This window comes from Psittacula echo, assembly GCF_963264785.1.
Source record: "Psittacula echo genome assembly, chromosome: 1".
Lineage (NCBI taxonomy): Eukaryota > Metazoa > Chordata > Aves > Psittaciformes > Psittacidae > Psittacula > Psittacula echo.
The window spans coordinates 14,364,948-14,437,036 of record NC_137735.1 but is presented as its reverse complement, the minus strand read 5'-3'; the positions used below and the strand labels follow the sequence as shown (position 1 = coordinate 14,437,036).

The 72,089-nt window shown below is 39.8% G+C and overlaps 1 protein-coding gene across 1 annotated transcript; it reads right to left on the bottom strand.

Annotated features, from left to right (window-relative positions):
* Positions 1–20,686: 20,686 nt before the first annotated feature.
* On the bottom strand, positions 20,687–23,923 carry ZNF518B (zinc finger protein 518B; the record flags this gene model as incomplete). Its single annotated transcript, XM_080634814.1, has 1 exon — positions 20,687–23,923. The coding sequence occupies one exon, from the start codon at positions 23,921–23,923 to the stop codon at positions 20,687–20,689; it is 3,237 nt and encodes a 1,078-aa protein (XP_080490940.1).
* Positions 23,924–72,089: the final 48,166 nt, after the last annotated feature.

The window sequence follows — 72,089 nt, the reverse complement described above, 5'->3', positions numbered from 1 at the left end:
CTCTTAGTTTGACTACACCTCAGGAGAAATACTGTGTATCTCATGACACGGAAAAGATAAAATTTAATTTGGATCACTTCCCATTCATGCAGATCTGAAGGCATAGTTTCAGTGTAACCTAGAGGAGGAGACAATGTACCCTCATCAGGGTTTCACACACCCAACAGCAGGTCAGTAAGTTTGAGAGTAGGACCGCCCTTCACCAGGACCCAGACAGCCTGTCAGGAAAGGATCAAAAGCAGCTCAATTGGAAAGGAAAAATGAAAACTCCTGCCCCAAGAGGGACTAGCTCCTCTGGTAGCAGCTCTGCTCTAAAGGACCTTGGGGCAATGTAGGCCCACTGATGAATGGGATGGGTGCCCTGGTGACAGAAGATACAGAGATGGCAGAGTTACTGAATGCCTTCTTTGTCTCTGTCTACTCTGCCGGAGGCAGTCCTGAAGAGCCCTGTACTCCTGAGACCTCAGATGAAGCCAGGTCACTGGAGCAGTTTGCCTTAGTCGATGAGGAATGGGTTAGAGACCAGTTGAGCAATCTGGACATCCATAAATCCATGAGTCCAGATGGGATGAACCCGGGGGTGCTGAGGGAACTGGCGGAAGTCATTGCTAGACCACTCTCCATCATCTTTACCAAGTCTTGGGAAACGAGAGAGGTGCCTGAGGACTGGAGGAAAGCAAATGTCACTCCAGTCTTCAAAAAGGGCAAGAAGGAGGACCCGGGTAACTATAGACCGGTCAGCCTCACCTCCATCCCTGGGAAAGCGATGGAACACCTTATCCTTGGTGCCATCTTAAGGCATATCAAGGATAAGAGGGTTATGAGGGGCAGTCAACATGGCTTTACCAAGGGGAAGTCATGCTTGACCAACCTCATAGCCTTTTATGAGGAAATAACACGGTGGATGGATAATGGCAGAGCGGTGGATGTGGTCTACCTTGACTTCAGCAAAGCATTTGACACAGTCTCCCACAGCATCCTCATAGCTAAATTGAGGAAGTGTGGCCTGGATGATCAGGTGGTGAGGTGGACTGCGAACTGGCTGAAGGACAGAAGCCAGAGAGTTGTAGTCTATGGGGCGGAGTCTGGTTGGAGGCCTGTATCTAGTGGAGTGCCTCAAGGGTCCGTACTGGGACCAGTATTATTTAATATATTCATCAACGATTTAGATGAGGGAATTGAGTGTACTGTCAGCAAGTTTGCTGATGACACTAAGCTGGGAGGAGTGGCTGACACGCCAGAAGGCTGTGCTGCCATCCAGCGAGACCTGGACTGGCTGGAGAGTTGGGCTGTGAAAAATGTGATGAAATATAACAAGGGAAAGTGTAGAGTCCTGTATCTGGGCAGGAACAACCCCAGGTTCCAGTATAGGTTGGGGAACGACCTGTTAGAGAGCAGTGTAGGGGAGAGGGACCTGGGGGTCCTAGTGGATGGCAGGATGACCATGAGCCAACACTGTGCCCTTGTGGCCAGGAAGGCCAATGGCATCCTGGGGTGTATTAGAAGGGGGGTGGTCAGTAGGTCGAGAGAAGTCCTCCTTCCCCTCTACTCTGCCCTGGTGAGACCGCATCTGGAATATTGTGTCCAGTTCTGGGCCCCTCAGTTCAAGAAGGACAGGGACCTGCTGGAGAGAGTCCAGCGCAGGGCAACTAAGATGAGTAAGGGAGTGGAGCATCTCCCTTATGAGGAAAGACTGAGGGAGCTGGGTCTCTATAGTTTGGAGGAGACTGAGGGGTGACCTTATTAGTGTACATAAATATATAAAGGGGGAGTGTCATGAGGATGAAGCCAGGCTCTTCTCAGTGGCAAACAATGATAGGACAAGGGGTAATGGGTACAAACTGGAACACAAGAGGTTCCACTTAAACTTGAGAAGAAACTTCTTCTCAGTGAGGGTGACGGAACACTGGAACAGGCTGCCCAGGGGGGTTGTGGAGTCTCCTCTGGAGACATTCAAAACCCGCCTGGACACATTCCTGTGTAACCTTATCTAGGTGTTCTTGCTCTGGCAGGGGGATTGGACTAGATGATCTTTTGAGGTTCCTTCCAATCTCTAGCATACTGTGATACTGTGACTATAGGCTGAACTTGAGCCACTGGTGTGTCCTTGGGTGGCCATAAAGCTAACAGCGTATTGAGCTGTATCAGAAAGTAATCTTTAAGGAAGGCTCACAGTGCAACATCTACAAAGAATAAAACATTCTATCCTTTAATATTTATGTATTACAGTCTTGTATGTAACAAATTAACAAAATCATTACTATTCCCATAATACTACAGAAATACAGTTAATTTATGAGTCAAACTCAGGTCTTCAGACACCTGCCTATCATTCACGTCTTTGTAACATAATATGCTGAATTAAGACTCACCACATTGTGATTTTGAATGAAGTACCTGCCATGACAGTCAAAATAATTGTACTGTCACTTAAGGAGCCTGAAAAGAAATTACTGATTTTAATCTTTGGATACTGTATCTCCAGTCAATCAAAATCAATCTCTTGATTTAATACAAGATCAATGAAGGAAAACCATAATGAAAGATAAACTGATGCATAAGTCAATATGAAATGGTGATCACTGCAGTAAACCATTATGTTCACTTATACCCCTAAAAATTCAGTTCTTGTTGCCAGTGGACTGAGATCAGCATTCAGCCTGAGTTTCTGACAAAGTGATCAGGTATTACTGATCCAATGTCTGTATGTTGTTTTAAAATTAGAAGAGAGTTGGGTCTGTTGGGGTAAGTTCAAGTTGGTAATTGAAAGAAAAATATTTACTACCTTATCATTTTATATAGGTACCTGGAAGAGAACAAGGTTAGTATTTAATACTATTGTATTAATTTGTTTCTCTTTCCTTTATATTCCAAAAACTGTCATTAAAATTCCAAATGAAGTAATTAGTATAAGACCCTGACACCTATCCTGCTAAGTAGCGTTAGGCTGTCTGGCTCTATATTTAAATGAGTAAGTGATGTCCCTAAGGTATACGTCTGCTGAACAGACAGATTTAAAGTGACCTCAACAGTTGGGGAAGATAGCGGAAAAGGGCAATAAACTTGGCATTAAACTACAGCTACCTGGGAACCAGGGTATCAGACTTGTTCTAAGCAAATCAAAGTCTTAAGGTGCTGAGGAAAAGAAGAGTGCTGGAACCTAAACCTGAGGGAATGATACCCCAAACAGAAAAGACTGGATCAATCTGATCTGCAGAGAGAACATTTCTCTTCATCTTGCTCCTCTCCCATAATTTAAGGGTGAGAATTTTGAAAGAAAGTTTTTTTTAAAGCTCTGGGTTTTTAAAGCTACAAAACAAAAATGCTTTGAAAACATGCCAATTCTTTAGATGTACATTCAGCTTTTCAAAAACAGCTTAAGGCACTTGCTGTATACATGCGCATAGAAGACCCATTTAAAAAAATGTTACTCAAATATTTTGAAGATAGATACAGGCTATGTGATTTTATGCTGTTTACACCTTCATTTTAATGAGTTCATAATTTCCTCTGGCATTTCCTTCTGCAGATTAAGGCAGTTTCCTGATTTTCAGCTAGAAATAGTATTGACTGCATTAATACATTCAATGCCTATCTATCCTGTCCTATAAAAAGGATTTATGAACCTTCCATACACTTATAGCAAAACATACTACATTATTTACCATTATGTTAAGCCGTATATGGCATCGGCAAAATCTGTTACATTCATTACAAGCACAAATGTTTCCCACTGAAATTGTTACCTTACTCATTTAAGCCAGACTGATGCAGCCTACAAGGTTTTCTAATTGAACTGCCTCCTCCTCATATATGAATTTAGTTAATTTATTTCACAGTAGTTACTAGATACTGTCAAAGTTACACATTAGAGGAAATAAGTTCTTATACTTTTAATTAACAGTTACAGATTTGGGGAAGAAACCTGAAATATATTTTCAAGCACAAGAGTATAAATCAAAGCATCACCCTGAAGCCAGGTAGGAATATAAGAATTTCATGAGTTTGTACTACATGCTTCAAGGACTAAACATTCTACCCTAGAAAATAATACTTCACTATGAAATAAAAGCAAGATGTCACTTTCTGAAGCCATGTAGTGATATATTATGTCTTGCCCTGATGCATGACAAGAACCATCTTTGGAAATTGCTTCCAAGCTATTGTAATTGCACATTCAATTTTTATCTCTAATAGCATACTACTGTATTACATTTTTGCCTCACTCTCCATGATAGGGTGTTAGATGCACTGTATAAAGCAGCTCTTCTATCTTCAGCCATTTCCTCTCTCTTTTATTTCCTATTTTCATCAAAGAATATACACCTGTCCTTTCAAAGGACAATTATTCTTCCATAGACATCTGCCACAGTTGTTCCTATTTTTCTTTTCTAAATGTGCCTTATGTTCTTTTATGCTCTAAATGTGCTTTTTAAAATGTGCTATATCCTCCTAAAGTACTCAACAAAAAAAAAAAGTATTCAACAAAAAACAAAAGTAGAGGATAAAGCAGATGGGAAGAATATGAATGATTCAACATCTTTCCTAGACAAATACTCAAACTTACATCTAGCCTTGTTTACAATGATGGCATTTCTCCAAGATAAAATTATTGTCTGGAGTAAATATGACAGTATTTGTGACCCCTACTACTTTGTTTCTTTTTGTGTGGCACCAGCGGCTCTGTTATGTGAAGTTATTTGGTTGGTGCTCTTCCCAGTATAACCATTCTAATTAATAGCACAACAAAATACCAGCTGGGTACTCAGCAGCGGTCTAGAAAATCAGACAGGACAGGGAACAACTGCTCCCTGGGTCTTCCTATAGAAGGATGGGGAACATCAGGTGAAAATAGCAGGGAACACGCTCAAAACAAACAAAAGCAAATTGTGCTTCAGTACACATGCAGTTAAAATCTGAAACTCTTGCCAAATTCTCTTGCGGAGGGTAAATATTTATATAGCTTCAAAAGGTGGCTCATGAAATTAATGGGAAATCTGTCAAAAGATGCCAAATAAAAAATGACCACCCAAAACTCAGGAAGGCCCAAAGCTGCAATTAGTAGAGGAAGGGGTATTCTGAGGAAGCACAGCTTCTCTAAGCAAGAGCTCTCTAATTTGGCTCTTAAATACTGCTGTTATCAAATATTTTTCTGACTTCGGTTTCATTCATTGCTTTTTTCTAGCCTTCAGTGCAAGCAGAGCTCTAAAAACATTTGCAGCTCAGGTAAGAACTACAGATTGATTTGAGAACTAGAGCAAGCGTGGATAAATATGAAACAGATCCATGTTTCCATGTGTGTATGTCTACACTGATGATTTTCAATGCACCAAGTTAGTACAAAGGGAATGTTAAAGCAAACCAGAAGAAAACAAGTAAAACAATGACACAGGCAATAGCAGTGAAAAAACAAGCAAGAGTTACTTGCACAGCTACACCCCATGTCCAACCCTGAATGCAAATGATGAATCATTGTAGCGCCCAAACCCAGAACAGGATGGGAATTTGGACAAGCTACTAAAGGACGATGGGGAGAGGAAGAGAAGGCAAACTGCTTGGGCATAGAAAGAGCCACAGAGAAAGTGCATGCTGTGAGCACAACTGTCTCTGCTTTTTCAGGCAGAGATGAAATCAGCTGGGCTAAATAGAAGCTACAGATGTTCAGGACATTATAGAGCAGTTACTAGGGGTTTAATGCCTTGTGTAAACAAATAAACTGATCTTTGATGAAATTGCTTTAGATTTATCCCAGATTCATAGAGGGAAGGACGTGTAGGTGCCATTATCAGGCAGGTCTGTCAAATAATTATGTTTGAAAATAGGACTTCCTCTGGATTGTGTGGCTTTACTTAAGGGAACATACTGGAAGTCAACATTAATATTGTTCAGTTTTGGTCCCCGCCATACAAATAAGAGCTGCTGTTAACTCTGTCCCAGCCAGACCCAGAACATGAGCATTGCAAGATTATTTTCATTTCTTGTCCCACAGCTTAAGACATACCAGAAAAAAAATTGCACAGAACATACACAGCAGTATACATACCAGTCACAAAGCAAACAGGGTCCTAGCCATGGGGTCTCTTTTTAAAAATAAAGTATGTGGGGATAGCCACCAAAAATGCAACGTGAACACAAATGCCAAAATCAGAAGCCAAGAAGCTGAAGGGTGACATACTCACATTTTGACAGCTCAAACCGATTACAGAAACAAAATGTAGATGTCTGGTCCCAGACTCTTTGAACAGTGATTTAATTTCTGAATGGACTGATTGCCTGCTGAAGATCATGGCTGTTTGTCTACTGAGATCAGCAGACATTTTTTACTGTCTTAAAAACAAATGTAATGCTGCTATAAACCAGAACATGTTAAATGTATGTATGAAACAAGGGAACACAGTGAAAATCATTATTCTTCTGTAAAAGAATGTCTTCCACATAAGATTTCTTTAGTATTCTGTCATATACTATGTACAGGTAGAAAAATAATAAACTGATAAGCACGAACAATAGATAAAACATAATGAAATACCACTTTGGCAAACAGTGCTGTCTCTTGTGACAGTAACCAGAAGGAAAAGATGGAAGCCATTGATTTTAATTTTTCTCATTTACTCCAAAAATAGCCACTAGGTCATTTCTCCCACCAGCATAGCATGAAACAAACAAAAAATGCTTGCTATTGTAGAGCAGGATATGATGGCTATCTTTATTTAACTATTTTATCCCCATGTCACGTACCTGCAAACTGCATTTGACCTATACATTGAAAGCAAGTCCTTGCTTTTCTCGGGCTATTTCCACTGAATCCTCTTCGGTCTCAGCCCAAGCCTCCCACATGACCCCATGCTTTGTGATCCTGATCCATGTCAGCTCCTCAGTGATCTGGCAAGCTGGGTCTGGCTGGTAAATGGCAGCCCTAAGTCTACAGACAACAAACCACATTTGGGAGGGCAGTTTTCAGATATGTGCACTCCCTCAGTCAGTTGCCACTCCAGCAGTGGAGTATGAACTAGGAACACACAGCCAGGGACCACCACCTTCACCTTATTGCAAGAACAACCTCACTTCTTGGTCCTAAATTTTTTAATTGAAACAAGCCTCAGAGCACACTGAAGTTCATCAGCATAGCAGAACCTCTGAATCCTTTAAGGTTTCAACAGCTGGGTAGAAATAAAGCTAGCTGGCAATGGGATAATAAGGGGCTTTAATATGATCCAACACAAATAAAAAGAGGCTCAAAAGGTGACAGTAGAACAGAATGAACCGTTACACTTCTTCTATATTTATCATTTTATTTAGCATTTGCTATTTTATTAGTAGTTTAACATTTTGCTATGTGCGCAAGAACCTGGCAGAGTGACATCAGTTAAAAACCACCAGGAAAACAATGTGTTAAATCTCTTGGGGCATGAGTCTGAAATCACTGGTGCTGCATTAACACAAGACTACTCGTGACTGACTGCTCTAGATTTTAAAGGTTAATAACACAATAGTGTATTTCTAAAGTGTAAATGCTATTCTCAGACTTACTAAATAAAACTGATAGGGTAAAATGTAACTATGACTTAAGCTTAAAAAAATACAACTTTTTTCCTTCTGAATTTACTTTCACAGGGTCCATGTTAAACATAGCAAATATGTCAGTGAAGAAGTCACCATCTCCTACACAGTATACAGCATGCAAAACTAAATCAAAACATTCACTTGTAAAACTGGAAATGCAATCCCCTACCCAATCCCCTGAAAAGGTAAAAAACGCTTCGCTTCATGAAGACAGGTTTTTAGAAAGCAGGATTATCCCTGTAGGGTACATACCCACACACTGTTAAGAACTGATGTCTTCTGAAAACCCAGGAGGTTAAATGGTCTGGAAGCTGTGGGTATTCAGCACCCTTGAAAACAGTCCAATATGAGCTCTTCAAGTCAAGGATAAGAATTTATATGTCTAATTTGATTCAGATTTCCTAACGGTACTTCTCGATCGAAAAGTGATACAATTATTTTTGTAGCTGCACTAAACTTGCTTTAAATGCAGATTCAATGTAATGTTTTCACCAGCCTTTGCTTCTGCCAGCTGTGGTTAATTTCTATACACTGATTATGCTATCTTAAAATTAAGGACTTAAACAAATATGAATGGTACATTGGAGAATATGATCGCCATGAAGCAGAGAAGGCACTGTTACAGGAAAACACTGTAAGTACAATCTGTCCCAAATCCTGGAGTGTAAACTCTTGGAGAAAACATCTGTAAACTGTCCACAACGGCTTAAAAGTTTCGTTGAGCTAACCATACAATCCATAATTTTAATCTGTGTCATTCAGGATGAGACATTCTTGGTCAGAGATTGCTCAAAGAAATCAAAAAGTGAACCATATGTTTTGGTTGTCTATTATGGAAGAAGAGTATACAACATTAAAGTACGTTTTCTGGAAGACAGCCAACAATACGCACTGGGAACAGGGCTTAGAGGAGATGATGTAAGTAAAATCCCATCTACTGTTACAAGTCGATTGCTTTTGTGTCACATTTCATAAGTTTTTAATACTAAAAGTCAGTGGCAAACTCTCCCATATAACAGACTTGCTGTTACAATGAAGTTTCTTTCACAATACTCTCATTTCAAGTGTATCTCAAAGTTTCATCAACTTCAAAATAACAATTTAAAAACAAATTTTACATACATAATTAAAAACAAATTTTACACTGATTCAGTTTTAAATCAACGTGAAAATGTTCCAAGTATTTACAGAATACTTCTACCTACTCTAAGTAACACCTGCAAAGAGGAAAGAAAAGTCGTCCCTTTACAGGTATACATTTTTGCATATTTTTTAATTTGGCTATTAATACAAGCAGATATTTTAAAATAGATACAACTCAACATATCTGACAGCAAGGCCTGTGGCTATTATTGCTGCCCAGTATTTCTTATTGTCTGTCTCATACACCAAAACAGGAATTAGGTTTTTTTTAAAAAATGAGGAAATAGGACAAAAGTTGTCATGGATGTTCAGAAGCAATTAAATCATGTGAGTCCCCACCAACCAGTTTTTCAGACACGGTAAATTTCAATTAGGAAATCCCTTCAGATTAGTAATGCTTTTTTATATAACTAAATTCAATTATATCCATTACGAGTCCAATTGACTCCTATATGGTTAAATAACATATACTGTATCTGCATGTCTTACACACAAAAAAAGTTAAACCTTAAATAGTCATCTCTATAAAGATAGGATGTGGGGAGTGAAGGCGATAAGATGTGCAGGAAAAACAGTTTGGGAATGAGCTCTGAGGCCTTGGTACTTGACAAGCCCCGGGCCGATGAGTTGGGACATTGAAGGCCAGGGAAGGTTGAAAAACAAGCCTTGGGGGAATGGGCCAGGATGTAGTTGTGGTAGGAGTCTCAGTTGACGATGTGGGGTTGTGAGAGGGTCTTCTCCAGCACTATGATTTGACTATTTACCTGGAGATTTTTACAGGGGCAAATGAGACTGAACGTTGTATGTTTGTGCAGGTTGAGAAAATACTGAACAGGGGGATAAAAAGGGCTTGGTTGTAATAAAGTTGGATTTGAGTCTTGATTAGGATTTGAGTCTCCTCATCAGCTTGAGTCCATGTCGTGAAACGCCACAATATGATACTCACAAAAAAATTAGAAGAAACTTAAAGAATGCTCAGCTGTGCAGCAAGAGCAGAGCAACAACTGATCATGAGGATTAACAGCTTTGTAAATGAGACAGAAATCCAACTCAGGCAAAGCAGCAAAGCCTCTGTAGCTGCATCTTCAATTATATCCTTTTCATGTATGCCAATACTTTGAAAACTTTCCTATAGATAGACCTATAAAAACCTGAAATCAAAACTGACTCAAGCTAACTTAAGAAACTTGGCGGATCAAAGTTTTACATTTGGATTATTACTAGAAAACATGAGCAAGGATCCATGAGCTTTCAGAGATGAAGGGCAAGGTTTACTGACAAGTTGCTCTTCAGGAACATTGATTTAATAATAAGGGAGCGAAAACCACATCCTTCATTGTTCAAGCACACCAAAACAGTTTGAGAAGCAGAAGGATAGAACAAATCAAGAACTATACTGCAGTGCTGCATCATCCTGGCATTACAGTAAGGAACCATCAAGGCTTCTGTAAAACACTGGCTCATTTCTGAACTGAACCTCCCAGATAATTTTCTGAAGGTTCACAATGATACAGAAGAAAGTTTAGATTTCTGTGGTTCTTACATTGTTAAGTCTTCCTTTAACAGCCCTGATAAAAAAAGGCTCAACCACAATGACTGGATAGAAAAATGGAGCTGAAATATGGTACACCACAGCATAATATAGTATGTGTATGGAACACTACAGAGACCTAATACTAAATTTTCACCATTTTAACAATTAAGGCAAATAGAAAATTACTTGAATAACATGTGAACAATTTTTTCTGAAGTAAAAGGAAGGAGAACACAATCCGTTCCCATCTCAGGAAATACCAAAATATATGACTTTGTTCCAACATGTGCACGGAAATTACGTATCTTGAACAGTAGGTCATGACTGAAAACAGTCAAACTGGAAAGTTACAATTCCAGAATAAGGATTTCAAGCATCTAGTTAATAACCAACCATATAGCGAAGACTTTGCTCTACCAGGTCAAAGCTGTAATCATGACACATTACCTTAACCCTTCTTTCTTGAGTATTGTTTCTTTTTAATTCAGAAATCCTCCCATAGATCAACAACAGACAAATTTCAGAACTGCTTTGCTAGTCAGCTGTGGCCAGGGAGCTACAGAAACAACAGACTCTACTTCTGTGCATTATTCTCAGCAGCAAACATGTAAATACAATTAACTGGGCATGAAGAACATTGGCAATCATGAACAATCAGTGGCACCCACAATGCTCAGAAAATCTACTTCCACCTCAAGCAGTCTCAAAGGATTCACAAAAACTCTCTTGAAAAGTGCCTCCTCAGTTTCTACAGCTTGTTTAAGGTTCTTACCTCAGGAAGATGAAAACTATTTGTAATGCTGTGAATTACAGCAAAATTGCTGCCTGTACTTTTCCAGCGCCTGTTCAAATGCTTTCCAGAGTGCTCTACATTGTTCCTTTACAGGGAAACCCTGTTACACTGCATTTTGCAGTATGTGATGCAGACAGACCAGCTGCTTTATCTAGAATAACTGAATATTCCTTCTTAACCTGTCAAAGAGAAAGAAACTCTATAGGCAGATAGGAACAGCCTCACGCTGACAGGCCCTTGTTCTCATGGCAGACTTCAACCACCCTGACATCTGTTAGAGTGAAGGTACAGCCCGGCACAAGCAATCCAGGAGGTTCCTCGTTTGTGTGGAAGACAACTTCCTTCTGCAAGTAACAGAAGAGCCAACAAGGAGAGATGCCATGCTTGACCTCGTGCTCACCAACAGGGAAGGGCTCATTGGAAATGTGATGCTCCAGGGCAGCCTTGGATGCAGCGACCACGAGATGGTCGAATTCGAGATCCTCAGGACAGTGAGAAGAATGTGCAGCAAGCTCACTGCCTTGGACTTCAAGAGAGCAGACTTTGGCCTCTTCAGGAGCCTGCTTAGTAAGGTTCCATGGGACACAGCCCTAGAGGGCAGGGGGGCCCAAGACTCTTGGTTGTTATTCAAGGATCACCTGCTCCAAGCTCAGAAGCGTTGCATCCCAACTAGAAGGAAGTGCAGCAAGAGGGCCAGGAGACCTCCTTGGATGGATAAGGAGCTGCTCAGGAAAATTCAAAGGAAAAAAGAGGCTTACGAAAGGTGGAAGCAAGGACAGGCAGCCTGGGAAGAATACAGGGATGCTGTCCGGGAAGCTAGGGACCAGGTGAGGAAGGATAAGGCCCAGTTAGAATTGAACTTGGCTAGGGATGTTAAGGATAACAGGAAGGGATTCTATAGGTACGTAGCGAGTAAAAGACAGACTAGGGACAACGTAGGCCCCCTTCGGAAGATATCGGGAGAACTGGCTACCCTGGATTTGGAGAAGGCTGAGGTTCTTAATGACTTCTTTGCCTTGGTCTTCACTGGCAAAGTCTCTGACCGCACCACCCAAGTCTTGGAAGGTGAACGCAGGGACTGTGAGAATGAAGACCCTAGGCCCACTGCAGGAGAGGATCTGGTTCGAGACCATCTTAAAAACCTAAACGCACACAAGTCCATGGGACCTGAGGAAATCCATCCGCGGGTCCTGAAGGAGCTGGCAAATGAAGTTGCTAAGCCACTGGCCATCATATTTGAAAAATCATGGCAGTCAGGTGAAGTTCCTGACGACTGGAAGAAGGGAAATATAACCCCCATTTTCAAGAAAGGTAAAGTGGATGACTCGGGGAATTACAGACCAGTCAGTCTCACCTCTGTGCCTGGCAAATTCTTGGAGCAGATTCTCCTGGAAGACATGCTAAGGCACATGAAAAACAAGGAGGTGCTTGGTGACAGCCAGCATGGCTTCACTAAGGGGAAATCCTGCCTGACCAATTTGGTGGCCTTCTATGATGGGGCTACGGAACTGATAGACAAGGGCAGAGCAGTTGACGTCATCTATCTGGACTTGTGCAAAGCCTTTGACACTGTCCCACATGACATCCTTGTCTCTAAATTGGAGAGACAGCAATTTGATGGGTGGACCACTCAGTGGATAAAGAACTGGCTGGATGGCCACACGCAAAGAGTTGTGGTCAATGGCTCGATGTCTGGCTGGAGACCGGTAACGAGTGGTGTCCCTCAGGGATCGGTGTTGGGACCGGTCTTGTTCAACATCTTTGTCGGTGACATGGACAGTGGGATTGAGTGCGCCCTCAGCAAGTTTGCCGATGACACCAAGCTGTGTGGTTCGGTTGATACGCCGGAGGGAAGGGATGCCATCCAGAGGGACCTCGACACGCTTGTGAGGTGGGCTGGTGCCAACCTTATGAAGTTTAACCATGCCAAGTGCAAGGTCCTACACCTGGGTCGGAGCAACCCCAGGCACAGCTACAGGTTGGGCAAAGAAGAGATTCAGAGCAGCCCTGCAGAGGACTTGAGGGTGTTGGTCGATGAGAAAATGAACATGAGCCGGCTGCAGTGTGCGCTCGCAGCCCAGAAAGCCAACCGTATCCTGGGCTGCATCAAAAGGAGCGTGACCAGCAGGTCAAAGGAGGTGATCCTGCCCCTCTACTCTGCTCTCGTGAGACCTCACTTGGAGTATTGTGTGCAGTTCTGGTGTCCTCAACATAAAAAGGACATGGAACTGTTCGAACAAGTCCAGAGGAGGGCCACGAGGATGATCAGGGGACTGGAGCACCTCCCGTATGGAGACAGGCTGAGAAAGTTGGGGCTGTTCAGCCTGGAGAAGAGAAGGCTGCGTGGAGACCTCATAGCAGCCTTCCAGTATCTGAAGGGGGCCTACAAGGATGCTGGGGAGGGACCATTCATCAGGGACTGTAGTGACAGGACAAGGGGTAATGGGTTCAAACTTAAACAGGGGAAGTTTAGATTGGATATAAGGAAGAAATTCTTTACTGAGAGGGTGGTGAGGCACTGGAATGGGCTGCCCAGGGAGGCTGCGAATGCTCCATCCTTGGCGGTGTTCAAGGCCAGGTTGGATGAGGCCTTGGGTGACATGGTTTAGTGTGAGGTGTCCCAGCCCATGGAAGGGTGGTTGGAACTAGATGATCTTAAGGTCCTTTCCAACCCTAACTATTCTATGATTCTATGATTCTAAACCTAAACAACAACAGATGCAGACCTATTACATTTCTCCTCGGTGATTTTATTCACAGATTCAGCTCTGCAGTGTTTGCGCTTTTGGATTAGTCTATTTTCATCCATTAAAAATACGTTTTTCCTTACACATATTATTCAAAGTTTTCCCTGTCCTACTGCAACTTCTAACTTTTCATGTACAGTTTATGAGATGTTAACGCTTTGAATCATCAAAGACCATTTTTGATTAACAATTATTTTTCAAAACATATTTTAAATTCAACTTTCATGAGAGCTTTCATCATTAGTTCTTATGGAGCCATAAAAGGTCTACAAGACCATAAAGAGGGAAAAAAAGCGTTGCCCATCAGACTTCTATGTTAGAAGGAACTGAAGTTCCACGCAGCTAAATTAGCATTAAGCTAGAATATAATGAAATACAACTGGGGAAGGGTGGGACACAGACCAAAACACCACTATCTTAGCAGAGCTGTATCTTTTGTTAGCAATTTAGCCACAGATGTTCACACCTCCATCCATGAAACCTCCAGCTCATGAAAGTCCAAACCACATAAAGCTATAAAGATCAGGTTCCAGATCATCATAAGCTTGTAATTTAAGCATTTACATTCAAAACTGCTGTCCTGAGCACCCTTTACTTGGCTGCTGCCTTCTCTACTCCAATCAGTTTCAATATTAAAGATCTAGAGATCCCTGTAACAAAGCTTATTTCATGCACATAGTTCTTTTGAAGAAATCAAAACCTTGTTCACATTTAAAGCTGATCATGACACAAAACTCAAGTATTTTTATCTCCCTTGCAAAACTAGATCTGCCACATGCAAAATACACGTTTTAGCATGTCTGCAGCATGAGGCTGAACTCACAATGCAGTAACTGAAAACCAAAGGCAGAAGTAGGCTCCTCTTCAATTCAGGGTCTGTTCTACAGAGAAGCATAGAGCACAGCCTCATCTAGATCTCTGGATCTTCCTGTTCTGGCCACAGATATTTCCTCCATCCTCACCACTCCCTACCCCACCATTTTCATTTTCATAATTTTCATTTTCATACTATCAGTCATACAAGTCATATCATTTCAGTTCATTTCAAAGTGAGTGAAAGGGGTTAGCTCCACCTGCCTTCATCAGCCATTAAATTGGCTGAACTCATCAGAATAGATGAGGGAGCACTTTCACCATGCCTTCCGCTGACAGCATTACGTCAAAAGCTAGAACGACGAAAATGGACTCTATGATCACCTCTGAGGGGATGCTCCACACCTTAAATGACAGTTCCAAGGATGAACTGTTCTCATTCAGAATGTGCAACATGTAGTCCAGAGTCCTACCACCACCCCAACACAATTCAACATTACACCTTTCACAAGCAATCCTTGAGACATTATTCCTATCTCACCAGAACAGTCTGGAGACCAGCAGCTAGGATATTCCTATGACAGCAGAGATCAGTTTAAGTCTCTTCAGATAATGACGGGAAAATAATGAAACAAAGTATTGAATTTTCATCTTTACATCTACCGAAGAGTAGGGTGCCATTAAAAGAGCTGAAAACCTACAATTCTGGACTATCAGTGCTTATCACCATGACATCTAAGTCAACTTCATGTTCTAGCAGCCAAGAGACTCAGAGCTTAGTATTTTAAATCTCACTAACTCTGAGTACAGGATGAAACAAAACAGGAAGAAAAGAAAACCTAAGTAACATTGGAGACATTTTTCCTTCATTACCAGAGCTACAACTTAAAGGTACACTAACGAATAATGTGACACAAGCCAAGTGAAACCAAGTTAAATTTCCAAAGCAGGTGAAAAATTACAGTAAGACTTTTTACCTTTCCAAACGACAAAAAATATTACAAAACAGGAAGAGAAGTAATACTGATGAAGAGTAGGTTTAGAATTAAAGAAAATTAGGATTACTTTGGTTTGGCATGAAATAAAAATCCCAGATTTCCCTAGATGTCTAGTACCAACAGTGACCTTGAACAGAAGGCAAAGGCAAAGACAAAACAGCAAAGTGGAGAAATGTACAGAAGTAAAAATTATCAAAAGTTGGAAAACACACTGGTTTGGAGATCAAATAGTCTTCACCTTAAAATAATTCAGGAACAATTTCATCTCATCACAGATTTAATCAGATTCTCGTTAGCAAGGTGTGGATCAGGTGGAGATGACAGAGACTACCATGAGATACTACCACATACATGAAAGCCATGCCTACAGTAAATGTGATATAAGACAGATATAGGATACTTATTAATGTACCAGTAAGCTTTCACTACTGTGTACAGTTCTAGTGATGTCATACCAATGAGTCTCAAGACTAGCTCAAGAGGAGAAAGAATAGCGTGATGACAGCTCAGTGGTGTGATGAGAGCATAGGGAAGCAAATCATTTAAGCTGAAGCACTGCTTCCTGTTGGTAGGATGGCAGGATTAAGAGACTCCCACACCAGGACAGATGATGTTAAATACCTCACATAGCTTTCTGTTGCTGTTTGAACAGTTTAGGAATCTTGAACCACACCTTTATCATGTCAGGAATGAGCTTGGAGGATGCAATTTTTTTTAATACCAGAGAATAAGCCTAAAACCCTGCTAAGACCTTTCTTGTTCCATTAATTAGAGGGATTTTATAGCAACTTTCTCAGCAAACTGAATGGGAAAATAGAAGGTATATTTAAAAAGGTACAAGGAAACCCGCAGTGTAAAGTATTATGTACTGCTAATTAAGTGTAACTTTTGACAGTGAATAATGATTTATATTTGCTCTATCTTTTCAAAATCTATTATTACATCTGGCATCACAAATTTTTATATGTGATACTGCATTCTCAGGGCTTAGACGTGCTCCTCTTTTGCCCTAAGCAGCCAGCTGCTTTCTCCTACAGAAGACATGCACACAAAGGATATAAGAGGATTAAAATCTGGTGCTTTTCCTTTCATGATTGGTTCCATTTAATTTAATCTATTATAATCTAATCACAATTCTATGCAAAGTATTACCTATTTCAAATACTGTCATTTGCAAGTCGTTTAATGCTATACATAAAACCATCTAGCAATTTCATTTTCAGTCACTGATTACAATTTTTCTTTTTCCCTCAGAAATTTAATTCTGTAAAAGAGATCATTGACTTCTACAAATGTGTTCCCATCACACTCATTGACGGAAAGGATAAGTCAGGAACACAGAGAGAACAATGTTACCTTACATATCCATTCCAGTTGCACAAAAGATGTTTTCTGCCTTAATATCACCAATTTGCTTGTATAGAACAATTATTAAATGCCTCAAAAAACAGATTAGCCTTTGAGTGAGAAGCTCCCTGTAATATTACGAAGCACTCTACATTGTTCCACTGAAAAATCCTCTCCAAGTGAGAGTACAAATCAACTCCATTTTTTTATTCATTTGTTTTTAACTTCAAGGATACAGGTAAAGTATATGCCACTGTATTAATTCACAGGAAATCATTAAGAGATCGATACCTTGACAATGATTGAGCAATTTGCTTATCTTGCACTCTACCTTCTAAGACAAGATGAAAACCGAACTCAGTCTTGCTTACTTAAATGTTACTGCAGCTGTTAGTAGCAAAAACTTAATAGAGCATTCTAGTCACATAAAAAATAAAGTACTCTTGCTTTTAAAACTACACATGAAATGCTACTTATCCGAGTTCTCACTGTTTAACGATTTCATTCAGTGTAGGCATGTGTTTGCACAGGAACAACCTGTGCTCAGCAGCCACTGAAGTCAGTGGGCATCAGATGATGCTCACAGATATTGGAGCAGATTATAAAACTAGCTTTAATTATGTAAATTCCATTATTTAACTAACACTTATTCTGCAGCTTAAGTAGCAGATACTCCATATCACAGCCTTCAAACACTTGGATAGTAAAACCATTATGCAAACAGTCCCTCTGAACTCATACCACGTGCAAATAATAGAGATAAAAATCATCAGTAGGAACTGCAGATGTGCTTCAAACTCATCACAAAAGCATGTTCCAGTTAAAAAATACAGTAATATTTATTCATATAATTTGAGGTTCAGGAGGCTTAACTAAATTCATTTTAAATATGAAGGCAAACTTCAGCATCTCTCTGCAAACCATCCATAATCTTCCTTTTCAAGCACACTCAGAAGTTTAACTAGGCAACTGGAATATATCAAGAAAGCAACTTCAGTTACTCTATCCTTACAGAATAGGAACAAGAAGAATAAAACCATTCAAGCCCAAAACAAGACATTCCAGTTAATGATGTAGTATGTAGTGGCACAAACTAAGTCTAAAAAAAAAAGAAATCAGCAGTTGGTTACCTCCTCAGAACCTTTTTATTCCTCAATGCTGCATCAAAAAGCTAAAGAACATTCATTGTAATTATTTCTCCCAAATCACTGAGACTGTTATACCTGAAGGAAATTATTCTGACATGACATTATCTAAAAATGAGAACGAAAATGAACAAAACAGAAGCTGCCAAGTAGAGTTTGGCAGAGCTCATAAAAAGGAAAAGAGGCATGTTGTAATCTCCTTTAAGAGTTTCACCACCACTAAACAATTTAACTGACAAAAGGTTTTCATGTGAAAACAAACAAAAAAAATCTAAATTTAATCTATGTTTAATCTATGATTTAATTTAGATAAGAGATTATAGCAGTGACATAGAAAGCTTCGCAGATGTTTACTAAAACAGTAAACCTGCTTACAAAAGACAAGCATTACTAGTATACTTAAACCATCTAAAGTTTGTAAAGCTGAGAAGCAGCACTTCCTTTATTCCCCCCTCAGCACAGGTTTCATGAGGAATGTTCCAATTTTGCCAGTGAAAACTCATACAAAGCAAATTCAAACTATTTATTTAGTAGCTTCTACAGAAACAAAATTAATTCAGACAAGAACCTGGACTGAAGGAGTTAAAACAAAGGAGTAATTTTAACCACTTTTTTTTTAATTATGTTAACAGTTTCAATATTTATTACATGTGACATGCTGTAATTGTAAAACGGAAACTGCTTTCACAACTGAAAATGCAAACAGTACTGTTAAGTTTGGCATCAAAGTATATGAAGTGAAAAAAACCCTTTAGTGTACTTATCTAAAAAAATAGAATTCCATTTGAATACAAAATGAGAACTGTTATTTCATCTTTCTTGACAAAACTGACAAAAGAAAATTTGTTCTGTGGAACAGGTTAGTCTGATACAAATAATACAAAAGTTTTCCATGTGTACATGATGAAAAAGATCTGTCTTAAAGCACCAACTATCTGAAGGACTTTTAACACTGTATTGCAAAATGATGGGAAAGCAACATTTTGACTAGTTTTGAAAATAAGCCTCAGTCAGATGTAGTTTTAAAATATACACATTTCAATGCAGATACAATACATACTTTATCAAAACAATGTATAACCTGCTGAAGTATATAAAAAAAATATTCCCAGTTTAAACTGCTTACAAAACTGCACCAACAGTGAAGAGTTACGGACTACGAGCTTTTCAAGCGTAGTCCCATTTAAAACATAGAACACACATCCAGCATTAGAGTCAGTATTGATTTTCTTACCTGTAAAACTGTAAGAAGCTATTTTAACTGTAAATATGTGCTTCGACATACTGCATCCTATATGGTTTCAAAGTTATTTAAAATGGACAAGATGAATAAAAACACATACTGTTCATATACAGAAACATTAGACTTCAGTATCATCCATCCCTCTTCTTCACTAAAAACTTAAAATTTGGCCCTGATATAATAAAGTGTTTAAACAACTGAGTGATGTTTACACTGAAGTCGGTAGATACACATTAGACATACATATGTAACTAGACACATGCCTGTATGAATTAAGACCTACAAAAAAAATATATTCTAACAATATCTAAATTCTTAAGATTAAGAAGGATGAAAGATTGCACTGAAAATCTGGTTCAACACTGTCAATGTAAAAGCTGTGCAGCATCATTTCTCATTTTGAAAGTCTCCATCTTCAGCAAGTTCCCCTTGTAAATAAGAATTAACTCACCAACTAGAGTTCTAACCAAATGACCAATTACGTAAATGCGTTTCTATCAGGCTACACACACATGGTGGTAAAGAGTTTATGTTTGGCTATTACTTCCTTAGATTTCAGAACAGCCTTGAGTTCATATAGTGAAAAGCTTCACTCCTATCAGTCCAAGCCTAACAATACTCCAGCTCTGCCTGTTCAGAACAAGAACAGAAAGCTCACAGTGTTGTGCTCTCTCACATCTACCCAATACAGGCCAGGTAAAAACTAAGTACTAAACAAAATTAAACTTTTCAGTGCTATCTGAGCTAGTGGGAGTAACACTAATCCCACAGATTGTTCATTTGCACCCCTGTATCTCCTCTGAAGTCAGCAGAAGTGGTTTTGTTTCACTGAAACAGAATACTTGCTTTTAAGTTTTACTTTTTTGTATGTGGTGCTTAACTTGCCACTAAAACCTATCATACACAATTGCTACCCACAGAGGATCAGAAGTGCTTTTCAGTACATGTATGCTCAATCTCTGAAACACCATGCTGTACTAACACAATCTAAAGCCTGTTAAATTTACAAAGGTATCATCATCTAGGATTTTAATCCACACAGACCTAGCACAGACAAGTCACAGCACAGTATCCTAGCACACAGAGAATGGTAACTAGAAAGATGTTTGCATAGCAAATCTTTTCCAAATTTCTCCTATGGACAGATGAAGTTGAACTTCAATGCAGTTTTCAAACACAAGAGTGCAAAGTAGTGCTTAATCGTATCAGCTTTTCTGTATCTCTAACTTTGCTCTCTTCTTCTACTTTGCTCACAGTAGACACCTTTTGGCAAAATAAAGCAGTTATTTGAATTTTCCTTTCCAAGGAAGTTAGTGGCACTCAGTAAAAATAATAGGGGAACCTTCCACTCGTCTCTCACTTAATGCTTCTGTGATGGAAGAGAAAGAACATCCCAACCCTTGGTTGCCTCTATCAAGTGCCTCTGTCCATGACTTATCCATTCTTCTTGGTCCATATATACTCTTCCACAAAACCAACACTTAAACAGACACTGAAGTGTTTCAGCTGGTGAAGTTTCCACCACTTGGTAGTTGTTTTTATGGGTCTTTTTTAGTTTCATTTTTAGCATACTCCGCTTTTTTGCTTGATTTCCTGTCTCAACATTCTGAAGAGTAAGACGCTTTCGGTAACGTTTGACACCAAGACAACTACTAGTCCTTTTTGACAAAACTACTTTCAGGACTTGACCTTTATACTTGTTGATAGTCTTCATGACATTAATTATCTCTGGCGTGTCAACATCAGGATGGTTTAGTACCACAACTGGCTGGTTACGACGAGGGCATTTTATCAACTGATTTGTTCTCAGAGGAACAAGTCGAAGACGTCTTGCTGTCAAAAGATACGACATGTCAGAACTTGAACTGTTTTCTGACTGAGTTCTTGTTTTCCTCTTAGGAAGTTCCCTGAAGCTTGCCTGTTTTGCCTTGGTTTTGGGACCTAGTTGACTTTTTAAATAGGGTTTGCTTTGCTTACTAACATTACTGCTTTTCTGCAACAGCACACCAGTTTGTTTGCTATTATTTTTAACACTTGCCTCTCGCTTTGGTCTTTTCCTGAGTGATATACTTCGGGACTCTGCATTCATCTCACTCTGATTAGGTAAACACGGCAATTTACTGCTAACTGTCTCCGAAACACTGACAGGAACCGGGCGAGGCAGAAACATTTCATTGCAATACACAGAAGGAGCTGATGTTTCACTCCTGTTTTCTACTCCATTTGAGTTTTGACTGCTAGTAGCATTCAGCACTCTCAGCATTGTCCCTTTGGGGATAAACACTGGAGTAGCAACATGTGAATTTTTAGTTACCCTGTTTTTAGATGTACTTGCAAATGTAAGCAGCTGATGTTTACTGTGTTCTTCACTACTAATCACACTGTTTCTACCATGCACTTGAGGTAAAGATGCAGGCTGTTCCACTTCAGAGGCAGAAACAGCCCTCTCACAGATCGCTGAATCTTCTTGAGGGGAAATCACTTTTTTACTAGAAGCTTGACATCTCAAAGGCATGGATTTCATGTTAGATTCAGCAGCTGACATGAGCTGAGCAATCTTTCTACACAGCAATGTTGCTGACTTCTTATTGCATGTTGAGTCATCCCATCTGACAGCGTCTGGAACATTTTCCGTCCCAGAGCTAAGAGAAAATACAGATGAAATAACAGGTCCCTCAAAAGGATTGCCTTTATTTTCCTTCTTCTGTAGCTCTAATGATTGCAGAAGACGAGTGTTTTTTTGACTTATGGTTCCGGCTCTCTTTACTTTGCTAAAGCCAAAAGTCATGGCCTCACAAGATGGAGTTTTAGCGACATGAAAGTTTTTTCCTGCTTCAGAAGATTTAACAGATTTTTCATCAAAACCCTTACCAGCTGAATGTGTTTCTGTAGAGCTGACTGGCAGACTCCTACATTCTTTGTCATCCCTCTTTAGAGGCAATGTATCCTTTTGTTTAATGACTGCAGAAGAAGAATTTTTTCCCTCCTGACCAGCCTCTACTGAAGTGTTCTTGGAACTTTTATCTTCAGAAATAGCAGCATATTTTGGAGGGGGTATATCCACACCTTCGTAACAATGCAAGTCATAATGTAAGTTATTTTTTCCATCTACTTTCCACCTCGAGGATTTAAAATCACTTCTTTTTTCCGTATTATTCATCACCAGAGAAGGAGAACAAAGTTCTATAACACCTGAATGAATATCAATACCCTTCACCAAATGAAAGCATAATTTTGATGCATCTTCCCTCTGTATACATACAGAGTTACAGTCTGAGAGTTGAGAATCAGAAAAACATTCAGAATTTTTGTCACGTGTACTATCCAAATTAAGCTGGTTACTGACACTGGGTAGTTTGTCTACATTCACTTCCATCATTAGTAACTCATTTTGAGATACAGAAGCTGGGTTTTTTCCTTCTGCAGATTGTTCTATACCTTGATTCTCAAGCTGTTCCTCAGCACTGTTCACAGGCTTACAAGTTGCTTCTTTCATAGGGATTAGTTTAAGAACAAGTTGTTGTGCTCCATTCACTATTTTAATCTCTACTATTTGAGCTAAACAGTTAGAAGGAACTACAAATTCAGATGGTGCAATTACTGTTAAAGGCATCCCAGGTTGTAAAGGCTCTGTTTTTGGAGAATAAACCTCGACTTCCACACTTTGATTCTCACATATGCCTATTTCAGATGGCCCTAATAACGGTTTATCCTGGACTGATGCTGTGTTTATGGTACATTCTATATCATGAGATAAACTGGCCCTTTTAGTTGCTTTACGTGGAATGTGACAAACCATATTTGAAGATGAATTTGAATGTTCATTCCGAAAAGGAATTTTATCATATTTCAGCTTTTCAAATAAAGTGCTTTGAGTTGGCTTCTTTTGCCTGTGGTTTATGGTATTATTTGATAGTCGTTTTGTGGGTGTTTCATGTACTCTTCTCGTATGCTTTACTATGTAATCATGTCTAACAGCACCATATTCGCAGTATTTACACTGATACGGAAAAGTTCCAGTGTGTTTCACCAAATGTCTCTGGAATTCTCCTTTGGTGTAGGATATGTAGCTACAGTGGGAACAAATAAATTTAATTTCTTCATGTTGACTTACGTGTTTTTTATACTGTAACAGATCCTTTGTTGAAAATCTGCATTTATCACAGTAGTATTTACCTGGCAGAAAGTTTTTAACTTTAAATGTTTTCTGGGGTTTACTTGGAGATTTTTTTTCTCGTTTTTGAAAGTCTACAGCACTGGCACCCTCAGGAACAAAATGGAAAGCTGGTGGTGGAATATGACTGCACTTCTTGCAGATGAAATTTTTGTCTTCAGTCCACCCAAGCTCCTTACGCTTTTCTATATCTTGCACTGAAATTTTCTGAACACTTCTGCATTTTATACAGCTTATCAGTGATACCTTATTGTTCTCCGCCTCAGTCCCTTGGTAACAGTAGTTCTGGTCATCATCCCCTTTTGATGGATTCACTTTATCCTCTGAAGATTGCTTTGGGGATGTAGTTAAGGAATTATTTTTATCATTAACTTGGCCAGGGTACAACGTTGGTAAAATTTCCCTCATTTTTTTCAACTGCATTTCAGAAGATGTGAGTCTGCACCAGTTTTGTCAAACACAGCAGCAACAGACAAAATGCCTTCTTGGTATTAGTCTTGTGTATGTTGTTTATCAATCATTCAGGCTACCAATCTGCAGAATACACACTTTGGAAGAAATGGCGCTCAAGCAACTGCATCCATATTATATTCCGTGTTCTTTATTTTATTCAATCAACTTGCAGCACTAAAGAATAAAAAGCAGAAGATTAAGTCAGTTACAATTCACTGGCTACTGAAATACAGTGACCTAATAATTTAACTATTAGTGGACTACAACTGGATTACAAGGTGCAACTCTACTGTTAATAAACCACTGACTATTCTGCACATACAAACATGAACTCCAAGCAAAACATACCCAATTCAATAATCCTTTAACATCTGTTCTGATTAAAAATGTTCATAACTTCATACAATTATCTGCTATGCATCAAAATCCAAAGAGCTCATGCTATTTCTTCCATGTCATGATACACTTCACATTTAAGAAATGTGTTCAGAAGCCTAACAAGACAGACACTTGGCAACTGAACTGAGCAGCAGAGTATGATTTCAGTTCATATACAGCTCTTAACTCAGGAAAAGATAAGTGTCACTTGTGAATCACAGTAGGATCACAAAAGGAGAGTGATTACAATGATTAGTAGAAACACACAACTATGTGTTTGATTTTGAACACAAGGGGTTTTAAGTTAGCATGGAATTCCTGAAGTATAGAAGGAATCGGTGCCAATGTTTCAGAACCAGTCTTTAACAGCAATTCATAACAAGATGCAATTTATACTTCACATGTTCTGAAAGTAATGAAATAAAAATAATCTGCAGCTGCAAAATTAATTACTTTCACTTTTATTAATATCACAGTGTAATCACTTCTCTGTATGAGCACAAGCATATAAATAATTCACTCCATCCTGATAATACAGAATGTGTCAATCAAGCAAAATAAACAATGCAGTGGGAAGCAGAAGGAGAACAGTAATATCAGTAAGACCACCACATTAACTAGTGCAGTATATTTGGGCCCACAGGTTCTAACACTCTTATTGTCTCTCTTTTGTATTTAACATGAACAAGATCTCAACCTTTAAGCTTTTGCCAAGACTATGAGACCACTGCTAATTGGAAAATAAACCACTAAATTAGCCTTTTGAGAAACACATAAACCACTACAAGGTGCAAAGCTAACACCAACAAGTAAAATCTGCTCAATGTCTTTCTTATTCAAACATTCTTATTTACAGACATGCTGCTGCACAGATCTGCATTCATGTATACAACCTATTTGATGAGGTTATTTCAGAACTCCTTTAGTTTTCAATACATCTTATAGAAGACATATGCTTCTGAAATCCAGTTCCTCCTCTCCATGTCTATCAACAGCGAACAGGTTCTGTTTTGGGCTCCAAAAGTACAACACTGAGATCACCTAAGTAGCATCCTATTACAATAATCCTACACAAATGAGAAAAATTTACACTATGGTACATCTCCCCAGTGGCTTGAGACAGGAGTCAGCATCTGATCTAGAAAGCTTTTCTGGCAGCTCCCTGTGCTCCATCTGCCAATAACTGCTATAGGAATGCTGACCTAAAGATGTGGCTCTGCAAAGAGCAAGTATACGATGTAACCTCAAATAACAAGTCAAAAAACTTGTCAAAACAAGTCAAAAAATAAGTCAGAAAACTGCTTAGGGACAACATAATGGCCTTTCCACTCTTTAGCACATGGATGGCTGCACACCTGTAAAACTCCTCAGTAAGCAGTTCTTAAGACTGCAGTAATCTCATCTCATTGCAATGCAGAGAGTTGTACACCCTTATGTGCAAAACCTCTGTTTCCCAAAAAACAAATCAATGGCAGCCTCCCAGGAAGGAGGCAAGTACACATGACTACTGCAATCATGATCTGAAGATTTATGCTTTTAAATAATTCTAATGTTGCTAACATTATGCCCTCTATTATCCACATTCTAAAGAGGAAAAAAAAAAAGCAAATGCTTCTGGTAGTCTCTGATGGACCATTCTTCCCCTGCTGCTACACTTCTTAGACTTAAGATGAACCTTACTGACACAGTAGTGTGATGGTAGGTCTATGTTCAGGAGATCCATTGTTTCATCTCAGGAGAAAGACAGAGATCTTGATTAGCTCAAGATCCAGACCAAAGGCAGAATCATAGAATGGTTAGGGTTGGAAAGGACGTTAAGATCATCTAGTTCCACTCCCCTGCCATGGGCAGGGACTCCTTCCAAGACCAGGTTGCTCAAGGACCTGTCCAACCTGGCCTTGAACACTGCCAGGGATGCAGCATTCATACTTCCTTGGGCAACCTGTTCCAGTGCTTCACCACTGTCACAGTAAAGAACTTCTTCCTTATATCTCACCTAAATTTCCCATTTAAGTTTGAACCCACCACCCCTTGTTCTATCACTACAGTCCCTGCTGAAAAGTCTCTCTCCAGCATCCTTGAAGGTCCCCTTCAGATGCTGGAAGGCTGCTATGTGGTCTCCACGCAGCCTTCTGCAGGCTGAACAACCCCAATTTTTTTAGCCTGTCTTCATATGGGAGGTGCACCTAGCAAAGATGCTTTGAAGATTTCTACACAGCTTTAAGAAAGACCTAAAATTGCGTTCGAAAGGAAAGGGTGAAGTTAGATCAATATTTGCCTTTTTTTGCTGTTAACAGCTATCAAATGATACTGAAACTGCCCTCCATCTGAACTACCAAAAGGTAAGTATAGAGCACTTTATGCCATCAAAATCCTTGACCACAAAAAACAGTTTTAAAAACACATGGAGCTTTCTTATATTCTTTTAACACTGTAAACTTCACCTTATGCGACAACATGAAAAAGGATCCACTACCTTTAAAGTGCAGAAAAGTACAAAAACCACTGTGAAACATTTACCAGATCTGGGTTGCTCAGTCCAAGAGGATACCAGGAAAATTTAAGAAGTAATTCAACAAACAGGCTGGTAATGTTTCTAAACTGTACTAACTCAAACAGCTTTATATATGAATGCGAAAAGAAACAGGTTTGTCATGGTTTAAACCCAAATGCAAGTTTTCACCTGTGACAAATACCATGTAGACAGAATCTAGGTTTCTAATGTTGGAGTTACTGCAACTGTATTTCAGATGTACAGTGGGTTGATTTTAGCCAGCAGCCAAGCAGCAACACAGCTGCTTGCTGGCTCCCTTCCCTTCCCTGGTTAGGTAAGGGAGTGAATTGGAGAAAAAGAGTGAGAAAGCTTATGGGTAGGGACGAAGGCAATTTAATAGGTGACAGAAAGAGGCAGAGAGGTTACGCAAAAGAAATCAGCCTCCACCTTCCACAAGCAGACCGATGCCTAACCAGTCTCCAAGCAACAACCTTGGAAGCCAACCCCCATCTCTGCTCATTCTTCCTCTACTTGCAGTTTTCACTACTGAGCATGACATTATATGGCACGGACTATCCCCTTGACCAATTCTGGTTAGCTGTTCCAGTAGCGTGCCCTTCCAGTCACTTGCCCACGCCATGCCTACTCACCGCAGTGGAGGCAGAGAGGGGGGTAAAAGAAAACCTTGACATTGTGCAAACACTGCTCAACAACAATCGAAACACTGGTGTTTTATCAACACTGATTTAGCCACAGATGCAAAACACAGCACTGTACAGGCTGCTATGAAGAAATTTAACTCTATCCCAGCCAGACAAAGTACAAGGTAAGAAAGAACTGAATAATCATTGATGCTGAAGTGACATCGCCGCTGTCTCCACACCTAGTTATTCACCAATCTTTCCTAGACACTGAACAGTTAATAAGAAAATGTTTTATGCAAACAGGTCCACTTTACCATTATTTTGGATAAACCAAGCACAAAGGTACACTGTAATTTCATTTTTATGTTTTCTATATATATATATATTTGTGGGGTTTTTTGCTACTTCAGAAAAATGAGATCATCAGCATACACAGAGAGGTGGTGCAATCCAGCATCCATTTATTCTGCATGGGGAGGGGAGGGGAAAGAGATTCCCCTGAAGATTTGTTTTGTCATTTAAAGAGTTAACAGAGACATGCTTTAGAAGATCTAATTAAAAGATACATACTCCATTTTTCAAGTTACAATCAAATACAGAGCACACAGACCAATTCAAAAATATCATTAAAGGAAGACCCAGAAGTCTGCATGGAGTCTGAATGGCATACTAGGAATAGTATGGCTGAAGAATGGAGTTAAGAAACACTAGCAGTGTTAAACTCAATTCCAGTCGTTTTTACAGGAATGGATTCAAAAAGAGTTTGTAAAAAATATTCTGAAATACAATAAAGCACCTGAATTAGGAGAAATTTAAAAAATTTACATGCCCTAGTTTTTGGGGAAAAAAATAAAATAAATTGGAAGCAAAAACTTAAAGGCACATGGAAAAAGGGCAGTAGAAGGAAGATAAACCAGCCTTTCTCACTCACTCCTCCTACAAAACACCTACAACAGTGACGTAAAGAAGTTGGGCATTTAATAAAAAGAAACATTCCCACCTTTCACACACTAGTATATCCTGAACCTTGCTGCTCAAGACAGAGATCAATAGATCTGCAGGAGTCAAAAGGCATTCCAAACAGTGGATATCACATGTACATAAAGGTCAGAAAACAAGGATCAATTAAACCCAAGAAAAAAAAGGAAGAAACATCCTCTGCAGCCTGTCAAATTCAGAAAGCACAAGGGGTTTTTTGCACTGCAGTAGATTACAAATCATTGACATGGCCACTGCCAGACAAGAACTGCCAGTGTCTTCCCATTATTCTGTACTCCTCAAATATCTATTTATATCAAATATATTAATCCTTTGTTTATGATTTCAAAGAAAAATATGTATTCTTCAGTGGTTTAGCTCCCTTTTTATCTCAAATTCTACACTACTATCAATAAAATGGGTGTGATGAGCATCATGCATTTATCATGTGTGACCAAATACATAAGACCTGACTTTGGTAAAGCACACACCTCTCACACACTAAGTTCACAAACCGCATCCAACAGTCAAGGCCAGCAGCAATCAAGTTGCAACAATCAAGTATTGAAAAGCCCATACAAATCATCTCTTAAGAGAAACAAGCTTAAATACGATTGGAAGACACTGAGCATCACTGCATCAGGAAGATGCATTGTGTAAAATCTGAGTCTCTGAAAAGCTTAAATCTCTGTGTAAGTTTAAAATTATCTGTCTGTATTTTATAATAATGTATATAGCATACACTGCCCATTTAGCACCAACTGACTAAGCAGAGTTAACTGTTCTACTGACCCAACTATGTGGCCATCAACTACCAGTCACTAATTTTAGGCCTAATGACTGGGAGACATCCAAAGTGCTTCACTCAGGTATAATATTTAGTATTAATTAAAAGAATTGATTCTGTATTAAAAATGAGATTCAAATACATCAAAGAAATTTCATCTACAATTATTTCTTCTTAAAAAGACACCCTGTTTCATAATAACAGCTAATCACAGTCATAACACTTTTGAATCCTAAGTGCACTTTAATTTTTTTCCATCAAAATGAATGGGTAATGTCAATGCAGAGAAATAAGAAGCGCAAAGAATACACATCAGGTTTTTAGAGCTTACTTTTATTATAAAATATACATTTATTTCACTCTACAGAAAAAATTAATTACATTCAACATTTTTACTGCTTATAAAGTCAAACGAAATATTGTTTTAAAGTAGATCACTTTTCTGAATACATAGGTGAAAAAATGTCCAATTTATTGACATTTATTGGTGTTGTATAAAGGGAGGTACATATATGTACTGCACTGAAATGGAGGTCTGCTTCTCTGTGGCTCTAGGACTGATGCTTAGCTTTATCTGTATATGAAAGACACACATTTCTGACATACCATTCAATTGCTTGGTGGTCTTGCAATAAGCTTAGTTAGTTATTCTCAAATAACTACTGTATCACAAGTGATATTTTACAGAGATGTTTATACAGTCATTTAGCATTAGATGTATGATAAAATTTTAAATTTATGCTGCACATCTCATTGTTTCACTCAACTTGCAACCATTTTCAAAATCTTTCTATATATCCAAACAATAGTGACTAATATTCAGCATCAACTTACTCTCAGCCTTAAGGCCTGTATGCAAGAAAGCAAAGAAGTATGGCACTGAAGAAAATGGGAGAGGAGGAGGGAGAGTTCCATTAAAACTATATATTCCTTCATGCCCGGTTCGCAAAACACTCATGTAGATGCTAAAATTCACTTCCACAGACTTAATTCTTGCTAGAATTAGCCATATGCTATCGGCATATGCAAGAAAAGGGCCTTGCCCATAACCACCTACCGTGGTAACAATGCAGAAGAGAATGCTAGCAAAATCCTGAATATACCATTAGTCTTCATAATAATAAAACAGCCTTTTTTGTTGAATATATATTTCAGGACACTTTGGCTATAACACTGGATTACTTATTTAGAAGAAATCCAAGTCATTTTATACGTCTAAATTATCTTAAGTGTCCAATGTAACACTTTGTTATGATAAATCTTCTTGCAACAAAATTTAATGTAGGATTTTAATTAAGCAAATCCTACACCCAAATACACTGAAGAACACAATTTACACACAAAACACAATTTTTTTCTGTTTTGCTCAATAACACAAGTTACTAACCCGAAAGCTTCTTTTCTTCAGGAAGACGACCAAGATGACAACCCTGGGCAACAGCTTTACAGTCCAGACAAGGCTGAAGCAGCCTGATGGCGTCCACGAGACAGCAGCACTCGCCAGCCAACACCACAAAATCCCCTTTGCTGGGGCAGCCAGCCCACCCGCACAGACGTGCTGCCGCCCCTCGGGGGGCAGAGAGGGGCCTCTCTCGCTCTCGGCCCGTCCCCGCAGGCCGAGCGCCGTCGCTGCCCCGGTGGAGGCGGCCGGGCGGGCGACGGACCCTCCGCAGGCCTCGCAGCCCTCCGCCCGCCGCCGCCGGGGTGGCGCCTCCGCCCGCGCCGCGCCGCAGTGCCGCCGCCGGCCCGCAGGGGGCAGCACGGCGCAGCCCGCCGGGCCGCAGCCCGCGCTCTCCGCCGGGACCCCGAGATCCCCGCACTGGCGGGCAGGGCGGCGCGAGCATCGTCAGGCACGGCGCTAGGCCGGCTGGCACCGGGAGAGGGTGTGTGAACCTCACCTGGCTTGGAGGAAGACGAGGACATATGCGGGTTGCCTCCATCAGGGGCAGACCCCGCCACCGTTTCCCTTGTCTCCAAGCGCACACAAAACGTCGACACTCACCCTCCCGGACCCGCAGCTCTCGCCCTGAGGTACTTACCCCAGCGAGGGCGCGGGCGAGCCCCCCGCCGCCGCCACCACCACCACCTCAACACGGCCCACCACCCACCGCGGCGACGGAACTGACCTCAGCGGCCGCTGCAGCGCCGCGCCGCCCCATTGGCCAGTACCGCAGCACCGCTCCCGCCGGCGGCGCCGTGTAGAGCTCTACTGAGGGCCCCAGGCACGGCGGCGGCGGCGGCGGCGGCGCAGGCGCGGTGCGATGGAGAGGGCCCCGGCGTTTAGGTGGCACTTCGAGGAGCGCCGGTCTGTCATCAGTGTGGGGTCCTGCACCGAGCAAGGACACAGCATGGGCTTTGGGGGATGAAGCTGGGCTGGTGCTGAGGCACCTGCGAGGGACAGGCGAGGGTATACATGATGTGCACCATCGGGTTATTGCCTGCTGGCTGTCCCTCAAGGGTTCTGACAGAACAGCAGGCGGAAGGAAGAGCGGCTGTTGCCAATAATCTCTCTACACTCCTGTTTTAGTAGTCTATGGTGTGGGCATACATGATGTGTGGATTGCTCGGTTCTGTAGTACGATGACGTAGTTGCGTATTTTCAGATGCTTCCTATAAAATCCAAATTTCCTGTTAAATTAACTGTTCTTAGTCAAATTCGAAGGGAGGAAGAAGGATTTTAACTGCAAGCGTCTTGCCCTCTAAAAGTACCTTTAACGTCACTGCAGTATCTAACCACTCTGCTTAAAAAGAAAACTGTATTTTACATGGGGCCCAAAGTCCTTCCCGGTAGCATCTGTAAAATAGCGTATTTTGGCACATGCCTTCAAGTTAAACTCTGTTTTGTTGATTGTTCCGTTAGCATGGATTTCTCTGTGATAAGAGGAGCCATGAGCAAGTTGCAACTTCTGATCAATTCTGTGCTGGAATAGTTGGAAACGGAACTTGAGCAATCCTTACCATTGTCTACACACAAGCACGGATCTTCAGGGATCCCAGATTTTGGGATGGGCTCTTCAGGTCACAAAAAAAGAAAGGAAGAGCTAAAGCTATCATACAGGGAACTCTGGGGAGAAACAATCCATTCAGCTATGAATTTCTTAGTTCCAAAATGAGATTATGCCCTCAGCCTTTTACATGTTTTAATCAGCAGAGTTGACAGCATTCTTTGGAATGCTGTAGTTTATTGGACATTTTTAAAGCTTGCGAAGAAGATCTTCTGGCTGATAGAGCCTATTGGAATTAGAAAGCTTTTGGCAAAGACTGTCAAAGAAACTTAGCAGTAATGGCATAAGACCAAATGTCTTGGAATTAATAACTGGTTAAAGACAGAGCACAGGAGGTGGGAAGTAGTGTGTGGCACCTGTAGTATAGAAGTCACAGGTGCACTGTTGTAGCAGTCTCTGCTTGGACCTGCTTAACACGCTAACAAGTGACTTGGGAAAGGAGCTAATCACTCAGGTGAGAGCCTTCTGATGATACATGAAGCTATTCAGTGGCTTAAGGAGAAAAGGTCACTGAAGGTCTGCAGAAGTATCTTATGAAACTGAATGACTAGGCAGTAAAATGGCAGATTGCTTTTTGGATAGAGAAGCAAGGCACTCTGGAGAAGAACAACCTAACTTGAAATATAAAATGATGAGCTCCAAGATGACTAGTTCTGTGCAGGAGCAAAATCTTGGAATTACAATATGTTTCTGTGCAAATCTCACTTCAGTGCTTAATAGAGTTCAGAAAAATGAGCTGTATCTGGGGATTTGAAAAGGAACAGGGAACAAAGCATCCTTATGCAGCTGTGTAATTTCATTATCTGGCCACATCTTGAAAGCTGTTAGTGGTTCTGGGTTCTCTCAGCTCAGGAAAGACAGAATAGGAGTGGGAAAGATTCAGTGAAAGGTAAAAAGGATTATCTAAGGTACTTTGCTCTTAACTTCCATGTGAGGAACAACTAAGTAAGCTTCTGTCTGAAAAAACAAAGATGATGTAACAAAGGGCTAAAATCATATGTGTACATTGTAATGTAAAGAGTTATGAATGAGAGCTGTGTATGTGGGTCCCACGAAAGCCACCAGGAATAATTTGCACTTACTGATTTTTGTCAGCTACTCTGAAAAAGGTGATTATGTGATGTTATGAAAATTCCTAACTCTTATGTCAGTCAGTCTTTATGATATGAAAGTGTATTAGCTTTGTTCATATGTATCGTTTCACATTATACACTGCGATGTAATGAGGTAGTGGAATTTCACTGGAGGCTTTGATAATTGTTCATGCTCAACTAAAATAAACTAAAAGACAGCCCAGCCCTGGAAATAAGGACTTTGTTTCTTGGAAGCAGAGAGCTGTCCCCAAAGGATAAAGCATACCCATGGACAAGCCAGATAAAGCCATCTCCAGATAAAGCCCCTCTAAAACATCTTTGAAACCTTCACAGTGTTCTCTGGCATTATAGGTAAGTAACTCTTGCAAGACTGACTCCAGGAACATCTGAATGAATAGGCAAGCAGCAAGAACACAAGCAGAAATACAGCTGCTTTGAAACTTTCACTATGATTAGTAACTGGTAGTGTGGGTCTTAGTAATTAGACAAATTATGTTGTACCTGAATGGTTGAAGGGTGTAAAAATCACATTCATGGTGACCCAGTTTGGCTGGGACATCTTGTGCTCGTGAATAAATATTTACCCTTATAATTCTGTACTTTGCTTCCTAACTTCTCTTAATCTGCTCGAGCCAGTTGCAAATTTTTGTAACAGTGAGCTACACTTAGCAGATTGTTTTCTTCAAAACCAGCAAAATTAAAAACATTCCTAAAATAAAAGATGATATTCTGAAACAAAAGTCATAAGTCAATAAATAGTTTGCTAGTTATTTTTTCAGCTCATCTCTCTGTATCTGAAACAGTCCAAAGTGTGACAAATAGTCTTCATATCCCTAAAATGGAATCAGTTATCTGATACAAAGCACTTATAAAGCACTTTTACCGCTCTTTCTTAGATACGTCTAGCTAGCCTGCTCTGAAGTTAGAAAGGCAATTGCCTGTAACAAATGCAAATAGATTGTTCAGTGTTTAAATAAAGGACAGACTAAACAACATCATCCAGAAGAGGCTTTGTTATGGAAAGCTTGAGAGTCTATTTGCATCTTCCTCAGTGTTTTCCAGCTATGTAAATTCAGTCCCTTCCCTGCTTTTTCTAAACTTGCCTTCAAAGCTACTCCATTTCCTTTCCTTGTGATGTGAATGCTTCCTGCAAAGATGAGACCCAATCAGACCAGGTCATAGCTCCTCTTTCTTACTTAGGCTTCATCCCTGAACCTGTTTAGACTACCAGAGAGGGAGTAATTCTGCTGCACTTAACCACCTTATAACTCCTTTTGTGTTTGCCATTTGCCAGTCTACTTCAGTGACCTCTCAATTCCCAGCTGTTTTGCTCCTCAGTTTGTCCTGTGACTCACCCGCCCTGCAGGGCTAGTTAGGCAATTGCTGGGGACCTAAAGGAAGGGTCCTCACTAAGTGGTAAGGGTTGTTACCCAAGTAGGAGATGCTGGTGGTAGTGCTACTAATTGGCAAATAGAAGCAGCATCCAAGCAAGTAGCCTATTTTACTTCACAGTGGGACTTGGTTTCCACAGCAAAGACACGATGCCTCCCTGTGTCCTTTGCACCATTGCTATCCACTGTGAGTCTAGTTCTGTCGCGCACTGTGGAACACCCACATGCCAGGAATTCACGACGATTGCTGCTGCTGGTCCCGTTGTCAGTCTGAATTTCTTGTCACCCTCTAACAATATAACATGAAAAGCTGATGGTGGCTTGTATAGCCATAAGAGCCACAGGTAGACAGTTGCTGCTGTAGAGCTTCAGCTTTGCACCTCAACTGCAAAATTATGAAACAGCTGTGTTTGGACAAGGCTCAGGAGGAAAGAGAATAAAGAGGGTGAGTAAATGGGCTACAAGATTAACCAGGTGCACTAAGAGTTTTTCTTGGAACAGCTTTGCTTACCAAATTCACAGGCTCTCCCAAGGAAGTAAGAAAGCAATGTACTTGAAAACCCAAGAAAACCAGCCGTGATAACCCGTGTTGAAAATGAGAAAGGACGCTTTTTCAAGACATACAGAATTTCTCTCTTAGCCACTGCAGTAACATAACAGCTTCTTCTACCCCACTTCAGGACACACTATCATAATGATAGTCAGGTAGATATGTTTGTTCACTATAGGCTGCAAAAATGCAATAGCAGAGTCTATTGAACTCTGGGAATGGAGAAGAAAAAGCTTCTTTTGGGTATATATTATGTGAATGCACTTTGTAGATCTGAATTATGTTGAGTAGAACATTTTGGCTTCCAGGGTGAAAATATACTACTTTGAAAGCATTCATAGCACTTAGAAAAGAAAAATGCAGTGTTTGTTTCCTGAAATGTGCGAGCACAAATTGCATACAGTGACAATACTCAGGATTTAAAATAGTAGCAAAATAAGTTTCAATTCTGAAAGTTTCCCAGCCCTCATAATGCAGGCTTGGACTTTGAGACTGAAGGAGAAGCCAGCTTAGCTCTGGCTTTGTATTTCTGCAGGTGATCTTAATACTGCAAGATTCGTTCCCACTTCATGTGGCTAAGCAAAGTGCATACATTATATGATGCATTCTAGAGCTTTCTTTAAATATGGGTTGCTGATAATTACCAGCGTGCTCCCTCCTGCTATTTTCTGTGATTGGAGGGCGTTAGGAGTATTAAAAAGAGTCAAGAGGGTAATTTTACATTATGATGTTAATTTCTGCATCTGTATTTTTAAAAGCGTTACATGACTATAGGGGGCTCGGATTTTGCAGGCACACAACTACTGGTTATCTATTGCTCTCTAGTGGCCAACGTGCAGCCCTGCTGCTGTACTCTATCAAGGCTGCCTTCCTGTTTTGTTATCAGGAGTATATTACTGTCACATTATAAAATCCTCTGCAGACAGTCACCCTCGGTTTAAGAAAGTTTAAACTTCTAGCCTTGGGGGAGAAAAAAATTCAAGTCTCTTGCATTTTTCTATCTTGTCTTGCCCCACCATTTCTAACATTTCCACCCACATCCCTATTTGTCTGTGACCCCACCAGCTCATAGATAGCATCTCTTTTCGTGGAATCATAGAATCATAGAATAGTTAGGGTTGGAAAGGACCTTAAGATCATCAAGTTCCACTCCCCTGCCATGGGCAGGGACACCTCACACTAAACCATGCCACCCAAGGCCTCATCCAACCTGGCCTTGAGCACCGCCAAGGATGGAGCATTTGCAACCTCCCTGGGCAACCCATTCCAGTGCCTCACCACCATCACACTAAAGAATTTCTTCCTTATATCCAATCTAAATTTCCCCTGTTTAAGTTTGAACCCGTTACCCCTTGTCCTGTCACTACAGTCCCTCATGAATAGTCCATCCCCAGCATCCCTGTAGGCCCCCTTCAGATACTGGAAGGCTGCTATGAGGTCTCCACGCAGCCTTCTCTTCTCCAGGCTGAACAGCCCCAACTTTCTCAGCCTGTCTCCATACGGGAGGTGCTCCAGTCCCCTGATCATCCTCGTGGCCCTCCTCTGGACTTGTTCCAACAGTTCCATGTCCTTTTTCTGTTGAGGACACCAGAACTGCACACAATACTCCAAGTGAGGTCTCACGAGAGCAGAGTAGAGGGGCAGGATCACCTCCTTTGACCTGCTGGTCATGCTCCTTTTGATGCAGCCCAGGATACAGTTGGCTTTCTGGGCTGCGAGCGCACACTGCAGCCGGCTCATGTTCATTTTCTCATCGACCAGCACCCCCAAGTCCTTCTCCGCAGGGCTGCTCTGAATCTCTTCTCTGCCCAACCTGTAGCTGTGCCTCGGATTGCTCCGACCCAGGTGTAGGACCTTGCACTTGACATGGTTAAACTTCATAAGGTTGGCATCAGCCCACCTCACAAGCATGTCGAGGTCCCTCTGGATGGCATCCCTTCCCTCCGGCGTATCAACCGAACCACACAGCTTGGTGTCATCGGCAAACTTGCTGAGGGCGCACTCAATCCCACTGTCCATGTCACCGACAAAGATGTTGAACAAGACCGGTCCCAACACCGATCCCTGAGGGACACCACTCGTTACTGGTCTCCAGCCGGACAAGGAGCCATTGACCACAACTCTTTGTGTGCAGCCATCCAGCCAGTTCTTTATCCACCGAGTGGTCCACCCATCAAATTGCTGTCTCTCCAATTTAGAGACAAGGATGTCATGTGGGACAGTGTTGAACGCTTTGCACAAGTCCAGATAGATGACGTCAACTGCTCTGCCCCTGTCCATCAGTTTTGTAGCCCCATCGTAGAAGGCCACCAAATTGGTCTTTCTCCACTTTTCTCCACGCCAAAGCATACACAGACAAAGCCCCACTCCCCTGTTCCTGAGCTACATGGCAGTGCCTAGTTGAAGCAAAAAGTGTTTCAATGGACTACTAGCAAGCAAGGCAGAACAGCTACTAGTTGGGTTAACGTAGTTGTCAAGTTGTTTTGTCTGGGAAACAGATTTAAGCATAAAGGCAAAGGCTGTGGGCTGTGTGATCACATAAGCCCTGTTCCCTTGGGAAATGAGGTTAACAGATGAAAGTTAAGACGAAGGGAAAGAAGCTAACTGAGATTATGGGCAGCGCAGAAACTGATGTGAGGTTCTGAACTACAGGAGATGGGAAGCTTCTGCAATGGTTTTTCGACAGACAGACTGTGAGCAATCATTAATTTGGGGATGACTTAGGCAGCTCTGTGAAGGGCAGCGTACAGTGATTACCTGCAGGAAAAAGACCAAAGTTAAGCCAGAGCCTCTTCCAGCTCTGTGTTCCCTGTTCATGGTTAGGCTGAGAAAAGCCCCTGGGGTAAGGGCCCAGGGACCACCACTGTCAGCTGGCATATCTCCAGTGTCAGCCCCCTGGAAACCAGTGGACAGTGGTGGGGAGCTCAGTGCACCCCATAATTTCCTAATGGAGAACAGGGATGAAATATGAAGTGAGAGAAAGCAAAAATTAAAACTAGATTAAAAATACGCACAGTTACAAGTGACCAGTTCTCTCTCACCACTTATTTTTATGGCTTGTAGCTATCCCTTAACATTTGAAGATACCTAAGGACAGAAAAACAGTCTTAGTCAAGCAACAAAATGTGTTTATGGTAAAGATACATCCTGTAAACAAATACAGTAAGAGAAATCTGAAACAGTCTTGCATTTTACACAGAAATCAGAAAAGTAGTGCTTAGCCAGATATCGTTAACATGTCTTAATACTCTTCAGGCTTTTTATATACAGTCTGCAAGTTCACTGAAACACCAATGATAATAGTATGAATACTGTGCTAGATATTTGTTTCACTTCTAAATATATAGACATGCAGTAGCACAATCCATTACTACTGTATGGTTGTATAATCTGGTGAAAACAAACCTTGCAGTAATCCTGTTTGAACATCCCTGAACACCCAGTGCTTTCCTAGGAACCACTGGCATCAGCACTGGCCCCTCAGGCTTAATTCCTCTGTTTCAGATTCTCTCAAGGAGTGTTCATACAAGTTAAAATATACCTACCTGGGAGAAATAGGAGAGGCTGACCACACAATGAGCAAAAAGGAGGAAAAATCAGTGTGGGTGTTCTCTTACCTGTATTAGTAATAGCTGCTGTGTGATAACAAAACTACATATCTTTGGTGAAAGCAGATTTGCCTTCACACAGTAGGGGCCTCATTTCCCCAACTTGCTAAAATTTCAAAGATGCCTTAACTTCTTTTTTAAGTATTGTAACTATTATAAGAGCAGATGCTTGGCCATTCTATGAAGTTTCTGTTTTGTCATCTATGAGGAAATTAAAGACAGGTGGAAGATCATCCCTGTTAAATCTATACATATGCAAACCCTGCTAAAGCAATAGAGGTCATAAATGACATTGTTTTATTTAAAAGTATTTGCCTTGTGACTTTTTAATAAAAAGATCCTAGTTTGATATTTAACAAAATATTGAAGAGTAATGTAAATCCAGAAGAAGACTGCACAATGTGTGCCTTTTTCTTTAGAATAAATGAAGCAGGGCCAAAGACGAATTTCGGGCCATTTTTTGTTTTTCTACAATAGCTCAGAAGTTCAGGTCATTGTTGTTGCTTGTGGTTTACTTTTGTATCTACGGGGTTTAATTCCTGAAGAAATAAAGGTGATGAATTAATAGAAATAAATGTTTTTAGTCATTCTTAGGATTCTAGAATTAGTAAATACATGTTTCAGTCAAGCCTGAGAACTGCATTTTCTTTCTCCTCAACATCCCAAAACACTGGCGCTGCTGTGTCAGCACAGAGCACTGAGAATGGCACGAGACGTGGCTGTGCTTTGTGAAATATAAGCCCTTCAATACAGTCCCGAGACACAATGTGATATTAAAACTGCCTCATTCTGGATCAAAATCACATTTAAGTGGCATCTTTTAATTTTTTATCTTAGAAAGGCATGAGAAGATTGAAAGTTTATAGTTTCTAGCTTAAATTTTTCCTGAACCTGTAGATTGCTGGAAAGTATCTCAGGCATCTGATAGTTAAGGGTCCCAGCGTTGCACCCATATGGTTTAAGAGAAAAGAGTGTAGTTTTTAGGACAGTTTTGTTCAAGCTTACTACTGTAGAACTGGTTCATCATTTGATGCAAAAGAGCCTGTATTTTAGAAAATGCTGCAAAGTCACAGATTTTCCATACTTGAGACCCATGGGATTTTAAAGTTTCCTGCTGCTATGACAACTTTGGCAATAAATTTGTGCTAAATACCCTTTTGATGAGTCACAAGTGTTTATTAAACTCTTTGTGGTGAACTACTGTTTCCATTCAAAGAGTCTCATCGCTGTTTCATAGTAATGTCTTAAGGGGAGTGAGTGTGCAGCTGTGTGGTACTTAGTTGCCCTCTGGGGTTAAACCATGACAAGTAATCATTTACTCTCTCCAATCTAATATTAAGGAACAAAAAAATGTTTTGGATTTGTGCAGTCATAAAAGAAATCTTAGCAAGTTCCTTGCTCTTCAGACATAGTCCCAGGTGTAGTGAGAGAAAACATTTCATCGTATTACCAAACAGCTGCAAAATAAAGCATCAAAGATATTGGATATTCACAAATCTGAAAAACAACTTGTTAAGTATCAAATATAATATACTGAATTCAGAATATTCCATGTTATCATCTCTACTGTTTATCAGAAATTAGATCTGATAAATGCTATCACTATCACTTGCTCCCTATGCACTACATCTATAGATGTTTTTATTTTAAACGTGCCCATAAGAGAAAAGTGGTAAACAATAAATTACTTAAGGCTAAAAAATAAGCTTTTTTTTAGTATAATCACTTTCATCCCCACATACTTAATGTTGCTCTCTCCCTTTTGGAGCTTTAAACCTTTTTAGCTCTATAGATAAACCCAAAAGTCCAGACATAACTGGTGGTGTACAAGAGATTGGGTGAGTAATCGAGGGAATCTCTTAGGCTTCAACATTTAGCTGCCTGAAGTCTAGTTTGGTGCCATCAGACATGTCTGAGGACCAATATACCTCATTTCTTTTGCAGCTTTTTCATGCTACATTGGAAGAAAATAGATTTGAGCAGCTTATGATGGGGAGAGACCTAGATATAAATGTATTCTGAAATTTTATTACTTTTTTACATAACTTTAGTGTTGTAATCATCACTGAAAAAAATGTGCACAGTTCTCATTTTAAATGAAAGTCAGTTAATTGACTTTGAACAGGTAACACATGCAGCTAATCTTTTTTATACACCTAATGAGCTTATTTGGCTTTTTGAAGTCAATTTGATGTCTTAACAGGCATCTTTAGTGATATTTTTAGTTGCAGTAAATAATTTCATAAAATAATGAGGTTTGCAACAGGGAAATCTTTAGTCAAATTAGACTTAGAAGAGCAGAATACATTTTCTAGCACTGCAAATTGGTATTTTTTGCAAGAAAAATATAGTCTTCCTTCCCCATTCCTGGAAACTGTTCAACATAAAGGGAACTAGCAACAGTAACATTCCAATTGAGACATTCTTTATGCTGTTACTTTACTGTAGTGCATTTAATTCTTCATTAATATTGCTAAAACATGGCTCTGAGTTAAAATTGTTTAAATTCATTGAGTCTTAAAGGGAACTATTCTTCTGCATAAGTTTAGATTTGTAATTTTAAGCAGCAGTTTTACTCTAGAAGCAAAGCAGTAGCCTGTTTCCATGTTATTACCAAGAGTTTCTTGGAGTCCTGCCTAAAAAATCCCCTAAAACTGTAGAGCAGTTCAATAAACATGGATTAATTTAAATTAATACTATTTTTTTTTGATATTAAGATCTCCAAAAATGGTTTATTTAAGGTCATTCAGTGCTTATAGATCTCAATGGCCGCAAGACCCTATCTGCCTCTTTAGTTACCAACAGAATTTTAAAGCCCTTACCCAGCACACATCACTGACTTATTTAATAACACAAAACGCTGTCTTGTTTGCTATACCTTTAACTATATTTCTTCAGAACTAAAATCAAGATGTGCAAATAGCTCCCACTTTTACATTCTGTTACCCAATTTTACCAATATTAATTTATCTCATTTATATTCCTATTTTTTAATGACAAATTCCTATCAAGTCACTTCAATTAGAAACATCATGAGGTCTGTATTCAATTCTGTATTTAAAAGTCAGTCATTAACTGATCAAAGCAAAATATGGAAGTATTATCTGTTCTTTTTATGCTCAGAAGTGGATTCCTTCATTGCTGTCATCTTTATTCCAAGATCTAAAGGCAAGATTCAAATCTGCTGAAGCTGATAGAAGTCTTTCCGTTGATTTTCAGTGGGCTTTGGTCAAGCTCCAGATGACCTAGGTAATTATGTCAATGAACAAGCTGAAACTCATTGAATCTGCTTGTTTGCAGAAGTGATGAAGCAGGTCAAAATTGTCATTTAATCTCTCTGTACTGGATAGACCACTGATGAAACAGCACAGTAGTAAAAGGGAGATTTTAAAGATGCAGACCTGAAACAACCTGCTGTACACGCATCACTTAGTTACTTTAGTTCTCTGATCCTAATTTCTCGTCATACAACCTGCTTCAAACTGAACAGTTCAGAATTAACTTAAGAATGCTGTTTCTGCTCCCTGTCTTTGTTTTCAATTGATTTTGACATTGGCAAAATGGATGCATGCACACTACGTTGTAGAGTGCAGCACACCTTTAAACTTGAAGGGAGTTTTAGCCCATCAGTACGTTAAGGATATGGTTTAGCGGCAGACTTGGCAGTGTTAGGTTAGCAGTCAGACTCGATGATCACAAAGCTGTTTTCCAGCCTAAATAAATCTATGATTCTGTGAATATTCTGAGTTATCTGAAAGCCTAAAAACTGTAAAATGGAAAAATATACTGGATTGATACTGCTGTACATTTCCACTGAAGTACTGCAAGTAGAGAAATGAGATATGATCATAAAGAAATTAAAATCTATTCAAAAGCCTTTTTGCTACATCTTTTTCTTTAGCATGAAATTGCACATACAATTTGAATCAGGCATGCCATTGTTTCAGTGCACTCTGATCCACCACCACCAGGACAAGAAAAATTTCCTTTTTTTCCTCTCTTTGTCCTCTTCAAACATCACATGTTATATCTTCAAAATTGCTGATAGCGTCTTTCCCCAGAGATGTTTCTTTAATTGTTTAGTACAATCAGCAACAGTTAATAATGAATTTTGGTCAGAACAGAAGGTATTTGTTGTGAAAGAAGATACGACAAATAAGGAAAACACATTTCCTGCAGTTTCCAGCTCTGTGCACAACAGGAGAGCATCTCTATCTTGAAGGGAGTAAATGCACAACATAGGTAATGGCAGGAGAATTAGTGACGATATGGAACGCTGCACGCGTCTATGAACTCTGAATTGCTTCATATATGCCTGAATCTCAAAAAAATATTGCAACATGTCCAACTGTAGTTTGCATGAGGACAATATAAGTTTTATAAAAAGCAATAATCAAAAAAATCAGGAAATACCATACCTAGTACATTCCACATGGCATATGCATGCTACTGAAGGAAAGTGGGTATTTATAAAGGAGTTCCAAGGAATGAGAAAAGCAAAGTGGGATCAAAATAAGAGGATGACAGATCTGACTTAACAATAACAACAAAAAGATGAATATTTCCTTGTGAGAAAAAGCATTAGGACATTTTATTTTTTAGAAAGAACTGCATATGGCCTAAGGTAGAAATCTAGGACTGTCTTGTGTGATGAAAACCTTGTTGAATTAAAATCCAATTCTGGATAAAAAGAGGGGATATTAACCTTTTCTATTCAAATTAGGCATGGATTTGAAGCAGAATTTAAATTGAGTAGTAGCCTGGAAGCTTTGATTTGCATCAAAAAATTGCATATGTACTTCTAACATGCAAAGCAGGCAGCAGCTGAAAATGATATGAAGCAAACTGAGATTTTCAAAATCATCACTGAATCACTGGTAACAAAGGCCAGGAGTACTGGGAACAAAACCAAGAGTGAGAAAAGTATTAAAGATCAGATGAGTCACACAGGAAAACTTCCTATGTAAAATAATGGCGTCTCTGACTGCTCCAACCATTCAGGGAAAAGGTCTTTTCACTGGAGTTGAGAATTTTATTAAAATGTCAACTACGTGCTCGTGTGCTTAGGTCAGACAAACAAACCAAATGCTAGAAATGACAAAGAAAGGAATAGAGAACAGAACAGGGAACAGTAACTTTTCCTATATGAAACCCATGTGTCTGCACCTTGGCTATTCTGGGATGTTGTGACTCTCCCATCCCAGGGACTAGAATGGGTTCAAAGAAGGGCCGTGGGGATGATCAGGGTCTGGACCAGCTCTGTGAGGGACAAGTGCTAGCATGAGAAAGAAACCGCTGAGGAGGGAATACAATAGAGACCTCTACAGCCATTAGCAACACAGAGAATACATAAAGGACAATTGTTTTTACAATTCAAGAAACAGGGGTTTTATTCACAAATAAAGCAAGCAGGCAGCAGATGCAGGACAAACAACAGGAGGTGATCTTCCACACAGTGAGTAAATAAACTACAAAAATCCTAGTGATAGTGTTGTTCATTGTAAAAGTGTATATGAATTCGGTAAGTGACTGAGCAAATGCAAGCAGAAATATCCACAGAGACCTAAGTAGAGGGACATTACTTTCAGAAAGTATCACTACATGTCTACTGGTTTTTGTACTGTGCACTAGGCAACTGCTGTTGATTGCTACAGGTTGCTGGGTTAGAAGGACCTTTGGCCCATTGTGCTGTTTTTATACACTTGGGCTGCTGCAGTTATGTGCTTGTACCTTGAACAAATTTTATCTGTATTGTACATCAGGTTGTTGCATCAAGTTGATGTACAGTACAAGTGATCTTCCACCCTGTCAAAAAGAAAGGACAGGAACAACAGAGAGCAGTTACTAGGGATTAGCAAGCTCTAATTAAATAGAAAGCTATTGATGGTGATTTTACCATCAAATACAGCAATAGGCATTTCTTACAGAAGAGCAGATTTGTTGCCACACAATCAGAAGCAGTAAGTTAAAAAGTGAAATAACAAGACCATAACTTGCAAGTCCAAGGGCATTTGGGATTCTTTAATATGCTAAAAATTAAGTTACCCATTAAAATTTGGCTCAGATTTCAGAAAATAGCATAATTAATTTATTCATTTTATATAATGTGAATGCAATATCTATTTTTATATTATTCCTCCATAAACCAATTTTAAAATCCACAAGAAGTGACTCAAAGCTTGAAACACTTTGTTTGTAGACTTCGGATGTTAAAAAAGGTGGAAGCTTAGAGACAGAGACAAGAAGTTTATTAATTAAGCATAGGAATAAACACTAGGAGTGTTAAAGTGAGAGCTCAGTGAGAAGGTTTGTCCAGTATAATGGTGAGAACAGTTAAGACAAACAACTCTGTCTTTTAAAGGTTCTTCAAGAAGGCTTTTAAAGACTGTAGTGATACTCTGATATTCCCAGATGGAAAATGTCACTCTTCTGATTTTACTGGGATTAAAGTTTATCCTTCAGATGTTACTGTTCCTTTCTCTATTTTCAATAACTGAACTTAATTCCTTGGCTGAACTAGTTTATGGGAGGATTTCTTGTTCATATCGCCTGCCCATGCTGCACAGCAGTCCCACACTGATTGCTCCTCAGCATAATTACTCTCCCTTAGCAAGGCTGTGAAGGCATAGATGGGGACTCCATATGTGGGCAGCATATTCAAAGGCTGATATAGCCTACTGACTCTGAACATCTTGGGCTCCTTCTAGCATCAACAGTCAGAGCTGGGGTTCTTCCGAAAGAGCTTCAGAAGGGAGTGAAACTCCAATTTCACCACTTTGAATTTCTCTCTGGAGAGCTTCTCTCTATATACTGACGTTTGGGCAATGGGGCTTATTATACTAATATAGAGCTTTGGGAGGTTATTCCCCTTTAAATATCTGGCACTGTGTGCTATAAGCCCATTAAATTTCACAGTAGCATGGCAAAGGCTCCTGAGAGTGCAGGCACAAAATAACAGCATGGGCCAGACTCCATGCTGGAGGATAAACACAAACCAGAGAAGGTCAGTGACTCATCAGTGCAGGAATTCAGCCTTGGGAGGTGAGCAGAGCTGGTTTTAGGGCATCACAGAGAACAGAGATGTATCTAACTATGTCAAACATCCCATATGCAGTGAAAACACAAAGAAGATAACAGGGAAGTATAAATAATAATCACAGTCTCTACAAAGGAACAAAGGAAGAGCAGAAATAAAGGAATGGCTCCAGCATCCTCTCTTTCAATTACAGAGTAGTAATGTCTAAGTAATGTCACTGCTCCGCCACAGCTGCCACCTCCCTCACCTTAAGTACAGAAGGAGCACGTTCTCATTTGCCACCACCCCCATTTTGCTCCTGTGATCCAGCAGTTACGTGTAAAGAGTTTTCTTTTATCAAATAATCAGGTTAAGTAAATAAGTATGTTGAAGAGCAACTTTTACACATGACTGTGATTTATTACCACAGTGATTGAACCCTCCAGCCAACTCCCTCCGGTTCATATACTGGGCATGACATTCTGTGGTATAGTTTGGGTCAGGTGTCTTGTCTCTGCTCCTTCCCAGCTTCTTGTGCCCCTCCTCACTGGCAGAGCATGAGACTGAAAAGGCCTTGATGTAAGATAAGCACTACTTAGCCACAACTAAAATATTAATGTGTTATCAACATTATTCTCATACTAAATCCAAAACACAACACTGTACCAGCTACCAGGAAGAAAATTAACTATCCCAGCCAAAACCAAGACAACTGTGAACGTACCTGTTAGTGGAGGGAGACAAAAATGAACCAATGACTTCATAAATCTCAATAGCTTTTACATAGTGTTTAAGAAACTAACACTTGGACACACACAAAAAATCATTTCCAGAGTATATCGTAGCATTATAGAATCTTAGAATCATAGACTGATTAGGATTGGAAAGGACCTTAAGATCATCTAGTTCCAACCCCCTGCCATGAGCAGGGACACCTCACACTAAACCATGTCACCCAATGTTCTGTCCAACCTGGCCTTGAACACCCGCAGGGATGGAGCATTCACAAATTCACTGGGCAACCCATTCCAGTGCCTCACCACCCTCACAGTAAAGAATTTCTTCCTTATATCCAATCTAAACTTCCCCTGTATAAGTTTGAACCTGTTACCCCTTGTCCTATCACTACAGTCCCTAATGAATAGTGATAATGAATATAACTCTATTCTACCTATCAAGGTACAATAGTCACCAATGAATCACTGCTAAGCCGTGAAACTGTTGCTGTATTCCTTCATTAGTAAAATATGCAATAGATAGTGTATCCTGTTGCTGAACAGACTGGATTTTGTTGCCTGCCTAAAAGATTTCTTATGTTCCATGATATAGTCTTCCTGATGAAGTAAAGGGAAACTTATTTCCTCCTGTAGGACTATTCTGACAGTAGAGCAAAGTATTCAGATGCTCCTTGAACCATGGCTCTCTTTGAATGTTTTAGTAGCCAAGCTCCTAGAAATTTCCTGCACTCCATCCTTTGCAGCACCCATCATTATTTTGTTAATTATTTTCTTAAGGTTATTTCTGGCATTCTGGCTGATGTACACCTAGAAGCTTGCTTCATATGAAGTTATACTGTTATTACCACACCTTTTGATGATAGGATCTGGAGTTCAGTCATTACAATGCTAATATCCCCCAAAAGTAGGCAACTCCCATACTGTCTGTTCACAGCTTACAGCCAGTGATACGCTGCATGGATGAACCTCATTTGCATGTTTGTATTAAGGATGCTTGTCAAATACACAGACTTTATCGCTCGTCAGGTACACACACTCACACTGGAGTAAAAGTCGGGGAATGTTTACTTCTTAATATTAAGAATATTATACAGCAATGAAGTACAGGATATATCTGCCAAAATGATCTTTGTTTGTTGAAAGAGATGAGACAGTCCTTAGTTTAAGGGAGAAGTGTCAGAAAAAATCTCCAGGTATATTAGAGATGACTAAGAACTTCAAGGAAAGGACTGATATAGGAGATTTGTTTTATAAATATAACCTTTGACATAAAGCCTGGATAAAGAGAGAGGTTCCTGAGTGTGGGGGTCAGCAAAGAGGCTACAGTCAGTTGGCTGATTGCAGGCAGACTTTAGATTTAATTTTTTTATATAAAAAGATTAAAGCACAGTTTTCTTTCTCTTTTTTTTTCTACTGATGCCTTTTACAAACACTTGTAACTGTGTAGCAGTCCTGGCTGTTCAAGATGTTGTAAATAGATACTTTCCACTCCATTTATCTTAACCTATATCAAGTGAAATGCGATGTCAGCCTTTGGATAATAATACACAACTTTACCCCTGTGGCAGTTATATTCCTTAAAAGTCGGAAACTGGAATTTTCAATAAGGACATTATTTCCCAACAGACTGTTGTGGGATATTCAGCTGATAACAGGATGGTTTTACACAAAAGCTACTCAGGATAGTTTGAGATCTGGGATCACATAGGTCAAAGACAGACATTTCTTCTGGTGATTAGCAATAGCTCTAGCTCTCCTAATACACTGAGGACTGTGCCTGACACCCAGCAATCCCTGGGGACCGATAGCTAAGCACACTGTATTCATTAACTGTGAGAAATCATTAAGAATTTTTCTCCTACTTTCTATACAGTAATCATTATTGTACTCATTACTGATTTAATTGCAGTAAGCGATAATGGTTTTAATACTTATGACCTCTTTAAAATAAGTACATATAAGCACTAAATAATACAGCTATTTAGTAAGAGCATTGGAAATGAAATTCAGGTATCTAGTGGAATTATAGTACTCTCTAAACTCATGATGTTAAAATGGAACACAAAGCAGAACAGGTAATTGGAATGTAGGCAAAAAAACTTATTATATTTAAATTAAGGAACAGTTCTTATAGGTCTAGTTAGACTAAAATCATTCAAAAATATAAATCAACCCTAAAACTTCCATTGCTTCTTATTTTCTGCATAACTACAGCCTGGACTTAGCATATAAACAAAAGATTAGAGCATGTGCCTCTATAAAAAAATAGAGTGAACAAAAGAAAAGAGCCAGCATGTTAAATTGACATGACAGTTGTCTCATATTTCTAATGGCAAAAAACCAAAATCGGAATAAAACCAAAGTCTAAGAAACATCACTATTTAGGTACTTTCTTTATGTTTAATCTTTTTTTTCCTCTGTGTGAAAGAAAAGACTGCTTGAAAAAGAGACTGTTAAATATGACAAAATCCTTTCATATGTTTCATACTGAAGAAAAAAAGAATAAAAGTTCCAGTAGTTCATAAGAAAAACACAGTAATACATTATAAACTGTTTGCTAATCAATAGGAGAACAATCTGTGAAAGAATAAAGGTCATATCCAGTCAATACAAAGGAAATCTTCATGGTTTCACCTTATATTCTGAGTAACATAAATACGATTTTACAAATGTGTCCCAGCTCACACCCTGTTGAAATAGGCAGGAGAAATGGTTCAGAGTGGTAGTGGGCCATAAGAGTGCTTTGTGCCTGCACCTCTGCCACTGAACTGCTCTGTCCTACTTCCAGTGCAGGCTCTTTGGACGACAGCGGGAGTCTGATCCCATCCTCTTTGTTTGCCTTTACATCTTTTTTCTGGTGTTACTGCTATGCTGCTGCTCTGATGGGTGTCACTGCTACCTCAGAAGCACAAGGGAGTTCCCAGCAGCACAGGACCTAACAGATTCATGAAGTGAGATGCTGTGCACCGAGTACTGACAGAATCACTAAATTATTTTGTTATGGCTCCAACCAGGATATTTGCTAAAACCTTCCTGCCAGTGATAGACTACAACAGTAAGGGCTTCAAACGTATTACAACTGCCAGCCAGCTGTAAATAACAACCAGTTGCATTCGATGAGTCAGACCAGTGCAAGAATAGAGCTTGAGGAATCTATTTTTGTTTGTAATAGAACCAAACCTTAACTATAATTCTGTCCAAATGATTAAACTGAAGCTGCAGTGCATTTGAAAAAAGGATTGATGTTAAATAAAGACTGAATAGTGGAAACCTTCTTGATGAGGACAAAATGTTAAATAAATGTTTGCAATCTGGATGTATCTGTGGTAAATTGCCATAATTTAAGTCACTGATGGAGATGTAAGAAGTAAAACAGAGAATTCAACTACTTCCCCAAAGAGAAGACTGGAATGAGAAGCAAATACATCAGAATTCCTTTGTTTACCCCCAAACGTTACCAAACAACAAATCATGGCTCAAACATGAGGCAAAAATTGCAGTTAATGACCAGTGATTACAAAAGTCAAAAACAAATCTAAAACTAATGGAAAATGAAGCAGAAACAGAGGCAGCACTGTTTGGGGAAGGTGGTCAAGAAGATAAGGATTAGCATCACGACGACTAACTCAAATGGCAGCTGTAGCAGCAGTCAGTTGATCTGCAAGACCAGAGATGTAACACTGAGGGGAGATTATTCCTTTGCCCAGAGAGTTGCAGATACAGACTTTTTATTGAAAGAAGCAATTCAACTTTTAATAGATGCCAAATTACAGTAATTAGAAAATGTAAATTATAGAGCCTGATGTTAGATTATTCTACTAGATGTCACATGGTTTGTAAGATTCCTGAGCTACTTCTGAAACCTTGGGACTCGTGGCAGGAAATGGGCTTGCCCTGGCAGCAGCAGGATGTGATGTGTTACCTGCTCTACTGGAGCCTGCTAAAACAACAGCAAAGATTTTCAAATGGAATAGTTGACCTTCGGTTACTCTTATAATGCTCTATTACAATGTGAGCTGGAAACATCAGCCATCTCCTTTATTGCCAAACCCGTAGCAGCTTCAGTAAACACTGAAAGGAAAAAAATATGCAACTACTTGAATGGGCATTTTTGGCACGTGTATACCAAATATCAATTTCTGCTACAAAGAGGTCAAAGTGAAGGTAGAAGTTGGAGTAACGTGGCCTTCACATTTTGCAGTTGAACTCCTCCATGAATGTGTCTAGATTATAGTTTGTTGGGGTTTTTTTGTTTGATAAATGCTGAAAACCCTCTGTTGGTGGCAGGTGAGAACTTCAGTGAAATGGAGACTTTGCACAGAAAGAAGTAGATAATTTAGCAAAGGTGCCACTTTAACCTTCATAGAAAACAGAAAGCTAAAAGGGGCCATTTTTTTCTGAGCTTAAAGGGAGTTAAAAATGTGGGTTTCCTTTCTTTAAAAGCTTGTTTGGAGAAGTGCCATCAAAGAAAATCTTTCTACATCATTCTTTATCAATAAATAAACATTTGCAGTATTTAATGCAGTTAACAAACAAAACTAGTTCCTCCAAACTGGAATTCAAGATGCGTTTTATTTTACCAGACCTCCTACTCCCAGCCCATCTGGAAGCCATTCTGGCTCTGTGTTCTGGAATGTGTAATACAGCTATTGATTAACCATTTTTTAAAACAGCACCATTTACAATACAGTACTAAGTGTCTGTTTCACAACAGGTTAGACATTGGCATAATTGATTTTTCAGAGGCAGGATGGATTTGTCTTTATTATTTTCTTGGATATGGTTGTTAGCTTAATTTTTTCTATAATGCCCCAATTCTTCTGGAATCAACACCACTCAGAAGGTTTGCTACGCTGCAACACTCAGCTGAAATGCTGTAAAACTGCCCAAGATTTCAATTTATTCGAGGACAGTATTTTAGCTCACAATTGCATCTTTGAATCTGACATTAGCAATACATCAGATTGTGAGATTTACTTGCTTCTTAATAGGGAAAGATAATCTCTGTCTGTCCTAAATCATTTCAGAACAGTAGAAGTTATTACTATGATTTGAGTCTTTCCTCTTACATGACTTACAGCCTGTTTTCAAGCTCAGACTAGGCAGTTTCATAGCCTTTGAAATCTAGTCCATTTCCTGTCATAGGACTGTGGGTGGATTTGGCTGGAAAACTTTTTGATGATAGATACTGTTGTAGTGTAATTTCATTCCGAAATCACACCAAAGTTTTCTGCCTCATATTCTTCATCTTGTGGATCCCTGTTTGACTGCCAGGATTTTTAAACTACTTTTAGCCCTGCAACAATGTGTTTTATTCAAACATTTCATCAGCTAAAGGGAATTTCATTCAGATAATGTGAGTGATACGAAAGCTAGATCTCTTGTTAGACTCCTTTCTTAAAGATTTCCTTGCAAGTCTCAAAGAACCAATGTCTCCTGGATGTTACTTCCCTCTTTATTTTGAGCACAGCAACAGAACACTGAATTGCATGGATTAATACCATGAAGAATCATAAATGCTGAAGTTTAGAGAAATCAAGACTGAATCTGAGATCCACCAGCTGCCTTCTCCACAGAATAACAATGCAGACTAGTTCACAACCATTCTCTAAAAGCTCAGCCTGCCATTCCTATAAATTAAAATAACTTATAGCCTGCGCTTGTAGCTGATTTCTTGTAAATGGCCTGAATAATAATCACTCCTGGGACAATGCTTAAATTATCCTTGTGTGCCATGGGTTGATTTCTCAGCATCACAGTTCTCATATTTGTGTGATTGTTTGCTTCCTTTCCCTTTAGCAGAAAAGGAAGGAGCATATGCCGTGGCCTCAATATGACACAGGCAGAACATGTTTCAAAAACCACATGTATAGTCTTTGTGGAGAACTCACACACTCACAAGGCACAGAAAGCTGGTTTCTTGCTAAATGTCACTATCTATCTTGTTCCATCGGGTTAAAAAAGAGATGTGGAAGAAGGGAAGAAAACTGCGAGCAGCTGAAGCCTCCTACATCCTTCTTTGTTATTTTGCCATGCCAGAGACAGGTAGCTGACCCACCTTGGGTAGGTGATCCAGGCTCAGGAAGAGTAACAGACAAGATGACTTTCACAGATCTTGACCGTGCAGATGATGCAGTAAACTGGAAGAACATCAGAAATACTTGAATGCAGGCTGCCCTGGTGAGGTCATTTCATCTCCTCATCTCATCTCTGGAGTTGAAAACAATTACATGCAGGTGCGACAGTGCTTTTACAAGGCCTGCAATTCTGCGCTCACTTGGCGTTCACACTGTTCAGCTACAACTGCCTCTATATTGAGACTGAGCTGCAATACGTGTCCCACAGCTTTATCATGTATAGATGTGGCTTAGATGGTAAACTGACCAAGAGAGGTTGCTGTCTTCTGAGGGCAAGATGCTGAAAAGCCATCTTACTGCATCTTGTGCCTATGTTCAGAACGGCAATTGTATTTGTGTCTGCACATGAAGGATGTGGTTCAGAGCAGAATTCAAAGCTCCCAAAAACATGCAGTGAAAAAGCACAAGAAGGAACAATGCACTGTCAAGTTACTCAAGCCTTTTGAGAGAATAATTACAATTTTTGTTGATCCTCTGTCCTTGTGAGACCCCTGAACACTGACTGACATTTCTTAAAATTATGTCTGTCTTTTTACAGCCTTTTGAAACTTCACAAGTGTTTGTCGGCCCCTCCATGAGCCTCGGAGCGTCAGGACTCACCATTTAAGAAACACTGCTGGGCAAATTCCCCTTCTAATTATGTGCATAGAGAACAGAGTGGAAGACCTCCCCCGGATGTGCTGCAACACTGGCAATAGGCAGCTCAGAGCAGTGCATGTAGCTCACACACATCCATGGCAATACTGTGCAAGCAGTGTCTGAGAAATGGTCTGAGCTCCTCCCTGGCAGTAGGGCTTCAGCCTTGACCAAGGGAGTTTGGGCACAGTGGTTGCTGCTGGGCTCACATATGTATGGGGTTATTATTCACTTCTCTCCTAAGAAACTTACAGCTAAGACAACATAAGACAACGTTTAATGTCGACAGCTGTGAGCCTGCATTTAAGCATGTTTTCCAAAATTATAACATTACAGCATTATCATTAGACTGGCAACCACATCAGTTACACAGGGCAAACTTGAGTGTGAGAGCAGTTCATATTACAGAACAATCCCTTAACCCACAGGAACTCAGGTATAAATGCATAATACTGGATCTACAGCAGTTACCTCGAAATTTATGCTAACATCAGTGCCAATTATTCTGGAAAAAAAAGAATTGGCTTGCTTCAGTGTTTAAACACTCTCTGATAGTAACACAGAGAAATTTAGAGCAGGCTGTGCAATCTAGTCATTGGGACTCTATGCACAGGAATCGTGGGGACTTTTCCCCTGTCTGATGGGCTTGTTGGTTAATTTGAGCAAATCACCTCATTGCTGGTCCTATATTACCCGCAAGAATGCTACAAGAAGTGGTACCTAAGAAGGTTGCACATATCTTGATGTGAAAGACACTTAAATGAGAAATCAGGTTTCCTTCTAGAAATTACAAATAGACCTGGATAGGTCTATAGGCTGGAGTTCCTCAACTACTCAAAGATGTGCATTGATATATATCCTTGTGTTTCAAATTGAAAGTCTCAAAAATAACTCACACAGGTAATAATTATTCTGCATATCTGGAGATTTGACAAACAGAAAACAATAGAATGGACAAAATCCCATTAAAGCAAAGAAAATGCTCTGTAGCAAAACTTCTCTTTTACTATTTCTATTCTCTGCATGACAGAAACATATTATACCACCAAATGTCAAATGGGCATAAAAAGACTGAACTCCTCCAAATTTCTTTAGGGTATCTTTCAAAAATTAAACATGGATGGAGTTTTGTAATTTCTGATCACACCCCAATACATAGGGAAGTACAGACATGAATGAAGATCTTCCCAACTTACCCATAAAATTCAATAACAAATATTTACATGATCAAGGATGTGACTCATAGAAAGAAGCAGTAAATATATTCTTAGAAACTAATTGTAGCTACTACTTGTTTTTGCAACCGGTCTTGCAGTTCAAGAGAGGAGCAAAATTTTAGGCAAACTTACACACTCTCTGTAGTCTAAGAAACATAAATAAACAAGTAAATGGGGGAGAATACTGAATCAGTTGTATAAAGAGATCAAAACCTTCAACAGGTATTATATAGAGAGATATAGATATATTTATATATAGGGAGATTATGCATGCATATAAATGTATTTAAATAAGCCACCATGTCAAATTGAACACTGCTTAAAATGCACAAAATTACAACGAAATCTATGTTCTTAGAAAAGTCTGATGCAAAACTAATATGAGTTAGGAGAAATTAAGATAAACGAGAAAGTGATTCCTGGGCCAAATAGCTTCATGAGGAAAGCTTATAGCATGAGTTAAAAAGTTAAAAATAATAAATGGGGGTGGATGGTGGTTTTATATCTCTGAGAAATGACAATACCCTAATGTTTGCACCAAATTTGGTGAGGACTGACAGCTATAATGCTAATGAATGAAAAAAAGAAATAATAACCTTCTGATTTGTACATTTGAAGAATGTTAGATATGATGACTAATGATATCTAATACAGGATTTTTATTTAGAAGCAGAGATTCAGAAATATGAAGTGACAGTCTGAAAAAGAATCAAATCAAACCTCTTTAACAAGTACAGAATTCATACACAATCGCATCTATAATGTCAAATGTAACTCATACAACTATAGAAAATGGATTTGATTGTGAATAGTAACATATTCTGCTGCTTATTCATTGTTTAAACAGGGAATGCATAAAATGGAGCATGACACAGTGCCAGAAACTGTCACAGTAAGGGCAAACCTACAGTTAGACCATCAAGCCTGCTTGAGCCAGGCTTCAAAACACACATATGAGCCAACTCTAGTCTTTGCTGTGGTTGCTCCAGTGTAACAGTTAAGCATAAAAATAAAAGATTAAAGCCTCTTTTGAGAAATATGCCTAATCCAGGACATGACATAACCTTGCTGCTCTGGTACCTCACTAATTCAACTTGCTCCTCGGGTTAGAATTTTAATGCTGAACAGTGCTTCTTGGCATTTCTGCTCCCTAAAATACCATTCTTACTTTGCTGAGCTAATGAGGATACCCAAGAAATCAGATCACTGATTCATACCATTGCTCTATAAATCAGGAGGCTTGTTCCTGGATTATCTAAAAGGGTCTTCAAAAGATAACAAAGAAAAATAAATTCATTTTGATGCTTAAATCCACTTCAAACAACATTCCAGTGCTGGAAGAAAATATTTATGAACTTGCAAATTGAAAAAGTTGCAGATACTACAAGCAGATTTCACCATGAGGCCTATATATGAAAGACTGAGTGAAACCAGGAAAGAGGGATTGCAGTATTTTGTACACCACACTAGACACTGCACTAGCTGGATGCCAAAGTTGTCTTAGGCTATACTACAGGGTACCTCATCTCCAAAACAGGCAGTAGATTATTCATTTTTGCCGTCTGTAATTGTCTCAAATACAATCAGTGACTCCAGTAACCAGTTAGCAATTATAACAATAGGAATAATGACTGTGGCAACTATGAGCACATTCTTCTTCCTGTTAATGGCATACTACAACAGGAAAGATGCATTTTTTACATATTATAATGGTTAATGTAAGGGATGTTTTGAGAGTCCAAATATGTATGCTTTGAATTCAGGCTTCTTTGGACTAGAGGCTACTAGTTAAGATGCTTTCTGCTCCACACTGTTCCTGGATAACAATATGACTTAGGATTCCTGACTACTCATTAGAACAAAGATAGGCTACATTAATGTCTTGCCTTCCCAGAGTTGCATGTGAAAGAGGAAACATGGGAAAAAGTGTCATGAGCCATGACAACAGAACTCATGGAAATCTTAGACATCTTCATCACATGTACATTATTGATTTTCACTATGGGAGGCATGCAAACATTTCTTAACTCCTGCCTTGCCAGTTTCTTTTACTACCCCGGCAATCCAGGGAATCAAAAAAAAAAAAAAAAGGATTAATTAATTAATATTTTATTTAGACAATACATATTAAGAATTATGTATCAGTTACAACAAGAAAGCTACCAGTGCTGTTCTAACACAGGTTTATCTTCTGAACATTAATTATGAGTAGTATGTCTGTTTTTACAATATTAATAAGCAATGTTGCAATGGATTGCAATATGAATAGCTTTCCCTAAGAGCATTCAGAATATTTGGTGTGCTATGCTTATGGAGATGCAGTACTTCAAAAAGAAGTGATCAAGAGAAGTGAAATGATTACCAAAGTACCAGTTTAATATATTATGTACAGGAATAGAACTGTCATAATTTTGAGTGAGGTACCATTAAACATACCACAGGTGACTATGAACTATGTGATTTACACATTTGCACACTATAAGATGCAGCAAGGGCAAATAATGGAGTCCAAAGAATATTTCTTTAACTGTTTCTTCAGATCAAGCTTCTAATACATAATACTATCCTTTGCTTGAATGAATCAGAGAACCTAGGAAAGAAAGTAGCTGTGGCTTACAGATTTCAGTTACTTAATGCTTGCCAGTGAAAATATACACCATTCTTGTGCAGCTTTTATCAACCCTAATATAATTACTGCCCAAAGCTCTAATTAGTCTGTCATGCCTATTTTATATGGCAGTGCAAATCCCCTCTCCCAGCAGGTCAGAATACAGGATTCTTGCTATTTTTCCCTGTGTAAAACAAGTTTTCCCACCAGTGTTCATCACTGATTTTATAGTGAATAAACCATAATGTCAGCCTTAGCAGTGATTTTCTGGGCATACACAAAGGAAGGGCACAGGCGAAGAACAGTGTTTGTGACTCCTCTTTTGCTATGCATCAGGCTCATCTAGCTTACTATTTTCAGGATCAGGGCAGAATTATAATCAAACACCCCCTTCCTCCTCTGGCAGACTGGCCTGAACATAGAGAGTTCATCCCCTATGAAGCAGGGAGGGATTGAGATACGAGGTTTCTGCTTGTCAGTGGAGTGCTGCTGCTTTGCAGAAGGTAAAAGGAGCCTCAGGGGCTATGACTGACTTTATGAGATACATGGAGCTTGTCTCTGTAATCCATTGGCTTGCAGACTTTCAGGCCTTTCTGTTGTCAGTCACTAGTCTGCTATAGCAATGGTATCTGTAGAGCTAATTTCCCTCCAACATCCCCAGCTGAGGTGTAGCAAGCAGACTGGCATTTTATGAGACCTGAACAAAAGCTAGCTGAGACTGCTGGATGAGATAAAAATGAACTTTAAGGCATTAAGGAGAGGGTTGACAATAAAGGAAAAGAGAAAGGGTGAAATAAATAAATAAATGAATGAATAAATAAATAAATATTATTATATGGAAAACTGAGAAACCCCTGAGGGCACTAACGGGGTTTAATTGCCCAGACCAGCACCAACAGTGACCCCAACCCATGCACACAAGATCTACAATTCAGCTCAGACGCGGGTCTCCTGTCCTGCCCAAGCTGCCTTGCTAAGTGTGCCTGTCTCTGGCTCCATCTCCTTTTGCTGCTCGCCAGCAGCTCATGCAGTGTGTATCTGTGGAGAAGGAGCACCACTAGGAGCACCACAGGATAGTAGATCTGTAACAGGAAAGGAGTGATGAGGAAGTGAGATATAACCATAATAGTGATATTTCTTGACTTTTCTAGGTGTATTTTTGCAAACTAGTTTGTTTCCTTCATTATTTTTAAGGAAAGAAATGTGTAATGAAGAAAGAATCTAATGAAGCTTGTGATTGTGAGTAACCCTTCCTTATTTTGTTTTAAAATCTTATAATTTTCCAGATCCAGCCAAGATGAGAAGGCGCTTATAATTCATTCTTGGGGTCATCAGACAAAAGAGTAAGGAATTCTGGTGACTGGAATTCAAAGGTGGATATTTTATCTATATGTTTAACTAATTTTAAATAATACTGGGCTTCAGAAAGTAATTACTGTATAACAGAAGTCAGGTTTGATTTGTCTACACAGCAAAGACATCTCTGCCAGAAATATTTCTATCAAGGGATTGCAGAGTGCTATTGTTACAATGTAAGCCCATTTGCAAACACCATGAGTAATGAACTGGGGCAACTGTGATTGTGTTTGAGGAAAGCTCTATCACCTGACAGTTTTATGGACAATTTTTTCCACCTCTCCACTATTTGTCCCCTCCCATAAGCAAAATACAAATTATAGTTTCAGAGCCACAAAGATGGATTAGTTTTAATTTCACAAAATTTACCAGTACATGTACTCTGGCAAATCTTCAATGTCAATAAAGAAAAATGCTTAGAAACGATAAGGAAGGGAAGACCAGGTCTCTCTTCCTTGCTTAGCTGAAGGAAGGTTTGGCATTGTGAGACTATTTCTTTGTTCTTTTTTCAAAACATCATTTTTCTTCTTCCAAATAGTTAATGACAGTTTACACGGTTCAGAGAACTTGTAGCTTGACTGGAAGAAAAAGACAATAATGTGCTGCAAGATTGAGGGTACATCTGAAGGTGTGTTAATATACAATTCGGGCAATTCATTCCATTCATTTTGTATAACTAGGCAAAACCCCCTATTCTTTTAACGCTATTATATTACTTTCAGACATACTACAACTGTATGTCCAGTGATCAAAAATAGCACTCACATCTCTAAAAGAAATTATATTAGTCTGATTGGAGATCTATATCCAATATAGATGCTTCAAAAGCCTAATAGTTAAGTCTTCTTATCCACCCTAATTGATAAATGCCAGCTAAAGGGGCTAGGGTGACAGAAGTATGCCTTCAAAAGGCATTGTTTGCTCTGAGTAGACTCCCCTGGCTGAAACATCCTGTCGAACAGATGAGAACCTGCTTCCCTGGGGTCTCCTTGCAAGTGGGCATAGAGGGACCCAGCACAGAAGCTGAAGAGATTCTTTCTTAAGTATCTTCATGACAAGGGTATATATCTCTTTTTTGGGCCAACTTTATTCTTACCTTAACATAGCTCCTCTCTTCACCTGTGAAGTTTCTGCAACATGCATTGTGATCTTGCTAGTACAGTCTTCCAGGAGTCTCCCCAGGCCCTCTCACACTGCCATTCATACCAGCACTGCTGGAAATGCTTCTACTGGTACATTCTGGAATTACATTTGCCCTTTGCATGGCAACATAAAATAAGTGAGCAATACCTATCCTGTGATCAGCTCATGTATCCAGCTCCTTCTTCTCAGGTTCTTTGTCTTTGCTTTCTAATGGAACAGTGGACTTTTAGGAGGACCTGTATCTGTCAAGACCTGAGTATAAGACTTTGGACTTTCATTTTTGTGCTCTGAAATTCATGCCAGCTTTAACTGTAGAGTAGCAAAGGTTGTTTAGTTCTTACTTTATGAAAGTCTGTCCTTCTGATGTTTCGACAATGCATCCAAGTTCAACGCAATCAGAATTTTTCATTTTGAAGCACTTGCTGCGTCACAGTTGTCGTCAAAGGTTTCAAACAAGAGAAGTCTGAGGACTGATGCTCACAGACCTATCTTGGTCACTGCTCCATACATTCCATTGCAGCACGTCCCACTGTAGCCTCCTTTTCACCAGTTCATTATCCATTCTTGTACTAATACCCATCTGCTATACCTTAACTAGCGCTTTCCCCATATAGCACCTTTGGGCTACAGGAAGGCTACTGGGAGAGTTCTTGATTAATAAACCCTGACAGCATCCATCTATCTAATATTTAACAACTTCAACAGAAATTTCAAGCACATTTCACAAACAAAATGAGTCGATAACATGGTGTTTACAGAAAACCACATGAGATCCATATAATTTCCCTAGAAAATAAGAAAAAGCTATCAAGACAGCCTGAAGCCATCTATCCTGGTATATTGCATTTTATCCTACTTTCCTTATAGCTTCATGGTCTTAATTATTATTTAAAATCTGTACAAGACATTTACAAGCTTCATGACCTTCAAAATTTGTACACTTACTGTTGTTGCTGTAATTGTCCTAATTCGGGTGGCTTGTCAGGCTACAAAGTCAGGATGGTTTTCTGAATCTGGAGACTTAAGTGTATCAAGAAGAATCTCCTCAACAGAAGCAGAACAGGCAAAGGCATTGTCAGCTATATTTTGTTTTGTTTGTTTTAGCACAGTTCAGGTAAATTAAAGAATAAAACTGATCAGGCTTGAAAGAGTTTCTTTTGACCCACATTCATCACGACTAGTGCACATCACCCACCATTCTGAGGGGAAGCAGTAATCAAATGTGACATGCACAAAAGTAAAACAAGAAGTTATATTATATGAATAAGAGTGTTAGCAGGCAGTAAGGCAATCATTTGAGTATCTTTGACCCTTTGAACATGCCCAAACCTGCCTCTTTGCTTCTCAACATGGGACGCAGATCCAAGGATGATTCCAGGCTGTGCTGTCCTGGGCTGACCCTCTGTTCCTGACTGTGGGATCCAGTCAGATCATGTTTCAGGAAGGGCTTCAATGTTTTCTCCTGACATCATCAAAAACCCTCCTCATTCTGTGGCCAAGCGGAAATCCAAATTTAAATCTAAAAGACATCACAAGCCCAGAGTTACATTATTGTATGGGGTCTGGCTGGGGTGGTTTTAATTTTCTTCAGGGAATCGCATATGGGGCTGTGTTTCAGATTTGTGCTGGAAACAGTGTTGGTAATTCAGGGATGTTTTAGTTACTGCTAAGCAGTGCTTACACAGAGTCAAGGCCTTTTCTACTCCTCACCCAACCCCATCAGTGAGTAGGCTGGGGGTGGGAAAGAGTTTGGGAGAGGTCAGCCAGGACAGCTGACCCAACTAACCAAAGGGATATACCATACCCTTTGTATGACATGTTGTATGAGCCCAAAAATTGAGGCATGTATGATGTCACACGCACCAATTTGGGGGTTTTTTGGTTTCTTTTTGTTTTAATCCCTTTACTTATCACACTGTATTTTTTCTCAACTTGTGGCTTTTCTTATTTCTGTCCTTCCAATTCTATCCCCCATCCCATGAGGGCAGTGAGCAAGCAACTCTATGAGGCTGAGCTGCCACCCAAGGTGATCCCACCATAGTTCTTGTCAGCACCCAACACAGGGCACAAATTGTTCAGGACAATGACAAGATCAAGATTTGATCAGAACATGCCAGGGGGACTAGTTATTATAGCTGATCAGCAGTTGCAGTTGCTGGTTGCAATGTTGACTTACTTGTTCTGAACACTTATTTGTTGCCTTACCTGCTCTGTGCCATGCTCCATCTCTTGCTGGACGTCAAACCTGAGAGTTTTTTAGAGGCTGGCTGCGGGTTTTGCAGTTTGCTGTGCTGTGCAGGACTTGGTTGTGTTTTGCCAGGGAGAATTATGCTGAAAGTTAACTGGCCTTTAGCCTAATCTGGTATTTGGTCCCTGCATTGCAGACATCCCAGTACCTCAAAAACCATCTCATGGAGACAATTAAAAACTACAGTTTTTCCCTCTGAGAGCCAATTTATGAATGAAATGAAGAATGGCACCTTCCTCTTTTTCTTCTCTGAAAGGATCCTCTCTGCCTTGTTACAGTGGCTCTTCAGTCCCTTCAGAATCCTCCAGTAATCAGAATGTCCATGCTGGTCTGTCTCAAGAATATGTTTCTGGCTTTTCCTAAGGTTAACTGTCTATTCAGGAATTTCACACAGGAATATGGCCTGACACAGTGTTATCATTGGTAGCAAGATGCATGGGATATGGGCAGGTACCTAGAACAGTTTTCACCTCTGAGGGTGTGGGACTACATCCTGAAGAAGTGCGGAAGAATGGGGAAATCTGAGTGTACCTCAAGAAGCATTAACCTTGAGTGAAAATAACCCATGATTTGAATTACATGGTGCCATTGCTGTATGATGCCACTGCTGCATGATGCTGTACATCACCAGTAACAGCAGAATACCATGAAGTTAAAAAAGCTGGTTTGGTCAAAAATGAACAGTGAACATATAGTATATGAAAAACTGGAGACTACTTACAGGATCTCTCTTCTGAACACTTTTCTTTAAGCCAAAGTGACTCCACATTTGACCCATTAGAGCACTCTAGTGTTTAAGGTGTCTCACCTACACTTGGCCCTGCATGTAATGCTTGCTCACATACAGCAGCTGGAACTGGCTGGCACCAGTGAGGGGTGAGGCAGGTCTGCTGCGGCACAACCCTGTAAGATCAGAGAGCCAAACCCAGCCAAAAGAAGAAGGCAGGACATGATTAAAAACTCAGCTCTCCTCTTTTCTAAAACCAGATCACCCCTTCTGCCCAAAAAGAAGGCCATGCCACCACCTGTCCATAAGGAAAATCCATCTGGACCTAGCAAAGACGGTTGTTTGTATAATAGATGAGTTTGCATTGATTATACAACTCTGTCCTTCTGTCCCATTTTTACTCACAAGCCAGTACTATAATCCTGTATGTAACACTGGCTGACTGATCAGGCCAACTTAATAACACAGGGCTGGCATGATAAGCACAATACATATATATTCTCTCGTACACACAGAGTTTAACTCTGTGTTTTCAAATTGATTTTTCAGAACAGTAACAGCATACACCAAGTACCTTATGCTTTCTGTATTTTTATATGGAGAAATACAAAGTTTAAAGAACAACTCCAGAACTAGAAAAACCTAAAGATATTAGATACACACAGATCCACAGAGTTGTTTTGAATTGAGACTGCACACTTTTAACGGAGACTGAGCTCTGTGTTTTATGTACTGTAAAGGACGGACCTATTATTCACAATTACTGACTGGCCTCTAGCAAAGAACACATACAGCCCTGGGAATGCAACTCCCCAGGCTGGGAAAGACAGGATTTTATAATTAAACCACAGAAGGTAGTAAAGAAAATGTTTCATTATTTACTTCTTTAATAGACATAATATTAATATAACATAAAAAAGCTCTCTATGTAATCAGTGTTACATGTATATATACATACACACAGTATTCGGATTCTTTTCCATCCATAGCTTTGCACAATGTTGCTTTTCTTGGCTGTTGCTAAAATTCCTGTTTGTTTCTAAACAAACATGTAAATAAAATACTTTTCATCCAATTTATTTTTCCTTAAATGCTGGTTTACTAAGTACATTACAGGTCATAGTAACATGGGACTGTTTCAGTTAAATCAGCGTGTATTATTTCAATTGGCGATGGTGAAATAAGAACCACGTGCAAGTCTGAGCATGATAAGAACGGGAACAAACATTCAGTCTATGTTTGGCTTGAGATTGTCAGCATTTTAATATTATGTGGCAGGTAAAATGCTACTGGAAGTGGGAATAGATGGGGAAAACATTCATGCTTTCCTAGACTGCAGAACACAACTGGATATTTTACTTCAATTGTCATAAGGTTGTCCTATGCACATATTATCTCACATTCAGCTAATAAGCAAAGTGATGAAAGGTAATATTTTAATAAGTTAAAATTATGGCATTCATGCTGCAAATGAACATCACAGAATCATGGAATCATAGAATGGTTTGGGTTTGAAAGGACCTTAACATCATCTAGTTCCAACCCCCTGCCATCATCTTTCTTAATGAGTAGGTATTATCAGCTATGAGATGAATGTACAATGAAGTCAATGGGGAAAAATATCAGAGGATTTCACCTAAATTTAAAGGTATTTTAAGTACAGGAGAGAGAGATCCCTCAGCTCGTTTCCTGGAACACTTACAGAAAAAAGCTATGGGATTTGAAAATACACATTTTTTTCTGAAATTTGTTCCCAGTGTCCGCACTTGCATTGCCAATTGCCATCTCAACACAGCCAGATATGTCATCCAGTATTAAAGAAAAGGTTGCTCGTATATGCAATACAGTAAAAAATACAGCTTGCATCTTAAAACCTACAACAATATGTTACCAGATTTCTCACAGTTACTTGTAAGGCATCGCAGTTAGGCATATAAAAGAGACTATAGGCAGAGCCAGCCCTTGTCTGGAAAGCTTGCAGTCCTGCAGATGGACATAGGTTAAGACAGGGAGACACGAGTCGGAGTCAAGCCTTTATACTAGCACCCTGTTAAAGAACTGGTAGTGTGTGAAGTTTTACACAGTCTGTTGGGTTCGCAGAAATACTTCATGAAAGTATAATACTCTTTAGGAAAGTTTGGAACATCTGATGGCAGGTCTGGCTCTAAAAATACAGAATCACAGAATCGCAGAATAGTTAGGGTTGGAAAGGACCTTAAGATCATCTAGTTCCAACCCCCCTGCCATGGGCAGGGACACCTCACACTAAACCATGCCACCCAAGGCCTCATCCAACCTGGCCTTGAACACTCCCAGGGATGGAGCATTCACAGCCTCCCTGGGCAACCCATTCCAGTGCCTCACCACCCTCACAGTAAAGAATTTCTTCCTTGTATCCAATCTAAACTTCCCCTGTTTAAGTTTGAACCCATTACCCCTTGTCCTCTCACTACAGTCCCTGATGAAGAGTCCCTCCCCAGCATCCCTGTAGGCCCCCTTCAGATACTGGAAGGCTGCTATGAGGTCTCCATGCAGCCTTCTCTTCTCCAGGCTGAACAGCCCCAACTTTCTCAGCCTATCTTCATACGGGAGGTGCTCCAGTCCCCTGATCATCCTCGTGGCCCTCCTCTGGACTTGTTCCAACAGTTCCATGTCCTTTTTATGTTGAGTGTGGAAGAGGTCCTGCAGAGATAAATAAAGAAGAAAATAACACAGAGAAATTACTAGATCCTTTACTGGAGCAAGGGAGCAAGGTAAGAGGGAAGATCAGACTGCTGAATGAGATAGAGCTACAAGGGCCTTAAGACAAGACTTTTAAACCAGTCAGTGGAAAAGAGCAAAAACAGGAAACCATGGCAGGTGTAGCAAAGTGTTGTGTTGTGAGTGATGTGGAGTGAAGAGAGACAGTTTCCAGTGAGGCTGCAAGGAAAGAAGTTATAGGAAGGGAGGAGAGATACCTGAAGGACAGCAGGTATGGTTAACTTGTATTTAACGGAATGGAGGGAAGGAGCAGAAATACATGTCATGAGCCTGCCTGAGTGACAGGATGGAGCTGTTGTCAGGAGCAATAGAGAAGAGCAGCAATGAGAGGGTTAAGCACAAGAAATAAGAAGCCAGGGGTCACCAGTGTTAAGCCTGGGGAGTCACGCACTGCCATGGCAGGGATAGTCTGCAGCACAGCACTGGTCACACGATGTGGTGGATTCATGACTCACGAGTGAAAAACAAGTAACAAATAGTTCAAGTAGTTGTTCAGGGTTAACACAGTAAACAGTGAGGTGAGCACCATACCACAAACTCCAGAACATTTGATCTCTTTGGCCCAAGCTGCCTACTGGCTCTGCGGATTTCCTGGATCCTTCCTGGGTACCTTCAGTTTTCCATTGTGTCTTGCAAGCATCCCTTTCTACATGGTAAAACAGTTCTGCAGTTTATATTTAAAGCACACACGTCCGCAAGGTCTTAGTGCTTGCTTCACATAAGTCTCCTGTGCCTCAGCTTTTTGAGTCCTTAAAGCCTTGTCACTTCTTAGAATCCAGAATCATGTTAATAATTCTGCTGTGATCCAACTCCAACTTTTTCCATTTCACTTTCACCTAGGCTGTCTGATATAAGCAAGAGTGATTTTTTTTCCTGAGTCTTTTACTTTGCCTTGTAATTCAAAACAAACCAGGCACTTAACAGATATATAGGCGAACAAGTCATCTGTACCACATTTTATATATGCAGTACTAAGAAATTGTCACTTACAAGAAAATTCATGAACATATTCAAAAAATTTGAATGCATGTATGTATAGCAGGAAATAGTATTTTAGGATAGTCCTTAAAGGCAGGTTTTATTAGCTAATAACTATTGCTGCCTAATTTCTTCAGATAAAAATAATTTTTAAAAGATTAGTAAAAGAACAGAAGCAAATATTCAGAAAGAGAATTAAGCAAACTTGTGCCTTATTCAGTAAAATATGATTAGTAATATTTCTATGTCTTAACCTGCCTTCTGGAGGGGTGCTTTTAAGACATGCAGCGTATAACAAGGCATTAGTGAATGTAATCCTGACATTTGTCTCCACAATAAAACTTAACATATACCACTGTCCCATTATTTTCAGGATAACTTGGAATCCTGAATAAATTTAGAATTAACAAATAATATTGCATATGGGGATACATTTCACAGAGCTGTCGTTAATCTTTTCAATATGGACCAAGGCTAAACAGATGCTTCTCACTTTCAACTATCCCAGTATGAACCACCCAGCAGTTTATGGCTGGCAGCAACAGCTGTAGTACAGTTTAGGGGGAAAATATCATGCCTACCTGCAAAAAACCACCAATATAAGATCACCTGCTGATTGATGTAGGAGCCAAAAAGTTTATGTCAGCAATTTGTATCAAAGAGCAGTGGATTTTAATTCCTGTACCAGGAAGAGAGATGGGTTGAAAGTGAGGATAATTCCAGACAAGGAGAATAAGGTCAGATGAATACCTGTACCTTTCCTGCCCTACTAGAAAGGGTGCATTATCATCTACTGGGTAGTGTCCCCTACCCAGCATAGAGCAAGTGGCCTCACACTTTGCATTTAGATTAGCAGCTGCCACAAAAAGTCCTTCAAGCAAACTTGAAGCTTCCATTTCCACAAAAGGTGTAGAAAGCTCACTAACCAATAACAGAATATAATACCATTCTGATAATAAAGTGAAAAAATAGAGTCAGCTTAGTAGAAAAGGCTAACTACTTCCAGAAACAGCAAAATTGTTTTTATTGTGGGTATTGTCTCTAAGGCATAACAGTTAACAGGAGTTATTGAGCAGTTGTTTCAGAGAAGAAATCTCTGCTACTTCTTGCCTCCAGGAAGCCAGGTATACACTCCTGGGAGTACCAGGAATACCCCTGGGAACACTATCGCAAAACATTTGAACTCACCAGTTTTGCATGGTAAAGACAGAAATTCCTGGATTTCAGCCTAAGATCCCAGGAGACAACATAAGCAGGGATAAGACTGGCAAGTAAATGCACACCAGTTCAGAAACATCAAACCTACTGGAATACCTCCATGTCTCAGTAAAAATGGATGCAGGCAGATACTATAAATATTTTATATGTAATTGGCTCTACATTTAACAGTGATTGCAGTGGGGAAGAGTAAATTCTGAATCTTGTCATTCTGAACAAGGACTCCCCTGGAAGACAGGCACTGATTAATGATGCCATCTTCTGAAATCTGAGCCACAGAGTCCTTCAGACTTCAAGAACATTTTAAACTGAATTTATGCGTCCTTCCCACTTCACTGAATTCACTGTTTCATTTTGTCACATTTGATTGCAAGAGAAGACTCTAGACCATAACTGGGTGACATTTTTCATGTTTTCTGATTGCACATTCACATAACATTTGGGATAAATTGTATTTTTGTGCAGGAAATTTTATAAGAAGGCAGTAGTCACTCAGATTGAATATACTTGCCATTGCTATTTATGCTTCTAAGCTATTTTCAGTTCACATTTTTGACCTGATCTCATCTGTGTCTCGCAATGGTACTCTACTAATGAGACTAAAATGTATTCTCAGCAAGAAGATAAGCCACCCTTTGACTTCTTTTAGAGAGAGATTCTCACAGTTGGAGCATCTTCATTGTCTAGGAATATTTATAAGTGGCTGAAGAATTCCTTTCACGTCTTCACTTACTTAACCAGATCGAAAGAGCAGACAATGGCACTGGAATCCTGATCACTGCAAAAAGCCATCAAGGTTACTGCTAGTGATGAGCACTGGAAATTACAGTCTCTGGCAAAGAGCCCCATATAATGCTCAACAAGAAGTCCAAGCTTACACTTCCTTTAAATTCATGGCAACTAGATTGAAGAAGGAGTATAATAACCTCAGTTGTATAACTGCTATTTTTACTGTTTGAATTAAGGTTTTCATTTTTACCTGTTTCTTAGGCATAATCCCTAAAAAGATCCTGTAAAATCCGCAGACTTTTATGTCACTGGATCAAGTCAGTCTGTGTGGACTGCAGGAAGAAAAGGTGTGATACTGCAGGCAGAAAATCTTGCTCCATTAGTTCCCCTTGCCTGCAAGTTCACAGAATCACAAAATCCAATAGAAAACACCACATTTCTTCTGAGCACACAGGAAAAAGATTTTATTATATAGACATTATAAAGTAGATAAGGTTACAGAAGTTATAGCTTCCTACTATACTTGCGTGGTAGTTACTTCTCCCCTTTTAAAGACAAAGTTCTTTCTCCTTATCCTGGATGGAGTCAGCCTTGACACTATATATATCTGGGAACATGAGAAACAATCCTAATAGATGAAACAGTTTTGTCTCCCTAGCTTGTGACAGATTACATAGATAAAAACACTTAAGACCACTGACAACAAAATAGCAGGCAGAGACCATCAAGATTGGCAGCTGGACATAATATCTATAACCAAATGAAAGAGAAACTGTGTCATCAGAAAAAGGGATACTGAACCTGGCTAACTATTTTCATTGTAACTTCAGTTGGGGATGCACCACGTTGCATGTCCCATCTGTCTACCAAGCACATTCGTGCATGCTATTAGTGCAATATAATCAAATCATAAGTTAGACCCTTGCCATATGCTGTGGAGGCTGCAATCTCAAATCCGGTATCTGATAGAAGAATGAGTTAAAAAGATTACTTGGGGAGAGGGAGAGAGGAAAGGGGGCAGGGCAGGTATGATACTGGGAAGAAAACAAGACTAATAATGCAGTGGAGCAGATCCTGGTTTGAAACCTATCTAAGCTCTTAACACTAGATGTCGTTGCCACCACGTCTCCCGGGGGGACAGCTGGCTTCTGATGCAGGGCTGCTTCAGCACTTTGCTGGCAGAGACCTGTCATTTGCAATATTGAGGAATATAAACCTTTTGCTCTTGCTGCTGTAAATTCACCTGCCTTTTTCTCCAGCCTGCTTTTAGTACTATCGTTTCAGACACAGACTGGTGCCTGAACAGAGATGGCCAGTCAGGAAGAAACGGTGTGGAGATGTTTGATTCCTTGGGAAAGTCCCCAAAATCCAGCAGGGATGTAACATGCCTACAAGTCTGCCCCTGTGTTATGTCTGTGTATATAATGATATACATCAGGAGATATCACCGTCTGTGCACATTGCTGGCAGGAAGGCTGAAGGGCTTCCCATTGTTCCAGTTTCACATGCGTTTTTTAGGGGGGAGGCATGGGACAGCATCCTCTCTAGTGCCTTGCATTTTTCTGTGACAGTAATGAAGGACCTTCTTCAGTCATATCAGCATTCCATTGGTCCCTGATTTGTTCACATGCAGGGTTAAAGATTTATCGTCCTTCGTCATGGTGACAGGAAAATCTCCCTGCTCTCTGTCATATTGACCCAGATGTATGTTGGAAACAGCATATTAAGGTTGCACCATGAAAAATACTAGCGAATTAAAACCAGGAATTTAATGATTCTTAAAAACAAGTAACTCCGAGATTTAATTAGATTTTGTACCCTGCAAACCATTGAAACTCACAGTTTCATACTGCAGTTCTCACTCACCTTTTGAAAAATGCTTCAGTAGAAGGAATTTCTCTAAGTTTAAGTGGTGCATTTCTGAATCCAAATAATCTGAAAAAGAATTTATTTTGTCCAGTTTTGGGTCACCTACTACCAGAAAGGTAGATGAGGCAACCCAGAGGGGATTCATCAAGATCTTAGACTGTAGCACCTGCCTTAACAGGAAGGGCTGAGAGAGCTGGGATTGTTTAGCCTTAAGAAGAGACAGCTTCAAGGGGGGTCCCAAGAGCAGCTTTCAAATTCACAAACTGCAGTGAGATTCAGCTGTGTGTTAATGCAGCTGCCTTCACTTCTGGATAGACGGTCACATGAGAGGGAGCAAGCTCACCCCTGCTAGCATAGAAACAGAGTGCCATGGCTCCTTATTTTGCTGTGCTTTTATCCCTCCCTCTGTGAAACAGGAATAACACAACTCCTTTTTTCACCTTTGTCTCTGTCTATCTGAGCTGCAAATGCTTTGCCTCTCACTATCAATGTGTGCTGTATGTAAAGCAGCTGGTCTCCATTAGGGTTTCTCATCACAGTGATGACACAGATAGATAGTCAAAGTCATTAGAGTGCTCAGTTAAATCTGCAGGAGTGTTTTCAGAGGTTGAGGGCTGCCATCTGCAGTTTCTAGCTATGTTTTCAAGGATTAGGATTTTCATAAATCAGGTGTCAACAGAAGTTATTGTTCTCAGACACTGCTGCACCACTTGTAAGAAAAATTCCAAGTTATTTATCATTTGCATAACAGGGATAATCTGTCAGACATCTCCATTTTCAAAGAAATTGTATTGAGACATAAAGCAGACATTCTTTGGCTGTAACTGGATTTCTTAATTTCACCTTTAGACACTATTCCTTAAAACTGTGACAATCCCATTATGCTCTTCTTAATTTTTCAGAAGGATTTTTTCTTTCATTAATTTATTAATGCTCTTTGATCTACAGGCAGCATTAGCAGAACAGCATTTTGGCAGCAGCTCAAACTGCATCTTTCATTTCATTATGTTTATTTTTATTCTCAAAATAATCCTTATGTCATCCTGCACATTTTTGTGTAATATTAAATGGTTCCTAAAAAGGGTTTTTTATTTTTTGGTTCTCTGATGCTACTGGGTTTGATGTTGATCCATATAGGGATGCAGTACATTAACTTTGCCAGAACTGAAGTACTGGCAGTTTTTTCACTCATTTCTGCAGCTAGGGGAAGCTCTGTCTCCACTCCAGCCATGCACCCTGCAATGTAACTCTTTCCAGAAAGGTACAAGAGAAACCATCATGGGAACTTCTTTCTTTTCAGGAATGAATCAGCTTAACCAACAGGATTTGCTTTATTAAACTCTAATTTGCTGCAGAGATTCTGGTTTGCCAGAATGAAATGTCATGGTAGCACATCTAAACAAACACTTATACTTCCGTCATCCCTAAACCACAACCAGTGGCTCTCATTGAGGATCCTTCTTCTGCTTCATTCAGAGAGGCCAAAGAATGCATTTTCAATGCAAGCCAAAACGATGTGCTCTCTTGTGTGGTTCCTGAGAACGTAACACATCAGCCCATGTAATTATGCAGTATGACTGTGGGGAATGCGACTGACCTGACTTGAACACAAGGAAGAAATCCTGTGTTTTCAGACTACTGTGCTTTGCTGCACAAAATTCACCATCAAGATAGTTAGATGCTTACTCAGGAGTGTCTACAGAAGCATGGTTCCTGTGGAAAAGCCCTAGCCTGGTAGGCAGAGGGGGAAGCAGTTCCCTCAGATTTACATTGACCTCATGGAAGAGTTGCTGCTCTTCCAACGCTCACTCAGTTTTACATTCTTCATG